At 39.7% G+C, this 72,089-nt stretch overlaps 3 protein-coding genes and 1 long non-coding RNA gene across 4 annotated transcripts; 2 read left to right on the top strand and 2 right to left on the bottom strand.

Annotated features, from left to right (window-relative positions):
• The first annotated feature begins 19,535 nt into the window (after nucleotides 1-19,535).
• Nucleotides 19,536-21,487, top strand: LOC133831540 (glucan endo-1,3-beta-glucosidase, basic isoform-like). Its single transcript, XM_062261889.1, has 2 exons — nucleotides 19,536-19,722; nucleotides 20,350-21,487. The coding sequence occupies exons 1-2, from the start codon at nucleotides 19,620-19,622 to the stop codon at nucleotides 21,291-21,293; spliced, it is 1,047 nt and encodes a 348-aa protein (XP_062117873.1). The 5' UTR covers nucleotides 19,536-19,619; the 3' UTR covers nucleotides 21,294-21,487.
• Nucleotides 21,488-34,771: 13,284 nt separating this feature from the next.
• Nucleotides 34,772-36,069, top strand: LOC133831539 (uncharacterized). The gene is made up of 2 exons (XR_009892529.1): nucleotides 34,772-34,957; nucleotides 35,598-36,069. It is a non-coding gene; the product is annotated as an uncharacterized LOC133831539 (long non-coding RNA).
• Nucleotides 36,070-37,113: 1,044 nt separating this feature from the next.
• Nucleotides 37,114-38,991, bottom strand: LOC133831538 (uncharacterized). The gene is made up of 4 exons (XM_062261888.1): nucleotides 38,716-38,991; nucleotides 38,330-38,635; nucleotides 38,163-38,252; nucleotides 37,114-38,079 (listed from the first exon to the last, which is right to left on the bottom strand). Exons 2-4 carry the CDS (start codon nucleotides 38,585-38,587, stop codon nucleotides 37,189-37,191), a joined length of 1,239 nt encoding a protein of 412 aa, XP_062117872.1. The 5' UTR covers nucleotides 38,588-38,635; nucleotides 38,716-38,991; the 3' UTR covers nucleotides 37,114-37,188.
• Nucleotides 38,992-39,346: 355 nt separating this feature from the next.
• Nucleotides 39,347-42,851, bottom strand: LOC133833122 (uncharacterized). The gene is made up of 4 exons (XM_062263379.1): nucleotides 40,699-42,851; nucleotides 40,381-40,653; nucleotides 40,201-40,291; nucleotides 39,347-40,117 (listed from the first exon to the last, which is right to left on the bottom strand). The coding sequence occupies exons 1-4, from the start codon at nucleotides 42,849-42,851 to the stop codon at nucleotides 39,347-39,349; spliced, it is 3,288 nt and encodes a 1,095-aa protein (XP_062119363.1).
• Nucleotides 42,852-72,089: the final 29,238 nt, after the last annotated feature.

Raw genomic sequence — 72,089 nt, 5'->3', positions numbered from 1 at the left:
GTGTTCTTGGAAAAAGCAACCTACTCTTGTCTAATCATGGCTTTTCACTTCCCAAGTAATGTTTCGACGGCTATCACCCTTCCCCATACTTCGAAAAAGGGGAAATTGATGATTACTTCCTTTTAATGCTTTCGAACAAAAATATATATTAGCCTCTTCAAAGTTCCCTTTCCTTTTTATGCAAGCCATCACTCTTTAAAGAAACCCTAACACCAGAGCTCCTGTTTCCCTCTGAATACCGTCCTTTGGCATTCCAAGATTCAGTTCGTGAGCCCTTTTACGCCCGAAAAGTTTCTCAAATTTCCACGATCTTCATCCTGGTAAGTTTCTGGATTCTTACGCTTTATATTTATCCTGTGCATGCTTCTGTAGATCGATTGTTAGGTTCATTTGTTTCTGGGTTGAGATGCATGTCAGTATGGGGGTTTAATAGGTGAAACTAAATGTTGTGTGATATTTCTTTGTTACTAAGGAGTTACGATTTAGTTTGATAGTTAAGATCATGGCCTTAGGACGTAAAACCGAAGTGAAAATTCGATTTTTATGCCAGCTGAAAAAACTAGGTTTTTCCCGCCCTAAGAGGTGTTGAAAAAGATTTTTCAAAAAACTTTTTGCTTTCACTTTTGATCTATTTCTCAAACTGTTCACGTGAAAAAAATTAGTTTTTTGTTAGAATGCTGCTGTATAAAAGCTTAACTTTTATACTCGACCAGCGTTATTCTAAAAAAACTTTCAAAATTCTTCATCCTCACCTCCCCATTCTTCTGTTTGTAGACTTTAATGCCAGATTTGTGGGGAGGTGAACGGCCCATCGACGACGATCTTCTTGCCCAGCTGCTCGAAGGCAAAGACCAACCGATCGACCGAGTTCACGAGATTCCGTTTTCACGATCTTCTCCTAGACCTCGTCCATCACCACCTCAAATGGCCCGATCTAAGTCCTTAGGCAAGAAAAGACCTGACTCTGAAAATAGCCCAAATTCTCTAGCCCAGCCTGATTCACAGGCCAGGGTTCCCTCAACCAGTGGTCGAGAAAATGCCGCCCCAGACCCTCGTATCCAAGTCAGGGCCTGCCCTCGGCATCAAAACCTTCCTGATGTCGAGTGGTATCTTTCCCCGACCAGCCAAGTGGCTCCGCGGATGCTTGCCAATTATCGCAGGAAGTATCCACTTACAGGGGTTAATCTCAAAATTCCAGCTGCGGACCAAAGGGCTAACCTTCCCAGGGGTGTATGCAATGCTTGGTCCAGATATCACATAGAGGCGGGGGCTATCCTTCCTCTACATCCTTTCTATCAGGGGGTGGCCAACTATTTTGGTGTCGCCCCCTTTCAAATTACTCCAAACGGGTATAGAATGCTGGCCGCACTCTATATCCTTTACAAACTTAAAAAATGGTCGGAACCCACTCCTCACAAGGTCAATTTTCTCTTTGACCTTAAGTCCAACCCTCAATTAGTACGGGACGAGCTTCTTCCATCTCTGTCACCAGGAAACTAGCCGAACTTTCCTGAGTGACACTACCCATATCTCCAACGTGGGGTAGTACAGTAGGGAGTACTTCCTCACACCAGACATGACCACCAACAACCTAGCCTTCGCTCGAGGAGGTAAATGCTACTTTTACTGGTTGATACTTTTCCTTAGCAAACTCTTCTGCATTTTTCTTAAAGTACACTTTGCCTTTCAGGACCATGGTTACGTCCGACCCCAACACCAGACATGGTGTTGAGGTCCAACGCACTGGCCAGGATGGCAGACGCAGAAAAAAGCGTCAAGTCCCTGGTCACTGACAAAAATCTGAGGCTATCAGGCCTCCTAGCTCCTCGCCATGATACAAGCGGGCCCGTGGTGGCAGATGCCACGACCGAGGGGGATCTCGAGCAGCAACCCCCAGTGTCCCCTCCCCAAAGGAGGCCAACGGGGGTTACAATCAGGGAACCCACTGGCGACCCTTCCGCAGAGAGGCCTTCTACGCCCCAAGGCAAGGGGAAACAAAAGGCAACAGAGTCTGTTATAGACCTGGATGAATCCTCCGATGAAAACGGTATTGTTATTTCGCTTTTAAATAGCTTACCGATTCCCTGTCACTTGTTTGACGGGACATCAATTTTACGTATACTCCAAATCTAGGGCCAGAGTTCTTCGTGCCAGATAGTGAATGTATGACTAATAGAGTCAGTAGTATAGCGACCAGTAGTTGTAGCTCGGGTATTAAACTTTGTGACCTCTTTTCTATTTTATCAAGAGTTTTCATCCGCCTTTATCTTATCATCTGCATATTTTTCTTTGTACACAGAGATGGCCACTCCCAACGTCTTTGATTTGTACTAGGCTGAAGAGGAGGTAGAAGTCCCCCTGGTTCGACGAAAGACATCCAGGAGGCATAATGGCCAATCGAGCCAAGGACCTCCTGCCAAGAAGGGTCGAACAGAAGATCCTTCCAAGGATGCGCCAACTGGGCAAGCTTCTGCTCAGCCTTTGGCTCCTATTGAAAAGGAAACCTCGCCCGCTACTATGAATCGCACACCTGCAGCCACAAAAGAACAGTCCCAGCCAGATGAAGTTCTTGGGGCTAAACTTTCACACCGCACCTTGCGAGCAGCAAAGGATAGCCTTGCACACATCGTGAGGTACAACCGCTGCAAGGAGGCGATGGCTGAGGAGGCGGAGAATATGGGGGTCGATCAAATCCTGAATAGGGCTCTAAACGAAATTGCTAGTGTAAGCATTTTTTATCTCTTTGGCTTTCGTTTTTTGTTCCTTGTAATAGATTCTAACTTTATCCTTTGACCATAGGCCATGCTGACTGCAATGGCCGCTCGCACCCGTGCCGAGGCTACCATCGACCAGGCTCGGGCAAAGGCCATTGAGGGGTACCAGGTGAAGGCCAACGAGGAGCTTCAGGTTGCAGAAGCCAGGTACGCTGGAGAGTTGGAGGTGGTCACCCAACAGAAGGATGCTGCGGTGGCAAAGCTGGCAGAGGCTGAGTCTTCTAAGGCAGCTATGAAGAAGCAGAGGGATGAATACCAGGATTCTAGCTGAGTCCAATATCGTGAATGCAAGAGGCTCAAGGAGGAGCTCCTAGATAAGGACAAGGCCATAGCTATTCTTGAGAGCCAGGTGGAGCAACTGAAGCTTACCAATGCTAATAATCTGGAGAGGTACAAGAATGCAACACTTCGGTGTTTCTACGATTTTTGGAAACACAACTGGGGTGCCAACTTTAACTACCTTCCAAAAGATGCCAGGAATGTCGAGTTGGCTCGGTGCACTGCTCGATTGGCTGAAGAAGAAGAAAGAGCAAGGGTTCCTGCTTCCCCAAGCATCCAGCCGGCCGCTGACACAGAGGAGGGAGGAGCTATTGAGAATGCGACCAATCAGACTGTTGAGCAAGACCCTCCTGCTCCTTGAACTTATTATTATTATTATTATTATTATATTTTTTTATTTTTCTTCGATTACACAACCCACGGGTCGTGTTGTAAAGACAATTTTTACTTTTAAATTTATTGTACGGGCAATAACTTTTCCTTTTACTTTAAACAATTACATCCAAGCAGTTGCGGTGTAAAAGAATGCCTTATGATATTATAATATTTTCTTTTTATTATAACATTTGTTCGCATGACCGAACTTAGCATAGTACTTTGGCTCGACTTAACAAAATATAAATTTTGAAAAGTACTCTAAGTATCGTAGCATGCTTTCACTCATTTTGTTCATGTGTTTACATACCCTTTGGTATGTTTTGCTATCGATGTACCTTATGTTCCCCCCAAGTGATCGAGGAGCTTTAGGTCCTTGGTCACATGCCTTGACCACGACCTGTGCGAACATTGCAGCCCGGTAGGAAACGTAACACTTATAATACAGCAAAACAACACACGTAATGAAAAAATACTTGTAAAATAAATTTACAAAGGTTGGCAAGAATGACTGGCTGCGCACAGTCCCTTATAATCTCGTATTAAAAATGGACTAATCATGTCTTTACGAGTGATCTTAGAAAAGATCTTACAATTATAAGCGATTAGCCATACAACATGGCTAACCCTTTTTCGAAACTTGTAAAAAGTAAAAATTAATACAAGCCAGTCTTTTAAAAAGGACTGTTTATCGGTAGTACTTGCACAGGTGTTCTCCATTCCAATAGCGTGGAACGAGATCTCCATTTAAGCATGCAAGTTTATAGGTGCCCGGATGAAGGACTTCTTCAATCTGGTAAGGTCCTTCCCAGTTAGGTCCGAGTACTCCAGCAGTGGGGTCGCGGGTATTTAAGAAAACTCGTCGTATCACCAGGTCACCGACGTTGAATTTCTTTTCTTTCACCTTTGAGTTAAAGTACTGGGCGACCTTTTGCTGGTACGCAACAACTCGGAGTTGGGATTTTTCTCGTATTTCATCAATTGAGTCTAGGGACTCCATCATTAGTTGGCTATTCTGGCTCTGGTCGTATGTAATGCGTCGATGTGAAGGGGGATCTAACTCAACAGGTAACATAGCTTCATACCCGTATGCCAAGGAAAATGGGGTGTGACCCGTCGCTGTTCGATGAGAAGTTCTATGCGACCAGAGGACTTCAGGCAGCTGTTCCGGCCATGCTCCTTTAGCGTCTTCAAGTCTTTTCTTCAGAGTGTCCTTAAGCGTTTTATTCACTGCTTTGACCTGCCCATTTGCTTGTGGATGTGCGACTAAAGAAAAGCTTTTGATAATTCCATGCCTTTCGCAGAAGTCGGTGAATAAGTCACTGTCAAATTGGGTTCCGTTGTCTGAGACTATCTTTCGAGGCAAACCATATCGGCAAACGATGTTCTTGATGACAAAGTCAAGAACTTTCTTGATCGTTATGGTAGCGAGTGGCTCAGCTTCGGCCCATTTGGTGAAGTAGTCAATTGCTACAACTGCGTACTTCACTCTGCCTTTTCCCGTTGGCAAGGATCCAATCAAGTCTATTCCCCACACTGCAAAAGGCCAAGGACTCTGCATCTGTTTTAACTCGTTTGGAGATGCGCGTGGGATTTTGGAAAATCTCTGACACTTATCGCACTTTCACACAAACTCTATTGAATCTTCGTTCATAGTCGGCCAGAAATAACCCTGCCTTAGAATCTTTTTCGCCAAACTTTGCCCCCTAGCGTAGCCCCCGCAGAAGCCTTCATGTACTTCCTTCATTAGCTCCTTAGCTTTTTCTGGTGTAATACATCTGAGCAGTGGCATGGAATATCCCATTTGGTATAGAAAGTTATCGACCAGTATATACCTAGCAACCTGCCTTTGAAGAGTTCTGGCCTTGTTTTTTTCTGCTGGTAGTACACCATTTGTCAGATACTCCAAGTAAGGTGCCATCCATGTATCTTCCATTCGGATTTCCGTACTGGCTTCAATTGCTCGTATGCTTGGCTCACTCAATCTTTCTATTGGCACAATGTTCAAAGTATCAGCATCTTTCGCGCTCGCGAGTTTGGCTAAGGCATCTGCGTTCGAATTATGATCCTGGGGTATTTGCAGGAGGGTATACTTCGTGAACTGGGCTAACAGGTCTTTAGTTTTGTTCAAGTAGGCCACCATTTTTAGGCCTCGTGCTTGATATTCCCCTAGAACTTGATTCACTACCAGCTGTGAATCACTGTAAATGTTCAGCACCTTTATACTCATGTCTTTTTCCATTCTTAATCCAGCGAGGAGTGCTTCGTATTCGGCTTCATTATTTGATGCGGTGAAGTCGAATCTAATGGCGCAGTTAAATCAATGCCCTTATGGCGTTATCAAGATCACTCCTGCTCCTGATCCTGCGTGAGATTCGTTTGAGGACCCATATGTGAATAACTTCCATGAAGGAGCTTCATCTTGAGGCTCAGGCGCACTAGGTTGTTCGCACTGCTCGCTGTCCAGGAGTTCGGTGAACTCCGCAATAAGATCAGCCAAGACTTGTCCTTTTACTGCTGCTCGCGGTGAATATGTAATATCAAACTGACCCAGTTCGACTGCCCATTTTAATAAATGCCCAGCCGCCTCTGGTTTTTGAAGGACTTGCCGAAGAGGCTGGTCAGTTAAGACCGTAATGGGATGGGCTTGGAAGTAAGGACGTAGCTTCCTTGAGGCCAAGATTAAACAGTATGCTATCCTCTCGATGGGAGGATACCTAAATTATGCTCCGATCAGCCTTTTGCTTACGTAGTAAACCGCTTTTTGTATGCCTTCTTCCTCTCGTACTAGTACCGCACTAGCAGCAACTTCAGTGATCGCCAAGTAGATGAACAAAGTTTCTCCTTCAATAGGCTTTGATAAAATAGGAGACCGTGCCATATGGGCTTTCAAGGCCTGAAAAGCTTGCTCGCAGTCTCCTGTCCATTCAAATTTCTTATTGCCCCTAAGCAGATTGAAGAAAGGGACGCACTTATCCGTTGACTTTCAAATAAATCTACTTAGGGCTGCAATCCTCCCAGTTAAAATTTGTACATCTTTGATCTTCTCTGGCGATTTCATGTCGATCAGGGCTTTTATCTTGTCGGGGTTGGCCTCGATTCCTCTTGAATTAACAATGAACCCCAAAAACTTCCATGATCCAACTCCAAAGGAACATTTGAGAGGATTTAGTTTCATCTGGTACTTGTTCAATACATCGAAACACTCTTGCAAATCCTTCACATGTCCTTCCGCCTTTTCCGACTTTACCAGCATGTCGTCCACGTACACCTCCATGTTTACTCCGATCAATTCTTTAACACATGCGGTTGACTAACCGCTGGTAAGTCGCACCTGCGTTTTTCAGTCCGAAGGGCATTACTTTATAACAGTATAAGCCCGTATCGGTCCGAAAGCTGGTGTGATCCTCGTCAGGGGGATGCATGCTGATCTAATTGTAGCCCGAGTATGCATCCATGAAAGAGAGGATCTCGTGTCCTGCAGTAGCATCGACCAACTGGTCGATCCTTGGGAGTGGGAAGCTGTAATGCCCCGAATTCTCCGATGAGTTTAACGGCGTGAATAGTAGGCCGGGAGGGCCATACTTGCTTAATTATGTTATTAATTGATTAAATGCATGTATATGTTGATTATATTATGATATGATGTGAAATACATGCATATGAGTCCATATTTACAATTACAGGGGTATGATGATAATTTGGCCGTTGAGGGTAATTTGTGTATTTGGGTGCATGATGTGATTTGTGAATGAGATTCCATTATTATGGAGATATATTCGAGCTATTTGACATGAGACGGTTATTTTTAGTGGATTAGCGGTTTTACCATAATGGGGTCAATTTTGGGGTAATAGAAATGTTCATTTGATGATACATTGGGAATATTTGAGATCAGGGTGAAATTCTGGAGGTTTCGACTATAATGTCCCTGGGGGTGTTTTCGGGACCCCGAGCATTAGGTTTTATTTGAGGTTACTTAATGTTGAAGCAGCTTATCAGATAGAACATACGATAAGAAAACCTTCCGTTCTCCCTTTTCAAAGTTTGTTTTACCGTTTAAGCCTTTTTGACGAAATCTTGAGTTCTAGGAGTCAGAATCGAGTGAGGATCGAGGCATAGCGATCCTAGGGAAGATTAGAAGCTTCTTAACCGAAGGATTCGACGGAAAACAACCCAAATTGAAGGTAATCGAAGTTTAAGTTTTGAGTTTTTCCGAGTTTCTAAGCTTTGAATTGAATTTGTGAATTTTTGAGTTTTCGGTTCGTTCGAGCCTTGGGTTTTGGGGGTTTTGATGCATGGGGAAGCTTGGGAACTTTGTTTTGATGATTAGGGAATGTTTAGGGATGATTTTGGAGGCTTTGAAGTGTTAGAAACGCGGTTGGGAATGGCCCAGGGTGGAGCGCCGCGGCCCTGTTCTTGTGGCGCCGCGGCCCTTCTTTGAAGAAGCAGGTGGCCTATTTGTTTTGCTGGGCGCCGCGGCCCTTGTGTGGGGCGCTGCGGCGCTTGCCTCTGGAAAATTTTGGGGGCCGCGGCCCAAGGTGCTAGGGCCGCAGCCCTTGCCCTGTTTTTGCCCCGTTTGCTCGTTTTGACCCCAGAAACCTAGTTTAAGGCCTCGAGAGTGTCCTTGCTACTTGGATTAGTTTGGATTGATCTCTTGGAGGTTAGATAATGGTTTGAGAACCCTTGATTATCTTGATTATTGATGGTATCCCATATGTGTTGTGATTAGGTAACCGCTAAAGGACTAAAAGCTAAACTGTTCTCAAAGGTTGTTCTTTTGCTCATTCTAGCTCGAATCAAAGGTAAGAAAACTGCACCCAAAGTGTGACATGCATGGATATCTGTGAGGCATGTTGATTGTATAAATATGGACATGGATTGAATACAGAATCGACAAAAGTGTTAGTATCAGCTGTGAGGCTGTGACTTATTTGTCAGGCTCGGCAGTGTTACTGGACACAGGTCAGGAAGCGCTGACTTACTTGTCAGAACGGCCTTAGCGTGAATCACGCAAGCCAACAGAGATTAGATCTAATCGACCATTAGCATTGAATGACTCAAGGAGCATTAATGCCTGACCGACCCTGAGGGTCGATGAACAAACAGAGCCTGGAGGTTAGTGGCTTACCTATTAGCCACTCTCCCGCTACAAAACAGAGCTTGAAGGCTAGTGGCTTTCCTATCAACCACTCTCTTGCTAGAAAAGAGAGCTTGGAGGCTAGTGGCTTACCTATCAGCCACTCTCTTGCTAGAAAATAGAGCTTGGAGGCTAGTGGCTTACTTAACAGCCACTCTCCCGCTAAAATCATGTGTTATTCATTTGTTTGAAAGCTTTATGCTCAGTGTGATTATAATGATAACCATTTGATGATGTTATGAAAAGTATTATGTTTTCTTGCTGGGCTTTGGCTCATGGGTGCTATGTGGTGCAGGTAAAGGGAAAGAGAAGCTCACCTAGCCTTGAGTGGAGAGCTGATGTGGTGATGTGTACATATGCGGCCGCTTAACCACCACGGTCAAGGTGTTCTCAGAGGAACTAGGGGGTTTACCCTATTTTTGCCGCTTAGGTCGGCGGGACTGTAACTTTACAACTATAATGACCATTTTGTACTGAGAACCACTTGTAAATGTTTTGCTTAGCTCTGCAGAGCAGTTTGTAATAAAATCTCCATTTCCTTGTTATTGGTTTTGTACCTTAACCTGTTAATCACACTTAGAGCACGTTTTTGACCAAAGGACTCAGGCAATGAGTCAAATTTCCGGTCCACCGTTCACCGTAACTGTTCTGGGGTAGCCAGGGCGTTACAACTTGGTATCAGAGCAATGCCAAGGTTAAGGTTCCTGTAGACTGGCTGGGCATGTACACACATCACTGAAGTCAAGCTCGACTCTTGGTTTGGTAACTCTTTATGTAGTTATGTGCATAACTGCCTAAATGTGGTGCAAATGCTTTACCTGTATGCATGAGATATTATGAACTGTTATGTGATGCATGCTGAGTGCTGAGTGCCATAAACATGTATCTGTTTGTGAATATTGAATGACTGTGGAATATGATAATTGTCTGCTTGTTCTTGGACCGTGAGGCGGCAAGAGGTTTAGTTATTACCTGACTGGCCGTATTGATTGTTGTTTCAGTAAGGTATCAGTGATAGAATGAACCCAGAACAGACAGACACTACAGCTAGCCAGAGTGGTTAGGGTCAGAATAATGACAACAGTCAGGGTCAAGAGAATGACCATTCCCAGATTCCACAGCCAGCACCTGCAAATTGGCAGCAGTTGTTTAGTGATTTGCAGGCTATAGTGTTGAAACAGGGAGAGGAGCTTCGTCTCCTGAGACAGCAACAAGTGCCTGCAGTGGTTAATGTATCAGAGGCACCTTCTGTGTCAGTGCCAGTTATTGGGCAGCAGCCTGGGGTTGAAAATAGATTGGAACCTCTTTATGAGCGGTTCAGGAAGCAACAACCTCCAGTTTTTTAAGGCAGCGCTGATCCTATCAAAGCTGAACAATGGATGATCATGCTTACCACTATGCTTGACTTTATGAGGGTAGTTGGTAATGAGAGGGTGGCCTGTGCTGCCTATATGTTTCAGGAAGATGCCCGGATTTGGTGGGAAGTGGTTGGCCAGACCAAGGATGTTAATCTCCTGAGTTGGGAGGAGTTTCAGGCATTGTTTAATGAGAAATACTATAATGATGCTATAAGAGCGGCGAAAGCCGATGAGTTTATGAGGCTATTGCAGGGAAGCTTATCAGTTACTGATTATGCCCTAAAGTTTGACCGTTTGGCAAAGTTTGTCAAAGAGCTGGTGCCCACTGATGGGACCAGGAGAGAGAGATTTCTCCAGGGGCTACAGCCCAGGTTAGCCCGTGACGTTCGCATCACCACTGTGGCAAGAGTTACTATTTATGCACAGGTGGTGGAGAAGGCACTCACAGCTGAGAGTGCAGAGATTAAGATCTGGCTAGTGTCTTACCTATCAACCACTCTCCCGCTACAAAACAGAGCTTGAAGGCTAGTGGCTTTCCTATCAGCCACTCTCTTGCTAGAAAAGAGAGCTTGGAGGCTAGTGGCTTACCTATCAGCCACTCTCTTGCTAGAAAAGAGAGCTTGGAGGCTAGTGGCTTACTTAACAGCCACTCTCCCGCTAAAATCATGTGTTATTCATTTGTTTGAAAGCTTTATGCTCAGTGTGATTATAATGATAACCATTTGATGATGTTATGAAAATTATTATGTTTTCTTGCTGGGCTTTGGCTCATGGGTGCTATGTGGTGCAGGTAAAGGGAAAGAGAAGCTCACCTAGCCTTGAGTGGAGAGCTGATGTGGTGATGTGTACATATGCGGCCGCTTGACCACCACGGTCAAGGTGTTCTCAGAGGAACTAGGGGGTTTACCCTATTTTTGCCGCTTAGTTCGGCGGGACTGTAACTTTACAACTATAATGATCATTTTGTACTGAGAACCACTTGTAAATGTTTTGCTTAGCTCTGCAGAGCAGTTTGTAATAAAATCTCCATTTCCTTTTTATTGGTTTTGTACCTTAACCTGTTAATCACACTTAGAGCACGTTTTTGACCAAAGGACTCAGGCAATGAGTCAAATTTCCGGTCCACCGTTCACCGTAACTGTTCTGGGGTAGCCAGGGCGTTACAGAAGCAATCCTTCGGGCAGGCTTTATTGAGATCTGTAAAATCCACACAGGTTCGACATTTTCCGTTAGGCTTGGGAACCAGTACTGGATTGGAGACCCACGATGGATAAAACGCCACCCTGATGAACCTATTCTCCTTTAATCTCTCAACTTCTTCTTTTAAGGCTCTCGACCGATCCTTATTGAGCAGCCTTCTTTTCTGTTGCACGGGTGGAAAACTCTTGTCTATGTTCAGGACATGGCTGATAACTGCAGGATCTATCCCAGCCATGTCTTTGTGCGACCAGGCAAAGACTTCCTAATTCTTCCGCAAAAACTCTACCAGTGCATGCTTCGTGGTTGGTTCTAAGCTTTTCCCGACCTTCACGACTCTGGTCGGGTCTTTCTCGTCATGTTGGACCTCTTCTAGGTCCTCAACGGGTCCAACGTTTTCTTCAAAACCCCCAAAGCGAGGATCTAAATCTCTATCCTCACTTTGGGCAACACCCTATTTGGTGACTTCATCACCGGATTGGGCTTGCGTATCAATTGCCATCTGCAACCTATCTGGGGGAGTGCTCTTTGACGTTCCCTTCTTTGCCTTCGTGACTGAGGCGTTGTAGCACTCCCTAGCCTCCCTCTGGGTTCCCAGCACACGTCCTACCCCTGCGTCCATCGGGAATTTCATGGCTAAGTGCCACATAGAGGTGACGGCCCGTTGATCAACCAATATAGGCCTCCCAATGACGGCATTGTACGCCGAAGGACAATCGACTACTATAAAAGTAGCGAGTAATGTCCTGGTAGTAGGCGCTGTACCTGCTGTCACTGGTAGTCTGATTGACCCTGCGGGGGCGAGTCCCTCACCAGAGAAGCCTTATATTGTTTGGTTGCAAGGCTCCAAGTCCTTAACGGATAACTTCATGCGTTCCAGTGAAGACTTATACATGATGTTCACCGAACTTCCTGTATCAACTAGCACTCTCTTCACCATCATGTTGGCCATTTGGATATCCACGACCAGCGGATCGGAATGTGGGAACCGGACATGTTGGGCATCGCTATCAGAGAAGGTTATTTCGCCCGCTTCTGATCGAGCCTTTTTCAGTGCGCGATCATCCACAGTCATCGTCTCGACGTCCTGGTCGTGGTGCAGAGTCTGAGCATATCGTTCTCGGGCCTTTCCGCTGTTTCCCGCGAGGTGCGGGCCTCCACAGATGGTTAACAATGTGCCAGTCACAGGGTCAGGCTGCAAAGGTGGCGAGCGTTGGCGCGTGGGCGCTTGCTCGTTGCCACCTGGAGCTTCTCGTTGGGAATTTCCTGAGGCCCGTATATATCTTCTCAAGTGTCCTTGTCTAATAAGGAACTCGATCTCATCCTTCAGCTGGTTGCATTCGTTGGTATCATGTTCGTAGTCGTTATGATAACGACAAAACTTGGTTGTGTCTCTTCTCGAAATGTCCTTTCGAATGGGGGCAGGCTTCTTATAAGGCACGCTGGAACTCGTGGCCTGATAAACTTCTCCCCGAGACTCAACTAGGGCAGTATAGTTAGTGAAACGAGGTTCATAATGGTTACCCTTGGCTCGTTTATTGTCAGAGGTGGAAGGCTCATTGTGTGGCCGTTTCCCCCCATTCTTGTCGTTGCCGTTCCCGTTGCCTTTGCCGTTGGGCTTGGACCCGTTGGCGGCTTTGGCGGGCTCGACGGTCCCCTTATCCTTGCCTGGGGGCTTTCCTTCATCGGCGATGGCATCTTCGAGCTTGATGTAGCGATCATCCCGATCCAAGAATTCCTAGGTAATTCTAACCCCATGTTTTCAGAGGCTCTTCCAAAGAGGAGTGCGACGCTTAACCCCTACGGTTATGGCCATCATCTTCCCTTCATCTCCCACTGTTTTTGCTCTAGTAGCTGCTCGCATGAAGCGCTGGACGTAGTCTTGCAGTGGTTCTCCATCTTGCTGGTGTATTTCAACCAGCTGGTTTGCCTCAGTCGGGTGCACACGACCTGTGTAGAACTGTTCATAAAACTCCTTTATGAACATTTCCCAAGAAACTATACTTGCAGGAGGGAATTTAAAAAACCACTCCTGTGCGACATCAGAAAGTGTTGCAGGGAAGATCCTGCACCGAGCGTCTTCGGACACTTTCTGAATGTCCATTTGTATCTCAAACTTGTTGACGTGAGATACTGGGTCACCATACCCATCAAAGTTTGGAAGCGTAGGCATTTTAAACTTGCTAGGAGTTTCTGCCATAGCTATCCTCTGGATGAAAGGAGTGCCTTTCCTCCTATCGTGGTCGATATAAGATGTTCTCCCCCCGACCAGCTACTGTACTGCCTGGTTGAGGGCATCTATCTGGGCCTGCACATCGCCAGGAATCACCGTGGCCTCTGGTGCTGGGGGGACGTACTCGCCGTGCCGCACGCGGCGATCATTGAGTACATCTCTTAAGTCCTCGTCTCTCCTCCGCTGCTCACTAGCTCCGAGCCGGTTGAAGACGTTATTTTTTCTGGGCTGCCCCCCTGCGTCCCGTCTGTCGGGTTCGTCATCCTAAGGTGGCTGGCTCCTGCCTCCACCTCTTTCTTCTTTCCTTCGATCGGCATTCCCTCTGCCTGAGTCGGCCTCATTATAACCATGGCCATCTCTGAATCTTGATTGGCTATGGTGGGATCGACTTTTCCCTCGATTGCCTTCCCGGGCTGGAACCTCCCGAGCATTAGAGGGTGGTCTGCATTGGTCGTTAGGTCCCAGTGCATTACCATGCCGTGGGGGGCCTCGGATCACAGAGCCTAACTCTGAGTTCCTCCTGTTACCAAGAGGATGTTGTCCTCTGCTCGGAGGGTTTGACTCGTCGCCCCTATGGCATCTAGGACTGCGAGGCTCCTGCCCAGTCTTATTCTGCCTCTGCTGCGGGGGATTGCCGTGACCATCTTGGGAAGGAGGCTGTGCCTCAGGGTTTCCTAGCGGGACATCGTCCTGAGGCGCCGGTGGCTGATCGGGCCTTTGTGGGCTCGAGGGTTGGATAGGTAGGCTAGGATTGGGACCCCTGTGGGGTGGGTCATTCGTGGGTTAATCAGGTTGTGAAGCAAGTGCACCTTGATTCCTAGCCAATTGTAAGGCTGCCTCGAGGGCTGCCATGGCCTCCCTCTGGCGACGGTCCATCTCCGCCTACCTTTCACTTAGCTCCAAGCGCTGCCGTTCAAATTCTTGTTGCTGCCGCGCCATGATTTCAGCAGCATTTTCCTGGCTGGCCCTCAGATTGGCCAGTTTCTCATGTAATGCCCCTAGGGTACTCTTCATTGTCGCGTCGTCCATTTCTTCCTCATCGAATTCCAAATGTGGCTCATCCTCAGCCACGTTGGGAGGAGGAGGAGGCGGGTTAGATGGTGTAGCGCTGGCCGCCTGTCCAGTTTTCCTGGTAGTTTTCGCCATTGATCTTCTCAACGATGCTGTATCAAGCTCTCAATGAAAGCACCAGAATGTTGACCCAGATTTTGGCCAACTGACACGGAGTCAAATTTGCCTGATGTGGACAAACACGTTAGAAAGAATGTGATGGCGAAATGATAAAGAACACAAAGGTTTATAGTGGTTCGGCCCAAGAATCTGGTAATAACCTACGTCCACTTGAATTGTTATTGATATAGGATTCAAAAGAGTGATCAAAGAACTAGGGTTCAATGAGTTTCACTCACTTCTGAAGAACAAGACAATGTATCAAATAGAATCACTCTAGTCTCAAATAATTTGAAAGCCAAAAGTCCCTTCCTTGAGCTATCTTTCTCTATTTATAGGCTCAAGGGGGATTACACTAATTTGTTACAGATATTATTTCCTAAATAATCAGATACTCGAGAAATCATGGGAGTCAATTTTGGGATTGACTTAGATCTTTATATAAGTATCATGAGGCACGCGGAACCTGCGACCACACTGGTCGCGGGTAAGCTTCGACTGTTTTTTGCTTGTAATATCTCTTCTGGTCGATACCCTATCAGAATTCCGCCAAGTGTCAGCCACGTGTCCGCGAATCACTTGCCACGTCATTTGTGCCTGTTTTTTGGATAACAAACTATATTCTAAACTTGAGAAACTAACATCATGGGAAGGTTATCACTCCTTTCTTTTTAGGTGGTTCGAAGGTTAAAATCCATTTAGTCCACCAGTCGATATTATTGATATCTCTTGACTATTTCTTACAGAGTATTTCTTTACAAAAATATGCCAACCCCTTGCACTGCCCAAGATCTTGGTATTTATAGGAAGAGGATATCTGGGTTGGCATGGGGTCGTCCCGTGATCTCTTCATCATTCACGTCATCTCTGTGACACTGATGATTAATTCATAAAACCTTACAGTGAAGTGTGGTCTAATCAATAGGTAAGGATGGGTAATGGGCCGCCTGGCCCAAATCAAATACGGGATGTCCGAATGCGCACGTTTATATTGCGCATCCGAGAAATCAGGAATAAAACAGACATGTGATGTCTGATATATGCACGTTTATATTGCGTAGTTGACTTTACAAGGATTCGGGTGTCAGATCTCTGCCTCATCACGAGCTTAATGTGGCGCTAGCTCGTGACACTCATACTGCTGGCACAATGCCTCCGAGTAGCAGTTAACTCTATAATCAGCTCGGGCTGGACAGATGGATGCCCATAACAAACAGCTCCGGGTGGACGATTTACACGTTGCAGATCGAATTAGGTCATTTTCTAGCTCGCCAATAGTGCGCGGATATTTAGGGCGTACAATATCTACTATACATATTCTAAATATAAATATAATGTATCATATTAGTATTTTTGGATTTTTAACATATTATATTACATTTTAATTAACTTTACAAGTATAAATAAAATTAATATTTTACATTAACTTTTACAATCTCTATCGCATTATATTATATTTTTATTAAGTTTATAAGTATAAATAATGAACCTCATTTTTTTCTCTCATTGCTTCCTCTCTCCTTATTTTTTTTCTCTCTTCTCATTTTCTCTCTCATCGGTTATAATCTCATCATTTTCTATCTCATCACTTTCTCTCTCATTTTTCTGACATCTTTTTCTCTCTTCTCAATTTCTTTTTTCTCAAATTTTATCTCCTTAATTTCTCACTCCTTATTTTTCTTCACTTTTACTTTCACATTACTTTATCTCATTATATATTGCAAACTTTTAAAAAAAAATTCTCTTCGTAAATATATTTATTAATTTTTAATTTAAGACTTCTAAAATAAAATAAAATAATTGTTTTTAAAATACATTAACTAAACTAGTTTTTTATTAACTACAAAAATCATTTTATCTTCTCATTTCTATAAACACAAGTTTGAAAACAAAAAAATAGAAAACAATTAATGCGAAACATGACCTAATAATTTGGCTCATTCCCTCTATATATTAGTCCAAGCTCTATCATTGTTCTTAAGTCTATCTTTATTTTGAATATCCATGTATCAACCTATCTAAATAAAAAAAAAATGTTAGTCATTCCGGTTGAGCGGCTCTCTCGAACTGATGTGGCTACTTTTGTAAGCTGACGGCCACTTGGAAAATTTCAAGTGACCCATGCTACTGCTCGGAATACCATAGGGGTGAGCATCGGTCGGTTTGGGCGGTTTTTTCACCAAAAAAAATCCAGAATTCGGTTTTCGGTTCGGATTGGTGCAATCCGAAAACCGACCGAACCAAACCAGTTTAAAAAAAAACCGACCTTTTTGGATCGCGGTTTGGTCGGTTAAACCGACCAAACCGAATTGATTTTTTTTTTTATTATTATTTTTTTTGAAAGTTTTAGTTAAAAAAATTAAAAATTTTGGATTGTTAGATTCCATTTTTGTATGTTTTTAAAACATAAATATATAGAACATAATTACATTTACAAGTGCCTTAAGTTTTTCTTTTTTATTAAAAATTTTAATTTTTAATAATTAATAATTATATAATATTATATTATTATTTTATTGTGTTCGGTCGGTTTCGGTTTTTTTGGTCGGTTCACCCAAAATTTCCAAACCGACCGAACAGTAGCGGTTTGCACCGTCGGCGGTTTTTTCGGTTTTCAGTTTAAACGGTTTTGGTTTTTTCGGTATTCGGTAGGTCGGTGTACACGGTTTTTTCGGTTTTTCGGATTTTATGCTCAGCCCTAGAATACATACCATGACTTGGCTAATCTTAACTCTCTATTGGAGCTTCATCGCAAGCCTCCCATGCTAACAAAATAGCCAAGTCATGGTCTTGGTGGGAGTACAAGACTGGAAAGCCGCCCAGGCCGCCAACAAAATAACAGTCTTCTTTGGCTTCATGGCTTTGTTTTTGTTTGGCACTACTTTGTTTCTTTTCTTTTCTTTTTTTGTTTTCTTTCGTGTGAGACAGATATGAGCACATCGATTAAGTACCTTTTTTTTATTAAATAAAACTGAAGAAAATTTGACCATAATATATAAAACGATAATAAACCAAACTTCAACCTAATAAAGACTAAATAAATTATATAATTAATAATTTATATATTTCACAACTTCAGAGTATGCCAAGTTTGTTCCTGTAGAAGGGTAACAAGTTGCAACAAACTTACTTACCATTTTAGGACAAGAAATAGTAAACGGTTTAAAATGTAGAAAAATATGTTAACCAACAAATTATAATTAAACCTCAATAAAGTATTACTCTATATTAGAATAATTATGTATAATCATACACAATTTTAGCTCCAATTTAGAAAAAAATTATAAATAAGAATAAACTACCCATTGTAATAAATCATAATATTTCTTGATCCCGCATTTAAAAAATATTTTTCCATATGGTAATAATTGTCTTAATATTATCTTTATATATATTTTCAATATATACTTTGGAATTATACATTTATATCATTTTCATTTATCAATTATTACATATTGAATTTGACATGTTTTATCAATTATTATTTAATTTAAAATTTAAATAAATATATTTAAAATATTTTATAAACATAGTTCTATTAAATTATAACCTTGTAGTAATAAAATATATTGATACCAGCATTATTAGATTTTACTATAAATAGTAACATAATAATAATTAAAACTAAGATATATACTCATCGTTCCAGCTAGTTCCAATTTAAGACATTGAAAAGTATAAAACCACGTTTGTTATGTAGCAAATATCTCACCAAAATGAAAAGGTGGTTTATCTTATTACCCTCTTCACTAAAAAAATTCTTCATAAATTCTGAAAAAGAAAAAATTCTTTCACAACCACAAAATAACTTATTGATACAAAAATTGATATAATTTAAAAGGTTGTTAATATACTTGTTTCTAATTTTTATTCCATTCTCAAACCATTTAATTAATATATTCTGGCCCTTCTTTAGTCTCTACATTTAGTCAAATCATTGCAAGAAAGCTTTCACCATTAATTCTAACGATATATATTTTTGTACCTCAATCTTGTATTAATAACTATATTAATTTTTATAAATTAATTCGTTTTATAAATTTCTTTTTTGTTTCTAACATGAGAATCATTGTTAATCTTTTCATTTCAATGAAAGAACTCTAATTTTTATTTACAACTATCGAATTCTTAGACTTGAGAAGTAGTGCCAACTATCCAAATTATAAACCAAATATCATGATCAATAGATACATAGCAAAATTATATATATGGAAAACTTTTTGATAATTATTGTGGTACTAACAATTATGATGATGGTGCAACATAGTGACTTGGTATAGCAAGTCACCAATAAGTAAATGTATTTTTTTTATATTAATTTCAAATTTAGTTATTGTTTTTTTGCCATAATTAATATTGTTTCCAACTAATGAGAGACACTAACTATATTTAGAAATTTACATGTATTTGAAAAATGAAAAGTTTACAATATTATATTTTCATAATAAATACATGTTTTTCATTATGTGACCCTCCCAAAAATTTGAAAAAATTAAAATTTATTTTTAGAAATATTAATTAACAACTATAAATATGGACTATTGATTTTAATCCAATACTTAATATTAAAGTAATTATCCATAAATAGTAACTATTAAAAGTGCACATATATATATATATATATATAGAAAATAATAAATAGATTTTGATAACTTTGTACAAAATAGCATTCCAAAAATCCTAATTAACAACCTTCAACACACCTTATTAAAAATAAATTCCAGACATTTTGTTGAAAATTTTCGACATCCTATTTAGGAAGTTATTTTGGAAAATGTATTAAAAAAATATCAATTTGCAAAATAATATATTATATATCTTGATCAATTACCTTGTGAGTAGGGTTATCTAATCGATATTTTATGGCTTGGTTCAAATGAGTCAACTTGTATGGAGTGCTACAAAACGTTTTGGACGTATCTCCAAAAGTCTAGATATGCATGTGCATGCAAAATAGTAAATCTCTAATTTTCGACTATAAAAGGAGCTGCTGATCAAATCAGTTCTAATAACCAAAATTTAATTAGCAAAATACCATCTTTATTATTAATTTATATAGAGAAAGAGCTCTCTCTCTCATCTCATCACACTATATGTCCAAGATGTATTCCCATGCAGCTGCCAATAATTTATCCATGGCCATTTCCACAATGCTCCTACTTGGGCTGCTGCTTATGTCAACTTTAGACACAACAGGTCATTCTCTCATCATCTCATTCTCTAATTACTACGTAATTTTTTTTAGAGTGTTGCTATTTGGCATCTTAAGGTGCCAAATATCACATGAGTTGTGTCGTCTCATAATTGGTTATCGATACTTCATAATCCTTATTAAATTCAAATAAGTGGGATCCGATATTGGATTGCACCAATATCGGTATGCCACCTACTTGTGGTGTTGGGTAGCAATTCTCTTCTTCTTATGTATTCACCATCATGTCATCATAATTTCATTGGTCTTCAATCAAATTAATGAATCAAAATCGGTTACTTATTATTTCTTGAGGATATTTTGATTGGAGTGTTGCTATTTGACACCTTATCAAGGCGACCAACACCACACAAAGTGACACCTGATAAATAGTTAGAGATATCTCATAATATTTATTAAATTCAATTATGTGCAATCCGATATTGAATTGCACCAATAACGATACGCCACATCATTATGGTGTTGGGCACTACTAGTACTCCTTAGCAATTCTCTTTTTATTGATGTGTTTATTTTTAATTATAATGAAAGTTTTATTTACACTACTTTTTGCATCAATTATTATAAACAAAATTACACATAATATTCATAATATTTAAACATGTATGCAGCTGCCCAAATTGGAGTTTGCTACGGACTGTTGGGCAACAACTTGCCACCTCCACAAGAAGTTGTGAATCTCTACAGACAGAACAACATCCGAAGAATGAGACTGTACGGTCAGAACGACGCCGTTTCTCAAGCTCTGAGAGGGACCAACATTGAGCTCATGCTGGGTGTACCGAATAATGCACTCGAAGGTATTGCCAACAGCCAATCGACAGCTGACAGGTGGATCCAAAACAACGTCAGAAACTACAACGACGTAAAGTTCAAGTACATCGCCGTGGGAAACGAAATCAACCCCTCCGATAGAGCTGCACAGTTTCTCGTTCCGGCCATGGAAAGGATCCAAAACGCCATCAACTCCGCTGGGCTTGGGAATCGGATCAAGGTCTCGACCTCGGTCCACACTGGAATCCTTGCCGACTCTTTCCCACCTTCTAAAGGTTCTTTTAGGTCCGACTTTAGGCCTATAATGAACCCTGTAATCCGGTTCTTGGTGAGCAACAGATCTCCATTGTTGCTCAACTTGTACCCTTACTTTAGTTACATTGGTAACACCAAGGACATTTCTCTTGACTATGCTCTGTTCAGATCCCAGTCGGTTGTGGTGAGAGACGGCCAAAATGAGTACCGAAATCTTTTTGATGCGATCTTGGATGCTGTGTATGCAGCTCTGGAGAAGTCCGGCGGAGGGTCTTTGGAGATTGTCATTTCGGAGACTGGTTGGCCTTCGGCTGGGGGAACAGCGACGTCGTTTGAGAACGCCAGGATTTATAATGGAAACTTGATTCAACATGTGAAGGGAGGGACTCCGAAGAGACCAGGGAAGCCTATTGAGACTTATTTGTTTGCCATGTTCAATGAGAATCAGAAGACCCCTGAATATGAGAAGCATTGGGGACTTTTCTTCCCCAACAAACAGCCCAAATACAATATTAATTTGAATTAATAAGTGTAGTGAGGATTATTGTGTTAAGTACGTACTTGATGTGTGTGTGTAATAAGGACCAAGTTCATGATTTGTTTCTTTATATGATCCTATTTACATGTAATAATAATATAAAAGTTCACGTGAGAAGTCAGCATGGAAAAAACAATGTTGGCTAACTCCGATAAATAAAGGGAAATTTGAGTTTTATGCTTGATGAGGTGTTTTGAATTAAAAAATTGTTAGGTTTTCTAATTATTTCAAAAGAATATCAAATTTTTTGACAATACCAAAAATACACATCCCATAATTTTTTAAATCCACTTTCTCTTCTCTCTTCCCTCTCTCTCCCTCAATCCATTCCTCTCAACTCTCTCTCTAGAAAAAAAATTCTTGGGTAAGATAAAATATAAGAGAACTCAATGTAATGACAAATATTGGACACTAAAATACTGCATTTCGAATAGATCTGTACTTGATTTTTTGGTTTTTTTTTTGCGATTTTTTTCAAATCTAAAACTTTGAAATCTGTAGAAAATCGATATGGTTCGATGGTGCTCGATGCTAGCTCGATGAGGCATTTAAAATCAAGATTTTCATGAAAAAATCGATGTTGCTCGATGGTGGTTCGATATGGTGTTCGACTGCAAGATACATAATTTTTCACTCGGATATCCGTTTGAGGTGATTTTTTTTTTTTGGATATTTTTTTTCAAGATCTACACGTTTGAGAAGTGTATATACACATTTGGGAAATGTAAATCTTGAAAAAATGCAAAATGCAAAACATACCTCATGTTCAAGATAATTTTTCAAGTTCTAAACTTTGAAAATATGTATGTGAACATCTAAAACGTGTAGATCTCAAAAAAAAAATCACTCCAAACGGACACCCCAAGTGAAAAATTATGTGTCTTACAATAATTGCATCGAACCACCATCGAACCAGCATCTAGCAATGTCAATTTTTTAATGAAAATCTTGATTTTGAAGGTCCCATCGAGCTGGTATCGAGCACCATCGAGCAAAGTCAATTTTCTACAGATTTCAAAGTTTCATCAAAACTGAAAAATAACTCGAAAATCATGCCCAACTCGATGGTTGTTACATTATATTAATAATATGGATATTTATTGTCTTAATGATCTAATTTGAATATTTAATATAATATTTTTATTTTTAATATATTTGTTTTTAATGAAAATGGAAGCTTATTTGGAGAAGGAAAAATCCGCATTGGAGCGTTTATAATTTTATGCAATCGTACAGGTTCCCCGAGAACGGAACTTAAATGCTGATGCCTTGGCTCGGCTCGCCACCTCCGCTGAGAATGATGAGCTGAACCTTGTTCCGATAGAACACCTCTCGGCACCTAGCATTAACGAGCCAGAGGAGGAAGATGTGTGTATGATTGAATCAGAGCCTACCTGGATGACCCCAATAGTTGAATATCTCGAGTACGGATTCCTTCCAAAAGACCGGAGTCAGGCTCGAAAATTAATGTATCAACTTCCCCGTTACACCATTTTGGACGGAAAGCTGTACAGAAGGGGGTATTCCATGCCATTACTTCGGTGCGTAACTCCACCCGAAGCTAAGAAGATCATTGAAGAAATTCATGAAGGATTCTGTGGAGATCACACCGGGGGGCATAGCCTATCCAAGAAAATCATACGCCAAGGATATTTCTGGCCTACCATTAAAACGGATTCTTTCGAGTACGTGAAGAAATGCGACAAATGCCAAAGATTCGCCACGATTCCTCGAGCTCCACCATCCGAGCTTACCATGTTGACTTCCCCATGGCCGTTCGCGGTATGGGGAATCGACCTCATAGGCTCTCTCCCAACTGGCAAGGGCGGTGTAAAATATGCTGTCGTCGCTGTGGACTACTTCACGAAGTGGATGGAGGCTGAACCATTGGCAACAATAACTTCCAAAAAGGTCCTTGAGTTCGTGGTAAAAAACATCGTGTGCCGATATGGGATGCCGAGGAAGATTGTATCCGACAACGGAACCCAGTTCAATTGCGACTTGTTTACCAACTTTTGTGAAAATAACGGAATAATAAAGAGTTTTTTGTTAGTAGCTCATCCTCAGGCGAATGGCCAGGTCGAGGCTGTAAACAAAACTCTCAAGAGTTCACTAAAGAAAAAGTTGGAGGAAGCAAAGGTACGATGGCCCGAAGAATTGCCCCAAGTCCTATGGGGATATAGGACCACAGCTCGAACATCGATGGGGCATACCTCGTTCTCTCTAGCGTACGGTTGCGAGGCAATGTTGCCTATCGAGGTCGAAATTCCAACAATCCGAACTCACATTTACGACCAAAACTCAAACCACACTCAGCTCGAAGAAACCTTAGACTTGATTGAAGAAAAGAGAAACGAGGCTCAGCTGAGGAACGCTGCCTACCAGCAACGAGCTACCAGGTATTTCAACAAGAGGGTTCGAGATCGAAAGTTTGGTGTGGGAGATCTGGTGTTGAGACGCGTATTTTTGGCAACACGAGATCCAGCAGCTGGTGTGCTCGGGCTGAATTAGGAAGGACCATACCAGATAGAGTTAGTCATCCGGCCCGGTGTTTACAAGCTAGCAAGATTGGATGGGAGCCTGGTACCGCGAGCATGGAATGGCAAACACCTAAGACCTTACTACCAATAGTATAGGAAAAGTGTTGCCTGTAACCATGATTTTCTATCTATATTAATTTGTCTGCTTTTGAATTCCATCAAATAAAGATCTATTTCGTTCAATATGTTATGTCTCTTTTTATTTTTGCAATCTCTCTTAATTTAATAACCTATGGTCACACTCATAGGATATTAAGGGGGCATCATTGGTATATATACCATCAGCTTAAAAATAAAATAACATACACGAAATACATACAAGTGTTTGGATACAACCAGATGCGCGAGCTTAGATAGTTTGGACATAACCGAATTATCAAAAACTTACAAGTGTCTGGATTTAACCAGATGCGCGAGCTTAAATAGTTTGGACGTAACCAAATTATCAAAAGATAAAAATGTTTGGATATAACCAAATGTGCGAACTAGGTTAAAATTGTAAGTGTGGATTACAAACCAAACACGAACTTAATAGGTTTGGAGCAAACCAGCTAAAACTAATCGATGATAAGTGGGAACCTAAACCTACTTTGAGATAAGTCGAGATCGAGGCTGGAATATCTTAAAGGAAAATAGTTTCGAACTCATAACCTCGGAGAAATAACTGAGGACAAGAAAAAGTAACTAAGCAATAAGATATAACTAAACCATTCGCATTACATACCATACAAGTACTTTCGGGTTCATGGTTAATGTAATATCCGACCTTGACAAATAACGAGATCGGAAGCGGATAATTCGAGCAAACGACGCACGAATGCGTTGGGTTTCGAGCCTAAATCCAAACTATGTTTGTATGAATAAATAAACATAAACAATTCATTAATATAAAATGTGCAAAATATTTCGAACCAAAAAACGTGAAGCATATGTGTTAATATAAAAAGAAATTGTATCAGCCCTACGGGCATAAATTAAAACAATTACAAAAATAAGGGGACGCAGCCCCAAGATAAGATTTCCTCGAGATCAAATTCAAGAAGGAGGAGTCTCCTTGGCCTTCTCAGCATCGGCAACAATGGACCCCTCAGGACGAATAGCATGACTATCCTCCTGAGCACCTTCGGAGGCGGCCTCCTGAGCAGCCTCTTCCGCCTCGAGCCAAGCATTCCACTTATCCAGAAGCTTCGCCTCATGAGGACCTAAGAAACTAGTATCGAGGTCTTCGTTGTTGGCCCACATTCTGTACATGGCCGAATCAAGCGCCTGGTCCTTCTTCTCTTTATACTCAGCAAGGAGGCGAGCCTTTTCACCCTCAATTTTATCAAAGGTAGCGGCCTGGTCTTCTTCGAGCTTTTTGTTAGCCTCTTGGAGCCGAGCGTTCTCCTTCTCAAGCTCCGCGAGCTTGGCATTCTCTTTCTCGAGCTCCGCGAGCCTAGTATTCAGCTTCTCAAGCTCGGACGCTTTAACCTTAAGCTCCTCGGTTCCTGCCTCAAGTTTTTCATTTGTTGCCTTCAGGTCGTCACTCGCTTTGAGTTGAAGATCCTTTGCCTTGTGAGCATAAGACTTGCTCGAATGGATCTCGTTGTTCAACCTATAGTTGAGCAGGGCAGTAAAGGCAAGAGACTGACAAAAGAAAAAATTGTCATTAACACCAGGACTATGTAAATATAACTAAGAAGTGGAAGAAAACTTACCACGGCAGCGAGCTCGATACTTTTCTCATAGAGGGCAGTGCAGTCTCATGCATTGTTCAAGTATTTCCATTGAGGAGCTTCGAGACTGCTGAAGCTCTGGCCGATTCGGGACATAACATCTGAACACAGCATAGACCCATGGGGTCCAGCCGCGTTGTCAATTACATACTCCTCGACGTGAATAGAAACTAACAGCTTGTGAGCTCGAGAAGCAGAAGGCTTTCTGGGAGGTGGACCAAGTGATGGCTGGACCACTACAGGAAGTTGGGGCTCGGCCATAATGAAGGCATCGACCTGCGAAGTCGGCGCCACGGTGGGAACACCAACCTGCGAAGTTGGCGTCGCGACGGAGATCGTAACAGGCGGAGCCGGGGGAGGAGGAGTTTTCTCGGACCTCTTGGGGACCTTGGTGGGCCGGTCAGCCTTTTGCGACCCCGCCCTGGGACGCTTGCTCCTCTTGGCACCGCCACTCTCGATGATGTTGTCAAGGTCGGAATCCATCTTGCCTGCACAGTCACGCCACAATGTGAATCATAACAAAAAGAGGGAATAATATATAAAGTGATTCAGTATCGCATAGATATACAAAGTAATGATAGAAGAAACCTAACTGGAACTCTCCCCCGAGCTCGAGCTCGGGGACCATGAAATTTCCCCATCTTCAGAAGAGGCGGGGGGAGTACCTTCCCTATAGGTGGACGTCAACCTCGAAAGGTCCCTATAATCATTGGTCCCATATTGGACGGCTATCCCGTCCCACACCTCGTTCAGACTGTACATGGTGTCATACCTCCTGAGCCAACTATCAAACCTATGAATTCGGTCGTCTACCCAAGTCCATATATAGAAGTGGTCCCTATCATCTGGGCACAAGACTAACCTATTGGGTTGGTGCTTTAATAAGGTGGGGGACCACATTTTCAAGCTAAGGATGACTTTACCTTGATCATCCGAGTCTGAACTCGAGGCTTCATCATTAGCCTCGTTCCCTGATGGCGGGCTTCTTCGGCGAGCTGGGGGTGGAGGCCTCACCACTCTCCTTGGAGGGAGGATGCCTGTGGGCAAAGGCACCTGCTCCCAACGATCATACTTTTTATTGGACCAGTCCGAGGTGGACTGGCCATCTCCCAAAAGCCCGCAAGCTCGGAGCTTACTCTCATGTAAAAGGTATGAGAGAGACCTCCTGCCGTAAGGGAGTTAGAGCAGAGTCTCTCTATGCTCCTTCATTGCGTCGTCAGGAGTAGGATGGTGAAAATTGGCTGGAAAATAAGACACATTTCAACTAAGTACGGACCTACAAATAAAAGCCCGAGTACAGAGGTAAAGAAGGTTGGAGTACTTATGAATCCGTCTGAATGAGTAGCATCGAGACGGGGACAAGCCATCTGTCCAGAAGAAGGCTTTTTTAAAGTCAGGTGGATGATTAGGAAGATCCTCAAACACCTTTTTCTCCTTGGGGTAGCTCAAAAGATAGTAAAAGTCATCTCCTCCCCGAGCTCGGGAGAGGTTGCTTTTCAGACAGAAGAGGTATAAAATCTCCTGTGGTGAAGGTCCTTCCCATTTCAGCTCGTGGTATAGCGACCTCAGGGCAGACAGAACCCTGTAAGAATTGGTATTGAGCTGGAATGGAGCCGACCCAACAAAATCCGTGAAGTCCTTGAAGAAAGACTTCAAAGGCAGTAGCGCTCCTGCCTTCATGTGTTCCTGACTCCATGCCGCGTACCTCAGCCTGTTGTCAGGGTTTCCAGTCCCTGGAGCATAGCAGCTTCGTTCGCTAGGGGTTGGAGCTCGACACCTTAAGGAGCTTGACAACCTGAGACCATGGAAGGCCAGGATATCAGTTACCTGATTTATCGAGGTAACCGAGCTCCAATAGTTCTCAACCTCAAAGAATTCCCTCCTCGGTTGCGAGGTAGAAGGCTCCCCCATGAGTGAAAATTGGAGCTCTCCTGGACTGTACGCAACGGTCACTTTTAACCTAGGTTCGAGGGGGATCGGCCTAGGCCCTGAATTGGATTCTGGATAAAGAGCCTCCCGAAGAGTTCTCCTCTTCTTTTCTATGACCTCAACGATTTGGCGGCGATAGTGAGCTTGAGTCTCCTCCTGTTCGCGCGCGAGATCGCACTCGCGAATTAAACGCTGATTCTGAGCAAACAGCGACTCTGGGCTCGGGGTTTTGGGTGAGTAAGGGATTGCCAGCAACGACCCCCACCGTCTTTCCAGATTCTGTGACATCTAGCGAGAAAGAAAAAATGGTGAGGGCCATGCATGCAAGAGTTCAAGAATTGTGAGCTTGACAAGACAAGCTCGGAGCTTAAGAACGAAACGAGCTCGATACTAAGACCCTTATTAAAGAATCGGAATGTGTATTCTACGAGAAAAAGGAGGAGAGTGGATATAACTTTTTTTTTTAAATCCTGAAATATCAGGGAAAAAAGGTGGCGGTTATTCAGAAAAGGTAATCTTGGGTATCGTGCGTTCTTTAAAACCAAGATTTAGTACCCGATATCTTGGTGTGCAAGATATGTCTTTCAAATTTTGAAACCCAGAAAAAAGATACCTTGTTCTACACCAAAACTGGATTTGGAACCAGTAACTTAAACCTAGTATGGAGACTTAAACGTGAAAGTCTATCGGTCAAAAATTTCCTAGCGTATCATACTAAGAAAATATATCAACGCATTCCCAGAAATAACAAGAACAATATAGACAGAAACTGGCATAAAGGAAGACAAAAAGACAATCGGATACTTACACAATGATGGCGATTGCAGAAAAATCGTCGATTGAAAGAGAGGCTGCAGATATGAGCTCACGGTCTTGAACAAACTGGCAGTCCTCTGTTTCGTCGGCTGAGAAAACATGCACAAGCAAGAAGTTCTCAGGGATAGTTTCTGGTTTTGCTTATTTTCTTTATGCTAATGAGCGAAAAATAAAAGGAAGACGACGAGTGGGGTCTTATATATAGATGGTAAAAGGGGATTAATCTGAGTCATTGAACAAAACCCTTGCAAAATCCAACGGATATGGATTAATGATATGATGGTACCAGAAAGGTGGCAGACGAACGATCGTGGGCAGATTTCCAAGGTACTTGAGTACCCTAAATGGGCAATACCCAACTGACACGTGTCCATTTTCAAGTATGTGACGGTGCGGTTCCCGAAGAAAGTAGTTCAAAAGTTTCCTTCTCATAGGATTCGAACAAATACTTTTGAGGGGGCAAGATGTTACACCCAGATTTCGAGCCATGAGAGTTGTGACCTCGAAAGCTGGATTCATAATGAATGAACTCGTAAAGTCTGGAATATGTCTGAAATCTAAGCATCGAGCCTGCGAAGCAGAGACGACTTCGAAGATGATAGCCTCGAAATCCTCACAAGCTCGAAAGATAGACCCCAAAGAAAGTAGTTCAAAAGTTTCCTTCTCATAGGATTTGAACAAATACTTTTGAGGGGGCAAGATGTTACACCCAGATTTCGAGCCATGAGAGTTGTGACCTCGAAAGCTGGATTCATAATGAATGAACTCGTAAAGTCTGGAATATGTCCGAAATCTAAGCATTGAGCCTGCGAAGCAGAGAGGACTTCGAAGATGATAGCCTCGAAATCCTCACAAGCTCGAAAGATAGACCCCGAAGTACATCTGTTCTCAGGATGGCCTCGGATCAGGGCTCCGAGCCTGACGTGCATATGAGTTCGAAGTCATGTAGCCTCGAGAAGATGCTATAGCTCGAAAGTCAATAAGAAACCTGGGTGAATAGGGCCTTGATGATATAGGATAATAGCTTTGAATATCCTAATGAGTCATCTATAAGAGACGCAGTCTACATTGATTACTATAAATCCCCTATAATCAAGGGATATTATTTGTACAGTTATACACCCCCTGATCTTCAGGGGACGTTTCCTTGTATATAGGATTGCTGGCTTTTAATGCCATTTAATTTATTTGGGATAGTATTCTGAAATCTTCTCTATAAATAGAGAGGTCATGCACCATTGTAAATGACCGAATTTTTGTGATCTTGAGAGAAAACTCTGAAGAATTCATCCTTGAAGAATTTTCAGAGGTCTTCTTAAGTTTAATAACAAAGACTCGTGGACTAGGCAGATTTAACTGCTGAACCACGTAAAAAATCTCGTTTGTGTTATCATATTTCATTTGGCCATAACTGATTATTGTTTTCGTGCTCTTCTTTCACTGTTGACAAAAAACGGTGTCAATACAGAGCAATATACAGAATATTCACAGAGCATGCACAACATAAACCAAGATTATTAACATATATCAAATCTTTTTATATCAGTAACATCAAAACAATTTATTTAGTAAATATTTATAAACAAATAATCTTTAATATAAAAAAATAAAGTATAATGAAAATATGCAATATAATATAATAATCTAATCTATTTTTTAATATACATATAAAGTATTAAAATTAAAAAAATACATACTGAAATCAATTTTTTTTTAATTTTTTAATAAATACTAAAAACAAATTTCTTTTTTTCTTTTTCATTATTAATCTCATTTTTCTAAAACAACACAAATTCATTTGTTTTTTTTAATACAAAATATTACTATAATACCAAATATCACACACGTACATATATATTAATAGTTCACAATTAATTAATCAATTTTCTAAAAAAAATTAACATTAAATAAACATATGTACACACACATTCACATATTTAAGAATAAAATTTCTTAAACAATAAATATTAATTTAATTACCTAAAAAAAACTAACCCTTGAAATTGTTCTACCGAGAGATTAGAGCTGCACACACTTTGGTGGACTTGTTTATAGAGAGAGAACAATAAAAAAAATACAATTATGTTATACCCAAAAATTGGAGAATGCATCCTAGGAGGCTAAGGAGAATGCATCTAGGAGAGTACCTCCTAGGAGAGCTAAGGGGAGTGGTCCTAGGAGACTCCAAGGAGGATGTGGTCCTAGGAGACCCCAAGGAGGGTGTGGTCCTAGGAGACCCCAAGGGTGTGTAGGAGGCAAGCCTCCCAAGGTTTTCTAAGTGTTGGCTCGAACGTGTCCAAGGTAAATAGCTAAGGAGGAGGAGTCTCATGCAAGAGAATGGAGACTTAGACTTTCATAAGGAAAGTCTATACAATGTTCGATCGGACATGTTTGGGAGATGCTAAAGAAGGTTGCCTCAATGTTGTCCAAGGTGAGGTTGCCTCAATGTTGTCCAAGGTGAGGTTGCCTCAATGTTGTCCAAGGTGAGGTTCCCTCAATATTGTCCAAGGTGAGGTTCCCTCAAGGTTGTCCAAGATGAGGTTGCCCCAATGTTGTTCAAGGTGAGGTGCCAAGGAGGTTGCCTCGGACCACCTTGGTCCGAGGAGAAGCCAAGGAGATTGGTTCAAGGAGGAACATGGCATGCTAGAGGAGAGTGCATGTTAGAGGAGAGAAGTGCATCTCCTACCACCATGCACGTTCAACCTACCACCATGCATATCCTACCACCATGCATGTTCAACCAGCACTTGCATGGGTAGTGAGTAGGAGGTGGACCAACTAGCTAGAGGAGACTAAGTCAGACACAACTTCAACAACATGCGCGGGAATCTCTCATTCTTCCCACAAATGGGGATTTGTTACATTTTGAATTTTGAATGTTTATTTGTAATATAAATGTAATAAATATAATAAAATATCCCTATTATAAGGGGATATCAGTTGAGGATCTCATCTCTATAAATAGAGAGCTTATGAGATGAGAGAGGGGCTTCTTCTGCTTCTTCTTTCTAGAGAGATAAAATTGGGTCTGTCTATTCTAGAGAGAGAAAGTGCTGCACTTAGAGAGAATTCTTGTATTTGCACAATTTATACTGAAGAAACTCAGTTGGCATAGTCCATCTGATCTTGAGTATAGATTTATAAATCACAACTCTAAGTGGATTAGGCTATTACCGACAATCGGGGCTGAACCACTATAAAAATCTCCTGTGTTCTTTACTTTTCTTGTTTATACCGTTTGTTGTCGTTTTGATTTCTCTTGAAGGCTTGTCGTTATTGACGTGCTCACGTCGTTGGCTAAAAACGCAGTCAACAAATTACAAACCAAGAAAGATAGAAAAAGTCTAAAAATGTTAAAAAATTTACCTTTGGATTTACTAACCTTGAGAGAGAAGAGATTCACTAACTGAGTTGAACCACGGTGAAATTATGGGCTGGGGTGGTCGGACATCAAACCAGAGAGAAGAGAGAAGAAAGATTGAAAAAATTCTGAAAATTGGGAAGAAGGGCTCACGACTGGTGTAAATCGCTATGACTTTTGCCGGCGCGTTTCGTTGCGCCGGCAAAAGTCAGCATTAAAACCCTAGTTCAAAATGGCACCATTTTAATAAGTCCAACTTTTGCCGACGCAAATTAGACTTTTTTCGGCGCAACGAAACGCACCGGCAAAAGTCTAGCCACCTACCTTGTTGAAAACGTGTACTAAGTTAATATACACGTTTGACTTTTGTCGGCGCGTTAGGTGAAATGCGTTGGCAAAAGTGTATGATATTTTTTTTTAATTTAATAGATCTTTGCCGATGCAAATTAGTGCCGGCAAAAGTCTTAGTTTTTGTCAGCGCATTTCGCCGGTAAAGGTTTTTTTTGCCGACGCAATTCCGAATTGCACCGGCAAAAGACTTCTTTCTTCGGAATTACATCGGCAAAAACCTTCTTTCTTGTAGTGGGTTGAGCGGCTCTCTCGAACTGATGTGGCTATTTTCAATTGGCGAACAACTTGTAAAAGCTGACTATTCGACTACTTTTGTAAGCTGACGGCCACTTGGAAAATTTCATGTGACCCATGTTACTGCTCGGAATACCAAGACTTGGCTAATCTTCACTCTCTATTGGAGCTTCATCGCAAGCCTCCCATGCTAACAAAATAGCCAAGTCATGGTCTTGGTGGGAGTACAAGACTGGAAAGCCGCCCAGGCCGCCAACAAAATAACAGTCTTCTTTGGCTTCATGGCTTTGTTTGGCTTGTTGCCAATGGATTGCGGCACTATACTTTGTTTCTTTTCTTTTCTTTTCTTTTCTTTTCTTTCGTGTGAGATAGATATGAGCACATAGATTAAGTACCTATTTTTTATTAAATAAAACTGAAGAAAATTTGACCATAATATATAAAACGATAAAAAACGAAATTTCAACCTAATAAAGACTAAATAAATTATATATTTAATAATTTATATATTTCACAACTTCAGAGTATGCCAAGTTTGTTCCTATAGAATGGTAACAAGTTGCAACAAACTACTTACCATTTTAGGACAAGAAATAGTAAACGGTTTAAAATGTAGAAAAATATGTTAACCAACAAATTACAATAAAACCTCAATAAAGTATTACTTTATATTAGAATAACTACATATAGTCGTAAAAAAAATTAGCTCCAATTTAAGAAAAATTATAAATAAGAATAAACTACATATTGTAATAAGTCATAATATTTCCCGCATTTAGAAAATATGTCTCCGTATGGTAATAATTGTCTTAACATTATCTTATAAATGCTAAAAATGCATGATAAAATTAATTATTAATTTAAATATCTAAAATAACTTTATATATTTTCAACATTATATAAATATGTACATTATAATTATACATTTATATCATTTTCTTTTATCAATTATTACACATTAAATTTGACATCTTTTATCAATTATATTATTTAATTTAAAATTTAAATAAATATATTTAAAATATTTAATTGACATAATTTTATTAAATTATAATCTTCTCATAACATAATAATAGTAATAAAATACGTTTATCCAAACATTATTACTATTTACTGTAAATAGTAACATAATAATAATTAAAACTAAGATATATACTCATCAGCTAGTTCCAATTTAAGACATTGAAAAGTATAAAACCACGTTTGTTATGTAACAAAAATCTCACCAAAATGAAAAGGCGGTTTATCTTATTACCCTTTTCACTAAGAAATTTCTTCAAAAATTCTGAAAAAGAAAAAATTCTTTCACAATCACAAAATAACTCATTGATACAAAAATTGATATAATTTAAAAGATTGTTAATAATATACTTGTTTCTAACTTTTATTCCATTCTCAAACCATTTAATATATTCTGGCCCTTTTTTTAGTCTACATTTAGTCAAAATCATTGCACAAGAAAGCTTTAATCATTTCTAACGATATTTTTTGTACCTCAATCTTGTATTAATTAATAACTATATTAATGTCGTTAATACTATCAATTCGTTTTATAAATTTCCTTGTTGTTTCTAACATGAGATCCATTGTTAATCTTTTCATTTAAAAAAAAGAACTCTCTAACTTTTATTTACAACTATCAAATTCTTAGACTTGAGAGGTAGTGCCAACTATCCAAATTATAAACCAAATATAATGATCAACAGATATATAGCAATATTATATATATATATATATAGAAGACTTCTTAATAATTACTATGGTACTAACAATTATGATGATGGTGCAACATAGTGACTTGGTATAGCAAATCACCAACAAGTAAATATTTTTTTTTCTACATTAATTTCGAATTTAGTTATTATTTTTTTGCCATAATTAATGTTATTTCCAACCAATAAAAGACACTAACTATATTTAGAAATTTACATGTATTTAAAAAATGAAAAGTTTACACTATTATATTTTCTTAATAAATACATGTTTTTCATCATATAACCCTCCTAAAAATTTAAAAAAATTAAAATTTATTTTTAGAAATATTAATTAACAACTATAAATATAGACTATTAATTTTAATTCAATACTTAATATTAAAGTAATCATCCATTCATGGATAGTAACCATTAAATATATATATAGAAAATAATAAATAGATTTTGATAACTTTGTACAAAATAGCATTCCAAACATCCTAATTAACAACCTTCAACACACCTTATTAAAAATAAATTCCACACATTTTGTTGAAAATATTTAGGAGGTTATTTTGCAAGAGTTATTAAAAAAATATCAATTTGCAAAATAATATATTATATATATCTTAATCAATTACCTTGTGAGTAGGGTTATCTAATCGATGTTTTATAGCCTTGTTCAAATAATGAGTCAATTTGTATGGAGTGCTACAAAACGTTTTGGACGTATCTCCAAAAGTCTAGATATGCATGTCCATGCACAATAGTAAATCTCTAATTTTCGACTATAAAAGGAGCTGCTGATCAAATCAGTTCCAATAACCAAAATTTAATTAGCAAAATGCCATATTTATTAGTAATTTATAGAGAGAAAGAGCTCTCTCTCATCTCATCACTATAATATATATGGCCAAGATGTATTCTCATGCAGCTGCCAATAATTTATCCATGGCCATTTCCACAATGCTCCTACTTGGGCTGCTGCTTATGTCAATTTTAGACCCAACAGGTCATTCTCTCGTCATCTCATTCTCTAATTACTACGTAATTTTTCTTAGAGTGTTGCTATTTGACATTTTAAGGTGTCTAACACCACATGAGGTGTTGCCTCATAATTGGTTAGCGATACCCCATAATCCATATTAAATTCAAATAAGTGGGACCCGATATTGGATTGCACCAATATCGGCATGCCACCTACTTGTGGTTGGGCACCAGTGATGCCCCTTAGAAATTCTTTTCTTCTTATGTATTCACCATCATGTCATCATAATTTGATTGGTCTTCAATCAAATTAATGAATCAAAATCAGTTACTTTTTATTTCTTGAAGATATTTTTATCGGAGTGTTGCTATTTGGTACCTTATCAAGGCGACCAACACCACACGAGGTAACACCTGATAATTAGTTAAGGATACCTCATAATATTTATTAAATTCAATTATGTGTGATCCAATATTGAATTGCACCAATAGGGATACGACACATCCTTGTGGTGTTGGGCACCACTTGTACCCCTTAGCAATTCTCTTTTTATTGATGTGTTTTATTTTAAATTATAATGAAAGGTTTATTTACACTACTTTTTGCATCAATTATTATAAAAAAAATTACACATAAAATTCATAATATTTAAACATGTATGCAGCTGCCCAAATTGGAGTTTGCTACGGACTGGTTGTCATTTGGAGATTGTCAATTCGGAGACTGGTTGGCCTTCGGCTGGGGGAACAGCGACGTCGTTTGAGAACGCCAGGATTTATAATGGAAACTTGATTCAACATGTGAAGGGAGGGACTCCGAAGAGACCAGGGAGGCCTATTGAGACTTATTTGTTTGCCATGTTCAATGAGAACCAAAAGACCCCTGAATATGAGAAGCATTGGGGACTTTCTTCCCCAACAAACAGCCCAAATACAATATTAATTTGAATTAATAAGTGTAGTGAGGATTATTGTGTTAAGTACGTACTTGATGTGTGTTGTGTAATAAGGACCAAGTTCATGATTTGTTTCTTTATATGATCCTATACATGTAAAAGTTCATGTGAGAAGTCAGCATGGAAAAAACAATGTTGGCTAACTCCGATAAATAAAGGGAAATTTGAGTTTTATGCTTAATGAGGTGTTTTGAATTAAAAAAATGCTAGATTTTCTAATCAATTCAAAAAAAATATCAATTCTTTTGACAATACCAAAAATACACATCTTATAATTTTTTAAATCCACTTTCTCTTCTTTCTTCTCTCTCTCTCTCCCTCAACCTATTCCTCTCAACTCTCTCTCTAGAAAAAAAATTCTTGGGTAAGGTAAAATATAAGAGAACTCAATATAATGACAAATATTTTTTACGTAGGACACTAAAATACTGCATTTCGAACAGATCTGGACATGATTTTTTTGTTTTTTTTTTTTTTTGCGATTTTTTTCAGATCTAAAACTTTGAAATCTATAGAAAACAAATGTGATTCGATGGTGCTCGATGCTAGCTCGATGGGACATTCAAAATCAAGATTTTCATGAAAAAATCGATGTTGCTCGATAGTAGTTCGATATGGTGTTCGATGCGATTCTTGCAAGATACGTAATTTTTCACTCGGGTATCCGTTTGAGGTGATTTTTTTTTTTTTTTTTTTTTTTTTTTCAAGATCTACACATTTGAGAAGTGTATATACACATTTTGGAAATGTAAATCTTGAAAAACTGCAAAATGCAAAACATACCTCATGTTTTCAAGTTCTAAACAACATATAAAACGTGTAGATCTCAAAAAAAAAACACTACAAGAAAAATAGGCTTCAACGAGGACAAATTTCGTCAGTGAAGGGTGCTTCTTTCGTTAGTGATTGGTCGTTGGTGATACCTCGTCGGTGAAAGTCAATATCAATGACGACTTTACAAGTCGTTGGTAAAAAAAAGTATCACTGACGACAATGTCGTTGGTGATAATTTAACCTTTTTTTTTTAATGCTTTTAACTATTAATGACGACTATGTCGTTAGTGTTATTTATTTATTTATTTATTTTTAAATTATTAATTAATATAAAAATAATTAATTATTTCATTTTTTTATAACTAATTAATATAAAAAATAATTTAATTAAAAATAAAACATATAACAAACTAAAAATGTTCATATTAAATTTTAAAAAGTCATACATGGAAATATAAAATACTAAAGTGTTCATAAAACATAAATAAATACATAATCAATAGTCCATAAAACGTATATAAAAATACTAAAAGAAATTTGTAGTAGCATCGTCATCGTCATCATCACTAGCATTTCTCAGAATTTGTTGTTGAGGAACATTTGGCATCTGTGGGTAGTAGGGCAGCACCTGCGAACTTGGCATCATCGGCGATGTTTGCTGCCCATGTGGTGTAGGCATCATTGGCGATGTTTGCTGGCCATGTGATGTAGGCATCATCGATGATGTTTGCTGCCCATATTGCTGCCCTTGTGGTATCGGCATCATCTGAAAAGTATGCGGCATCTGAGACATTTGTTGTGTCGGCATCATTTGTGGCGTCCGTGACTGAGAAACTTGAGACGTCTGAGGCGATTGTGTCATCATCTGCATCATTACTTGTGAACTGTTTGGCGACTGTGACATCATCTGGAAGAATGACTGGAACATCTGATATTGTTGAAATTGAATCATGTGTTCAGGGGTTAAAGATGCAGACGAATGAATAGGAGGTTGTTGTAGTAGTTGCTGAAAGGAAAGAGGAGTCTGTTGCGATTGCTGATGCTGAAAACCCATTGGCTGAAAAGATGGACCAGATCCATCTCTAGGCATATGAGAATGAGATGGTCGTGGATGCGTTGGTTGCGTTGGAGCTGCATTATTCATCTCAAGATCCATTTCAGCACGTTCCTCAGGAGACAGTTTTTGAGACAATATCTGAACTTGTCTTTGCAATTGAGCTACTGTCTGCTGTAAGTCGGGCTGGTTAGTAGTTGTTGGTTGTGTACGCCGTTTTGATGATTGTCCTTTCAATTTGCGACCCACTCCTCGGTTATGGCCACGCCTCTCTCCAAGAGTCTCATGGAGTATCTCAATCTCAGAAACTTCTGTAGAGTCAGAAGTACTAGATCGGCTGTCATAAGTATTCTTCATCCGTTCCTATTTTAAGAATAAGTTAGAAAGTAAAATCAAATTATAATTATTTGAATATATTTAAAAGTAATTAATTTATATAATCTTACCCATTCATTTTTGGCATAGTCGTTGACAAAGGTGTTTGTGCATTTCTTTGTATGACAATCCTTCCAATTCTCAATGTAACCCTTGCTTTGCTGATAAATATAAATTGTAAGAAAATTATAATTAAATTAAACTTCATTAAATATATATTATATATACATTAACTTACATTTTCATGAAGGGTTTCGGCCATTGTTATCGACCCTTGTGTTGAAGAGTATTTCATCTTCTGCCGATTGAGAGAATTTTGCTTAGAACGAGCAATAAACTGAGGAGATGTGAACAACTGACATATTAGTCGCCATTGTTCTTCATTGAGTTCATTGGGGGGGTTTTTGACAGCGTTTTCGAAGTCTTCTGGTTTTGTGTAATATTCCTTGAAATGTGCCAGCCTAATATTCTTTCTCGTCTTGTATTTTTCGGCCATCTCAGCTAATGCTATTAATGTTGCATTGTCGTCAATCTGATAATAATACTGCATTTGACAAAAAAAATATGTTAATAACATACTAATAATAACATTTATTAATTTAGATATAAATTTTAAAAATTTACTCGAAGTTTGGTTAAGATAAGGTGTTCGTATTGCTCCGGAACATTTGCCCAACTCTCAAAATGTCCAGGAACATGCAATGTAATCTCCCTCCCTACCAAACGAGGGAAAGCTTTACTCTCCAACCCTACTATTCTGTTGGAGGTGTTATCCACTAATAATGGCAACGGGGCCCCAGCTTTTTTTCTTCTATCTTCCAAATTTGCTAAAACATTCCTCCCGCGACCTTTCTTCGATTCACTACCTATATTGTCATCGAAAATATATAAATAAGTGTATTTAAGTTAATAATTGAAACACTTTACTTAAAAAAAAAAAATACCAGAAGACTCGCACGAAGCAGGTTCCCTAGTAGGATCTAGCGGGTCATCACCACCACCATCTCCACCATGATAACTAGCAACATCTGCAGACATTTTATACTAAAAAAGAATAATAAAATCATATGAGCCCTTATTTTAAAAAAATAACAACAATTCCTTATCCTAGCAATATCTACCCTTAATTTAGTCAACTTAGATTAAATAATAGTAATAATACAATATTCGTTCATCGAATCAAAATAAAATAAGAACAATTAGTATTAAATGTACTAAATACAAATAGTCATCAATACAAATAGTACTAAATACATTAATCACAATCATCATCACTAATCAAAAGTAAATTTGTTGGGGACGAATCTTGAATTTCATCTTCAAGATGATCAACTAGCAAGTCATCATCCACATCTTTTACAATGTCTTCATCTTCGTCGTCTCTAATATTATCAACATCTAGCACCATCTCGGAACTTTGAGAGACATCTAAAATCCTTGGTGGTTGATTAGTTCGTTGCACAATCAATTCCCCCAAATCCACAAACAATGTAAAATTAGATGAGTTTGTGTCATGTACAACATCAACATCATTAGTCTCATCAGAAGCATCAATATTTTCCCAAATTTGGCGATGATGCACATTATGAATAACTCTCCAGTTTCGACCTCTAACAAGATCATCCACAAAAAAAACTTGCTTAGCTTGATTAGCAAGAATGTACGGGTCATCTTTGTACCATATACCACTAACATTTATGCTAGTGATATTATTTTCAGTAATTAATTTCTTCTTTCTCGGATCTGCATTGAACCATTTACACCGAAATAATACTACCGAATAGGCACCACTAAAAGTCAAATGCAATATTTCTTCAAGCTCCCCATAATAGTCAAAACCTTCTATCCCTACAGCAGACACCCCACTGTTTTGAGTATTGCGATCTTTGTCTCGACTGTTTACAACAAATCGTACCCCATTAACTATACATGCCGGATATGAATACACAACGAAATCAGACCCAGATGCTAAAGCTAGCAATTCATCACTATGTTCTAATGACCCGAGCTTATACAAATTGAAAATCTGAAGAAAAAAAAAACAATCAGGATTTGAGAGATTTGAAGATCAGGAATAAGTATATATTAGGATAAGGAACACTTGTATACCTTCTCATGAAACCACGACTGAAATTCTTTTTTATGTAAAAGGTTATGGTTAGCGTTCGGGTCCCTCCGTCTGATTCCTTCGAGATGCTCTCTATTAAATAAAAAATTATTATAATTTTAATTAAAAAGAATTATACAATGTTATTCATTAAGCAACATGTAATCATTTGATTAACTTACTTCATATAAAAATCGATCTCAGTACAATTCTCTAGTATGTACCACTCAGCTCTTTTGCGAGTCTTCTCGTCGAGAGGTATTATTGTTTGTTTTCCGAGTGGACGACATTGAGATTTGAAAACTGTTAGGTACCGAGATAGAAGAGGAGCATCTTCATTGCGCTCAGGACAATTGAATTTTGTATGCACACCTTTGAAGTACATGGAGCAAAATGTCAAAGCCTCGTCTATAACATATCCTTCAACAATAGATCCTTCTGGGCGTGCTTTATTCCTAACATAATTTTTCAACTTTTTCATGTACCTTTCAAATGGGTACATCCATCTCATAAAAACTGGCCCACCCAATATGGCTTCCTCAGGCAAATGTAGTACCAAATGTATCATGATATCAAAAAATGCTGGAGGATAAATCCTCTCCATTTTGCATAAAATTTGAATGAGGTCTCCTTGTGCCTTCTCCATGTCTTTTACATTCAATGTCCTAGAACATAAAATTCTGAAAAAATTACACAATTCTATTATGGTGGTTGATATTTCCTTCGATAAAAACTTGCCAATACAAACAGGAAGTAACCGTTGCATGATAACATGACAGTCATGGGATTTCAATCCAACAATATTGTTGTCAGTTACTTTCTTCTTCAAGTTCGAACAAAACCCATCTGGCAATTTAACTCCTTTCAAAAATCTACAAAATAATTGCTTATCTTCAGCAGTCAACACATAAGGGGCATGGGGTTTTAGCAACCTTTTGTGAGCATCTTCGTAAATCCATAAGGATTGACGAACTCCCATATTTTTCAAATCTTGTCTTGCATTGGTGGTGTCTTTAGACTTGTCATTATCCAAGAGGGTGCCAAGGATACTATCACAAACATTCTTCTCCACATGCATAACGTCTATGTTGTGTTTCAGCTCATTGGTACTCCAATACTCTAGTTCATAAAAGATGCTTTTTTTCCTCCAATTACTTTCAGTCTCACCTCTTTTTCGTTTCCCCGGAGCTCGTTCGGATATAGCATTCACTTGTTCTAATATCTCTAAACAAGTAAATCGTCTTGGAGGAAGCCTCTTTTCAACTTTTCCATCAAATTCACGGTCCTTTCTCATACGATGATTGGATGGCAAGAAACGTCTATGGCCAACGTAAGAGGTCTTACCAATCACTCGAATAGAACTAGTATCCTCATTGCATGTAGGACAAGCTTTATATCCTTGGCCACTCCATCCAGACAAGCTACTGCGAGCGGGAAAATCATTAATTGTCCAAAGAAGAGCTGCACGCATCTTGAACATTGAATTGCTTGTCGCATCTCTTGTCTCAATCCCGTTAGTCCACAATTCCTTCAGCTCGTCCACCAAAGGCCTCAAGAATACGTCCATGTTTTTACCAGGTGATTTAGGTCCGGGAATAAGGAGAGTCAACAAGAAATTGTTATCCTTCATACACATCCATGGTGGCAAATTATAATTCGCCAAAACTACAGGCCACATACTATACGATAAGCTCATGTTGCCAAAAGGATTAAATCCATCGGCAGCCAAGCCTAAGCGCACATTCCGTGGATCTCTTGCAAAGTCCGAATGTTTGCTATCAAAGTTTTTCCACGCGGCGGAATCAACAGGATGACGCATAACACCATTTTCTTTCACACGCCCAGTACGATGCCATACCATCTCTTTGGCTGTAATTCTTGAACTGTATAATCTTTTCAATCTTGGAGTTAATGGAAAGTAACGCATCACCTTATGCGCTATCTTTTTTCCACTTGTGTTCTCATTAATCCATCTACTGGTCCCACATACCGGGCAAAAATCTTTCGATGCATGGTCATTGTAAAATAAACAACAATTGTTCTTGCACACATGAATTGATTCATACCCTAGGCCTAATTTACTTAGTTTCTTCTTCGCCTCATAGAATGTTGGAGGGATTTTGTTTTCCTTCGGAAATGCAAACTTCAACAATTTCAACAATTCATCAAAGATATAATTTGGTATTTTTCCCAAATTTTTTAAGTGCATCAACTTTGCTACAAAGTTGAGGGAGGATATCCAATCGCAACCGGGGTACAACTCTGCCTCGATCTCCTCAAACATCTCATCATAATATTGACCCCTCTGAATTCCATCGTCGGTTGCTCTTCCATCGTCATTTATAGGAGGAAAGAAATCTTCAATGACATCAACCATCTCATCGGCATCGGCATTGTTAGCCTCGATTGGTTCATCTGGCTCCCCATGGTAAGTCCACCTCTCATAACTGCTTTCAAAACCCTTGGTAAAAATATGTGCCTCCACATTATCTAAAGGATGCAGTCTGGTATTCTTGCATCTAACACAAGGATAGAAAATTCTTCCGTCACAATCTTTGTGTTTAGACGCGAGTGCCATAAAGACTTGGAGACCTTCCCAGTAAGCAGGATCCTTACGATTTCTCATGGTCACCCAAGTCTTATCGATTGTCATCTACCAAAAATTTAAAATAAATTAATTTTAATCAAATTGGTTTGTGAGGTACAAATTTTATGATTAATGTACAAGTTGAACAAAATGTGTTTTATGTTATTTTATGATTTTTTTTTTAACTTTTATTTTAAATATTATTTAGATAATTCTAAAAGAAACATTCAAATAATTAAACTTATAATATATTTATTGATTTTAAAAAATAATATTAATCTTTTTTTAGCACAAAATTTTATTATGTTAAAATCAAATATTAAATCATTTAAATTATTATTTATGATTTATTAAATTAATTGTCTAATTATTTATTTTTATTAAATATTATTTTTTATAGAAAATATGAAATAATATTTTCTTACTTAAATTACTAATTCTGAAATTAATTTTATCAAATTTTTTAAATTGTTAATTATTTAAATAATAATCCTTTTTAAAATTAAACTTTTCAATAAAAAGATGGAAATTCAATTATAGGGGACTCGAAAAACAATTACTTTTCACAATTTTATCCCATTCCCTTTCAAAGAAAAAAAAAATCATATCCCATTAATATTATGGACAATCACACTGGAATAGTATATAACTGGACTAAAAATATATATAAGAGGGTCTAATTACAGTTGTGGTTTTGATTGTGAAATAATTACCAGCAGTCTCTTATTTGACAAGCAGAAGCCTTCTTTACTTTTTTTGGAACTCCTCTGCTGTTAATGAGCCAACTCCTGTAACAATGATAGAATATAAGCCAGAATTACAAGTCACCAATAGAGTAAAAACTAGCAGCATTTCCTTTATTAAGGGAGAAAGAAGAAGTTTAAGGTCCAAATTGGAAATTTGATTACCAAACTAGTAAACTACAATACACAGCAGTAGGCATCTGGGTTATATATATAAGCATGAGGCATCTGGGTCTACACATTTATATATCATATATTATATATGCTGAGAACCACCAAAGATCAGAGGCAAAAATATATACCGGAGCTCTCTTTGGAGGAGCGACTGTGGGGGGTTCGCGGTGGTCGGAGACGAGCGGCTAGTGGAGGAGCGACTGTGGGGGTTTCGCGGTGGTCGGAGATGAGCGCCGAGTGGAGGAGCGACTGTGAGGGGTTCACAGTGGTTGGAGAGGAGCGGCGAGGGTCCGATGGAGCGATGGAGAGGAGCGGCTACTGTTTCGTTGAGGAGAGAGGCGAGAGTGAGGCAAAGAGGGAGGAGACGGCAGAGGGAGGGGACGGGAGGGGAGGGGACGGCGTTCGACGGGAGGGGAGGAGAGAGCTTCGATCTGAAAAAAAACTGAGAAAATGGGTTAAGGGGAAATGGGGGCTCGACGGGAGGGGAGGAGAGAGCTTCGATCTGAAAAAAAAAACTGAGAAAATGGGTTAAGGGGAAATGGGGGCTCGGGGTTGAAGAAGATGTTTTTAATGATTTTCACCAACGACTATCAATGAGGACAAAGTCGTTGGTGATTGGACATCACTGACGACGTGGCAGAGTATTACTGACGACAAAGTCGTTGGCAATACTTTTTAGAGGGAAAAAGCCCGCCTCTTCAACGGTTCATTTTCAAAAACAGTAGAAAACATCAATGAGGACAATGTCTTCATTGATAAATTTATCAATGACGACATTGTCCTCATTGTTGTAATTTTCGTTGGTGATATTTTATTTAACCAAAAGAAAAAAGTATTACTGACGACAGTGAAATGTCGTTGGTGATACTATGACTTCTAACAACATTTTGCCGTCAGTAATAGTGCCGTTAGTGATATTAGTTATTCTTGTAGTGAAAATCACCCCAGATGGATACCAAAGTGAAAAATTATGTGTCTTACAATAATTGCATCGAACCAGCATCGAGCAACGTCAATTTTTAATGAAAATCTTGATTTTGAAGGCCCCATCGAGCTGGTATCGAGCACCATCGAGCAAAGTCAATTTTCTACAGATTTCAGAGTTTCATCAAAACTGAAAAATAACTCAAAAACCATGCCCAACTCGATGGTTGTTACATTATATTAATAATATGGATATTTATTATCTTAATGATCTAATTTGAATATTTAATATAATATTTTTATTTTTAATATATTTGTTTTCAATGATTTAAATTTTAATTAATTATTTTCTAATTATTAAAATATTTTTTTTATTTTTGTATAAATAAAATAGTGTCGCCCCTAATAATCAATTATCAAGGGTGAATGGTGACATATCAGGGTGGCACATCGATCAAAAGTTATGCCACATGTGAAAAAATTTGGGGAACATCTCAACTTTTCAACTTTTATGGGCGACGCAGTCGCCTCTGATATTGAAATATTATGGGCGACCCATTAGTCGTCCCTAATGTACACCATTAGGTGCATTTTATTAGGGGTTGTCGCCACTAAAACTGAAAACACCCATTAACATTCTAAGTTGTGCAAATCTGAAAAATAAAGAAGATATTTTCTTTATTTTGACTAGTAAGCAAGATGTGGTTGCTCTTGACATGAGACTGCATTTATTTTATCACAAGTATAAAAGACAAAAAAAAATTTCCATAAACCCTTCGTATACAGCCATGTGAAAAGCCTTACGAGTAAGACAAATTTTTTCAATGCATGGATGGCTCCTCTAGTGATTAATTAATAATGAGCCAGCCACTGGATTTTAGGACCTATCAAAACATGACGTTAGACAAAACGTAAGACTGGTCTCTATTGCAATTAGCAAAATTTTCTTCAATCCATCATTGTCCATTAACTAAAATACATATTTGAATATATATATAGGTAGCGATTACAGCACATTCATTTTTTTTTTATAATATCGGTGCAATCAGTTTGTATTTTCTATAATTCGATAATTTTTTTCTATTTTTTTTTATATAACAGTGTGCATTGTAATTATTTAAGACTCTGCAAATTTTCAAGAATTTCTGAATAATTTACAATGCCAAAAATAAGGTTCAAACAGTTGACTTTTACATGTATATACAAAAAAATAAGCACATGAACAACAAGTTGTTTCAACCATGTTCTCGATACCCTAATTTATTCGGAATTTCTTAAAAAAAATGTAGGATGTTCTAGAGATAGCTATAATTTACACAATTATATAAAAAATTTGGGATTATATCTTTCCAGATGTCGTAAATAAAAAAAAAGATGCACCGATATTATCAAAAAAATAAATATATTTTAGTTCGCTCCTTATATAAATATATATTTATATATATATATATATTACACAAAAAGACATAACAGAGCTAGCCCCACTTGTAAGCCAAGTCCAAGAACTGAAAAAAATTCGCATAGGTCCAAGTATTTTGATCCTAACAGCGGGAGAGTTGCAGCTGTGGAGGCTGTTGATGAATGAAGTGTTGACTTTTCTAAGTTATTTTCTTTGGATATATATTTCTTCACTAGTGGGGTATAAATTATTTTTTATTTTTTGAAATGAAGTTGATTACATAAAGAGCAAAACCAGCAAAGGAAACATCTAAGGAATAGCTAGGCCTAACAAGCCTGATAGGCAACTAGGGAGTCTCTTGTTTTTTTATTAAAGCATATCATTGGCAACTAAATGAGAGACCAAATTAATTTTGTCTCTCTCAGTTTGAATTGAAAACTCCTCTTGGATGAATCAATCAGCCTTCAATTGCTCAGCTGCCATCTTTCTTGTTTATGTTGAAATTTTGTGTGCAGACTAATTTTTAGTCATTTTGGGGCAAACTTTTGAGTGAGTCCCCATATAAATTAGTGAAATGTTTTGTGTAAATTTGTGATCTCCTATGAGAGTACATCAAATTTGATTATTTACTTGTCCAAAATGCATATTAGGTGAATGCAAAATTATCACCTAATTTAAGATAAGAATATGAAAATCAGGATATTTTGGTGGTAAAATTGGGATAAGTTGGAGTCCTGCATGGAGAGTGAAGCTCCATCATTTACCATTTCAAACCTTTAAATGTGAAGCTCCATCATTTCTTCATTTACCATTTCAAAACTCCATCATTTATTCTTACAAGCAATGAAATGTTTTTACTATATAGTATATAATAAAAAGGAAATGGTTCTATTGTATAACTTTAGAAAAATGAGGCCTCCTAGTCCAAAAAATGAAAGCTTGTTTGTTTTTATTGTATATAGACTACCAAGTGTGTGAAAGTGTTCTAGTGCTTGCTCAAGTGTGCTTTAAAAATATTTGATTTAATTTAATTTGTAGCAATTTTTATATTAATTATATTGGCATGATATTATAGATATTTTGTTTTATTTATTTGTTATGATTGATTATTTTCTATAAATAATCAATATTACATGTATGGGCACTATATTTGAACCCCAAAATTTGTGGTTACATTTTTCTAATTTTTTTTCTTTTTCATATTCTAAAAGATACATATAAATAATATGGGTTTTTAAATATTTAAATAAAAAAATTAAAACAAAAAATATAAAAAAATTTGTTAAAATAATAATAGTTTTTTTTCTAAAAAATTATACATTATTTTTTAATAAAATAATGAAAATAATATAAAATAAAATTATTGAAATTTACAAAAAAAATGAAATTAAAGAATGCCAAAAAAAATATAGAGAAAAAGTGTTAGAAATGATTTTAAAAATTAATTTTTTTTAATTAATGAGGTGTATTTATATATTCTTGGGGTGCAAATATAATACCCCTTTTTGATGAAATTCTAGATGTTGTTTACTCAGCTCTGGGGAGGGTCTTCGAAGATTGCGTTTCAAAGACTGGTTGGCCTTCAACTAGGGAAATAACAATGTCGTTTGAGAATGTCAAAATTTATAATGGAAACTTGATTGAGCATGTGAATAAGAAATTGTAAATGGGGATATTTTGGAGTCCCACATAGAAAGTGAAGCTCTATCATTTCCCCTTTCTAGCTTGGAAATGTGAAATTCCATCATTTATCATTTCAAACATATAAAAGGGTAGAAATTTTTTCTCCTAAGACACACCAAAAATTATATAAATGTTTTCCTATACTATAGACTTCAAAATATTCCACAAATAACAATATTTAGAGACTTAAAAGTATACTCACTAAGTCAGTCGTGAAATTAGACGATCGTGATAGAAATTAGACATAGTGTTCAATTCATTGGACTTAAAAGTATACTCATTTAGTCAATCCTGAAAGAAGGTTGACATAGTGATAGAAGTTGGACATAGTGTTCAGTTCATTGGGGATAATACCAAAAGTGATCAGTTCTTGGGGTAAAGCCAAAAGTGATTAGTTGCTGGCATCTTAACTTTTTTAAGAAGAAAGTGTGATATACTAGACTCAATCTACAAAGTCTAATTTTGTTATATGAATTAGTTTGTAGCAATTTAAAAAATATATAATATTATATTTTTTTTCTATTTATTTTTCACATTTTTTTATCAAAAGAAAATATATATTGATCAACAAACAATTACAAAACAAGCCAGAGGAAGGAACAACCTACTCCTACCAAACCAGACCACCAATTACAAATTCATTACAAACTGAAGTATTTGCTTTTCACGAAAAGAACACTTACTGCCTACTAAATTCAGAATTCTAGCTTTGATAGAAAATCTAATCATCCATCACTGCACCAGACCAGAGGTGTCTCAACTTAATGATCCTCCTCCAATACCAACTTGTATCTTGCTTTAAACTATACTCCCGAATTGACTCACCCTTTAGATAAACACCATTAATCTATTTAACCCATAACAAGTCCTGCTTGGAAGAGATTGCCCAGAAATATTTAGCCATCACTATTTTGTTCCAAGAAGAGCTATCCTTAAAACCCAACTCTCCAAAGCATTTAGGTCTGCTGACATGCTCCAAGGATATCCTATGCATTTTACATTTTATGCAATATTATCATGTATTTTGGTTAACAGTTCTTGCAGTCTTGTTTTCCACACCATGCTCTTTGTGAAACTCACGAAGCTATATAGTTCCAACTCCACACCATGCTAGCTCTTGCCATATTTTCCATGAGATCACAACAAAGAATTCAAAATCATTTCCAGTCAATAGTCATCAATTTAGAATGGTCTGAAAGCACCAATCCACGTCACTGCTTTGCAGCCCCCAAAGAGCATGACAAAGCAAGGTTATATAATGGATAATGGCTAAGTTTCCAGAAAAGTACTTTCTCCCTCAAGTCCTAATCACCCACTCAAATCTTCAAAATCAGTTAAGAATTCTCCTGGCTAAACACATTGCAAATGAAATTCTAAAATTACAAAATTAAATAAAATCTATAAAACTATAAAATTAATTGTCGAAATCTAAAATTAAATAAACAAAATCCAAAAGTTAAAAAATAGATTTTTTTTTGTAAATTTTAAATTTAATTAATTTTATAGATTATTTATATGAAAAATAAATATATTAATATAGTTGTATATATAAATACATATTCCCTTCTTCTTATTTATTCTTTTTTAATATAAAGAATAAAAGTAATTAGAAAAATTAATAAAAAAGAATAAAGAATAAGGGAATATGTTTTTTTTAATAGTAACAATTTAGTTTTCTTTTTAACTTAAATGAATTTTAAATAAATATAATCTTTTATTGAATTTTTTTAATAATTTTTCTTAAATTTTTTAAGAACTAATAGAAAAATATATTGTTAAATTTTTATAATTAAACGGGACACAATTTAGTAGTTGTCAAAATTTAGAGAGCAAATATGCTAATTATTTTATGCAAATCGTAACAGGGACACAATCTGATAGCATCAATAGTTTATGAAATTTTTTAACAAACCGTATATTTTAGGAGACACAATCTGGTAGTGTTAAAAGTTCAGGGTATAAAAAATATTATTTATATATCATTGAAAAACCAAATTGTATCCAACTTTGTTGTAACATCTTAATTGATAAATAGTAACCAAAGTATAATGCCACTACAAAAAAAAATGTTATATACTGAGAACATTATACCGAGAACCTGTCCTCGGTATAGACATTTCATATGCGCGGGACATTTTCGCGGTTCTGAATAGGTTTAGTTGCTATACCGAGAACCTATACCGAGAACATGTTCTCGGTATAGGGTTTATAAATATCCCCCTCAGCCGCGAAGCCCCTTCTCCTTCCTCTCTGGTTTCTCTGGGTTTTCTCCGAACCGTTCGCCTCCCTCCGCCGATTATCGCCGTTTTCCTCCATAAAACCTCGGTTTTAAGCCCCAAAATTGCCAAGGGTGAAGGAATTTATGTGTATTTGTTGAAGGTATGGTTTATTTATTCATTTTATATATATATATTTATGAAATTGTATAATGATATTTTCTAATTTTTATTTGAAGGTTGGGTATTCGGTTTTTGTTGGACTATAGAGATTGCTAGCCAGATATTGAAGGCATTGGTAAGTTTTTTTTAATTTTTCTGTATTTTTTTAATTTTTTTTTTCAAATTTTGAATAATTTATGTTTTTTTTATATAAATAATATAATATTAATTTTAATAAAAATCTGAAATAATTATATTAGATAGAATGTATTTATTTTTAGGTTTTCAAAATAAGTATTAGTAAAAATGATATTAGGAATTAGAAATTTTTTATATGATTAATTAGTATTTTTTTTAAAATAAATTCTATGTTGTTTTGGTGAATTTTATGTGTATTAAACATATTAGTAAACATATTAAATATTTGAGTGTTAATTTGAAAATTTTGGTGGTAATGTTAGTATGTTGTTGTTGTCAATTTTAATTTTTTTTTTGCTTATGTTAGTAGTAAAAATTCAGATTTTATGAATATTGATGATTAATTTGTTGTTGTTAATTTTTAGTCGAATTTTAATATTTTGGTTAGAAAATTGAATAATTAATAAAATTTAGACTAATAATTATATATTATATAGTCGTTTAAAATGTATTTGTAATGCTCTCTGCATGATCTGGGTCTGGATATTTTTTATGTGTTATTTGCAGAATTTTAAATTTGGGGATAGATGAAAATATAGTCGTTATGCTGCCGAATTTTTTATAGAATTGTAAAATTTAGAGATATTGTGAATATTAGTAAAAGTACTCAATAAAATTTCTAATTTAATAAATAGTGAATTGATAAGTAAAATAATATATTATAGAAACCGATGATGATAGTGAAGATTATTATAGTGATAATTAAGTGGTAATTTTATAATATGTTGAAGTAATTATTTTTAACAATAAATAATTTTATATAGTCATTTTTATGTGATAAATGTAATTTTAATATCGATTAATTTGACAGATATGGCTGATGTTATTGCTCAATCTCACAGGGGTGATGGTGGAGGATGCGATCCTCCACGTGGACCGTCAGATATCCCAGCTGATTGTGAACGAGGTAATACTTTACACATTGATATACTCCTTAAAATTTAACAATTAATCCATATTAATTTTAAAATATTGAATTTGCATACAATAGCGTCTCCAAATAAACGTGGATGCCATAAAGGATTGAACACGCGGGAAAAGAGGGAACAGTTGGGGCGTCCTCTCCCTCTCGAGTGGGATGTGCGTGGGAGAACATATAAAGAGATCGGAGAGTACAGTTCAAATTTCTCAAGAGAGCTCGGATTACTTGTTCGACAGTACACAGATCCGGACTGCCCTCAATGGTCAAAAGTACCAAATGCCTCGAAAGAAAGAATACTTGCACATTTGGAAGTAAGTAGTTTATGTATTTTTATGTTAATTCTCATTTTATGTTATATATCATATTTACTAATAAATGTTTGTAAATTAGGATGATTTGTTTGATATTGGGCGTACTAGATATGGAGAAGGGCATATGCCTGGGATTTTGAGAGGCATTGATACTTCGTGTGCTAAAAAGTATTCGGACTGGAAGTACGATATTAAAGAGCATTTAATGATTAATGGGCCACAAAATCGTTATGGTGGTTGCACAGATACGCAGTGGCAAAAAGAAATTGAATTTTCCGACGCCCAGAAATTACGGTATTAATTTCTTGCTAAACTTAACTATCTTAATTAAATATATTACTAACGATAACTTTTTGCAGAAACGTTCTGTGGTCAACAAGGAAAATAGAAGGAAACTGAAAGAGCTTAACTATGGAGTTTCTTAGTCAATCCCAGCCCTGCGCTATAAAAAAGTTAGTTAATTAATTATATTTTAGTTTATTTTTCTTATTTATGTTTAATTATTAATTTTATAAAAATATATGTACGTGACTAAAGCTGTAAATACGGGTCGGGCTTTTGAGCACAGCACGAAACCGGCACGAGCCCGGGAGGCACGAGCACGACACGGCACGAAAAAATATGGGCTTGGGCCAGGCACGACACGAAAAAAATATGGGCTTGGGCCAGGCACGGCACGACACGGGCTTAGCACGACACGGCACGACAAGCCCGAAGGCACGACACGAAAGCACGAACAAACTAGCCCGAAAGCACGACACGATAAAAAACCCGATATTTTGACATTAATAATCATAATAAATTTTTATTTGTCAATAATTAATAAATTAAAATGATAATATATGTCTTATTTTTTTCAATGTTTATACTTTTATAATTATATTAATTTATTTTAAGATTTGTTAGTTAAATTTTTAGCATTTATTAGTAGGTATTAAAATTCTAATAATTATCTTTGATATAATTTTGTGTAAAATATTGTTAAAAAGTATATAAAAATATCTAAAATTATAATTTAAACAAAGAAATGTATTTGGTGTGGTGGTAAGTCCATTGATTGTTAAAGAGGAGGTGGAGGGTTCAATTCTCCATCCTCACATTTTTTTAGCAAAAAAAAAGTGGGCCCAAATTTGGGCCCGAATATAGAAAGTGGGCCCGAATAAGGAAAGTGGGCCGGCCCGACTTGGGCCCAACACGGCACGAGCACGGCACGAATTGAATGTGGGTCGGGCCCGGCCCGGCCCGAATTTTCCGGAGGCACGAAAAATGTGGGCCGGGCCGGGCCGGGCCGCCCACATTTACAGCTCTATACGTGACAGCGCAATTTAGAGACTGGGCAACTTGAGTCCATCCCGGATAGCTGGATGGATACTCACCATAAATCAGGCACAGGGTGGGTGACAGAGACAGCCAAAAATACTTGGGTACGTTAAGTTTTTTTAAACATTTTTCAAAATTTTAATTGTTTCAAAATTTTAATTACATTATACATTTTATCATAGGAGGAATTGCGTGCATACCGCGACACACAGGCAACTGATACTGAGAGTTCCACACCAGTTTCGAGTGTGCCTGAAGATGAAGACATATCTTTGGTACAAACTGTCTTCGGAAAAAGACGGGGCCACCAGAAAGGATATGGACATATCCTTAACATAAGGGACCAAACTCCATTTGATTTTCGTCCTTCACAAACTAGAGATGAAGAGTTGTCTGAGATGAGAGAGCGTCTTCGACAGTTAGAGGAGCATGTCCGGACTCATTGTATCACCCCGGGATCTCAATCTGCCCCACCACCACCCGATGATCCCGATGTTGGAGCACCAACTCAGTAGGACTTATGTTTGAATTTTATTACAATTGACTATTACATTATCATGTTTAACACAACTCTTTACTTTGATTCAGCGAACATACTCTTATGTTTTTATTTATATGTTTAATATAAGTGTTTTAATCTTATTCTATTTTTTATATTTAATTCAAATTAAATAAATAAATATTACAAATAAATAAATAAATATTACAAATTTTAAAAAAAAATCGGGAAAAGTCTATATCGAGGACATTGTCCTCGGTATATACCAGAAAGATGTCGGTATATACCAGTACGATGACAAATTGGGGTTGGTTGTACCGAGGACATTTGTCACTTTCTACCGAGGGAGGACAATGTCCTCGGTAAAACCTATACCGGGAACATTTTTAATGTCGTCGGTAGAAGTTTTGTTTTACCGACGCGGCTGTACCGATAACTTTCTACCGACGACATTGTCTCGGTAGAGGATATACCGAGGACATTTCGGCTTATACCGAGGACATTTGTTCTCGGTATAAGCCTTGTTTTTTGTAGTGTGCATTTACTATTTGGTTTCAACAACTAACGGACTCATTATGCATAAAAACCAAAACTTTGCCAAAAAAAATATATTACTCATGCTCATATATGTAAACAATATGACCACACCATTGAATGTATTACCATAGAATCAAATAGAAAACAAAAAGTACCCAACATAATTTGTTCATACAAAGTAGCCAAATTCTAAATTATTACCAAATTTTTGCCGTGATGATTAATGTTCTTAATAGTATAAGGATTCCTTGGCAAACTCACCTATTTTTTAAAGTCATTTTGCTCTCTAGTCAAGTTTTAATAATTCTTTGCAAAATGGACTCTCATAATTTAGACAGGTAGTCGAAAATTTAGACAGATAGTCGAAAATTTAGACAATCAGTCAAAAAATTTAGACAGCTGGTCGAAAAATTTAGACAACTGGTTGAATTTTAGACAGAAGTCATTTTGCAAAAAATTATCAAAAGTAGGCTAGAGTGCAAAATCACTTAAAAAAAGTCATTTTCACCAATTTCTCATAGTATAATCATATAAGAAACATTTCAGTTAATACATTAAAATTCCTAAAATAAAAAAGTCATAATAAACACACATTTTTCTATACTAAAAACCATAGGGGGGTAATCTTAGAGTATATATATTATAAAAGTTGTATCATGGTGTAAATATTACTTAATTAAAGCATAAATAGAAGGTAGTTTTCAAATAAAAGTGGTATTTTTAACACAAAATTCTGTATTTTTGAAAAATATTTCTTAGGTGATATTTTTACAAAGAAAAGTAACAAAATTGTACAAGTTTCAAAGGCTAAACCAAGCCAAACAGGCTTGCGATCGATGAGAATGGGCTTTCCGTAGTCCGTACATCTCCCCCGCCACGACCACGGCTGTCGAATCCCAATGAGTAGTTTACATAAATATGAGAAAAATATATATAATTTCTAAATTTATGGGAAAAAAATAATTATACAAAATATGGTAAGTTTTAGAAAAAAAAAGTTTAAAATATGGTAATTCCATAAAATATAAAAAATAAATTACCATAGGCTTTTGTGCATATTGAAATTAAACTGGATTAGCTAGGTGATATAGCTGCTGCTATTCTAACCAGAGTGATTCTCAAGGTTGTTTCACATAACATAATCATGGCTTTTTAGCCAAACTATTCGTTACAACAAGTTTATATATATATATATAGAGAGAGAGAGAGAGAGGGAGAGAGAGAAAGAGAGAGAGAGAGAGAGAGAGATGGACCTCAACATCAACTCCACGACCCTGTCTACAGCTGCGTGGGCGTGATCACTCTCCTCCAGCATCAACTCCGACAGCTCCAGATGGACCTCAGCTCCACCAAATCCGAGCTCTCCAAGTACCAGAACCTCGGCCTCATCGCTCACACTAGTCCTTGTATGAATATATATATACACGTCTTCTTTTTCTTCTTCTAATTTCTTTATTCTTTTTCTTCTTCCTCTTTTTCTTCTGTCTATTCTTTTTTTTTTCTTTCTTCAAATCTTGTTTTATTCTTCTTCACATCTTATTTTGTACTTCATATTTGATTTTTCTGGGTTTTTTTTCTTCCAAATCTGTTAAAGTAACTAAGTACCAGCGATTAACCTGGGATGCTCTCCGGAAGAGCATAAATGGGCTTGTGAACAAGGTCAATTCTACAAATATAAAAAAACATTATTCCGGAACTTAATCTGATCAGGGGCAGGGGTTTGTTCTGCTGTTCTTGAATGAAGTCACAAATGGCATCTCCAAGATTTACAGATGTCTTTGCTGCTTTGGTTGCTGTTGTCAACACCAAGTTCCGTGTGGTTGGTGATCTATTATTGAGAAGGATAGTATTGCAGCTTAAACGAGCATATAAGCGAAATGACAAGGTACATATATTGTTTCCCTTTCTGTAGTTTGATTTTGATCAACTTTTTTATTACTATATATATATATGAACACATAAATTTATATTGTGTTCTCATCTTCAATTGGCGGCTGTATTTCGTTTTCAGTCACAATTACTGGCTGCTGTTAAGTTTAAAGCACATCTGGTAAACCAACAAGTGGCACACGAGATTATCGCTTTGGAATTGCTCACTGTGCTTCGAGAAAACGCAACTGATGACAGCGTTGAAGTCGCTGTTGGTTTGTGACAGAATGGGGTTCTATTCTCCAGGATCTCTCACCCAAAGGATTGCACGGTATGGTCACTTTGGAATCTTTTGTACTTTGTGCTTTTATTTGTTTACTGATATGTGTGTTTATCATTCCTCATGTGATGGAGTCTTATCTTCTTCCTCTTTTTCTTCTGTCTATTCTTTTTTTTTTCTTTCTTCAAATCTTGTTTTATTCTTCTTCTTCTTCACATCTTATTTTGTACTTCGTATTTGATTTTTCTGGTTTTTTTTTCTTCCAAATCTGTTTAAGTAACCAGGTACCATGACACATGATTCATTTTATTCATATCTGATTTTTTTTAGACCTAGCTGTAACCAGTTACAATAATGATTTATTTAGATTCTTTTGTTTAGATTTGATTTTGTTTTCACACCTAACTAAGTAACCAGGTACCATGACAATTGGTTCTTTTTTTTAGATTTGATTTTTTTTGTCAAATCTCGCTATAACCAGTTACGATTATGATTAGTTTATATTTTTTGTTTGAATCTTATTTTTTTCCAAGTCTGGCTAAGTAACCGATTACCATCGCAACTGTCTCTGATTTTTTTTTCAGACCTAGTTGTAACCAGTTACCTTCACCATCAATTTAGGTTATTTTTTTCATATAATTTTTTTATCTTCCACATCTCACTAAGTATCTAGTTACAATTCAGTTGATATTTTGATAATGCTACATTACTTAAAAATATAAAAATGATTTTTATAGTTGTAACTGTACGCCTTGATTTTCCCACGGGCTGTTAGCGGGCTGAGATACGGCCTAATCATGTCTACCACGTGGACATCCCCAAGACCGAAGCTGCTGTCGTAAGGTCCTACCTCCTTAGCTCACGGTAACCAAAGGGTTCGTCAAGATTACTTAAGGACTGAGTCTGGACTCTGAAGGTCACAGGTCGAGGGAAGCATCTAGCTCGTGGTACGAGCTAGAGTTGGAGGCTGTGACCTTTTATAAAGTCAACCATGCAAGGTAAACGTGCATATATCAGACATCATGTGTCTGATATATCCCTGACTTCTCGGACACGCAACATGAACGTGCGTATTCAGACATCCACGACTGGGTCGGGCCGTGCGGCCCATTATCCCCCTTACCTATTGATTAGACCACACTTCATGTGTCAGGTTTTAGGAATTAATCATGAATGTCACAGAGTTGACATGATAGGTAAGAAGGTCACGGGATGACCTTCTTACCAACTCCCAGGTGCCCTCTCCTATAAATATGGAAACCCTAGGAGTTGCAAAGGGTTGGATTCTATTGTGTAAGAAATACCCTGTAAAAGAATATCAAGCATATAGCAATAATATTGACTGTTGGAGTAGAAGGATTTTAACCTTTGAACCACCTAAAAAACGTGATTGTGTCACCAACCCATTTTCAAAAGATCATTCATCTATTTCGGTTCAACATAAGCACTAATCCCTTCCTCTTATTTTCTTAATTACCTGTTGGCGAAGAACCGCGTCAATAGTTTGGTGCTTTCATTGAGAGCTAGTCAGATTGGTGCGGTCGCAAACATCCACTATGGTGACCACTCGATCCAGACACGGTAACGAGACGGAACAACATGATGGGCAAGAGGCTCATCATATCGCCATCCCTGGTGAACAAATTCTTGAGGTCCAACAGCGGCCGGGCAAGCAGCCGGTGGGCCAAGATGAGACTGGAAGTTCGGCGCCTCGGCCACCTAATCCAAACCCAGATTTTCACACTGCGGTAGAGATGGAAAATGCTCAGCTGAGGAGCCAACTAGCGAAAGCTAATCAGCAGATTAAGGAGGTGTTGGCCTGACTACCCCCTCTTACAACCGACGCTAACGTCGGAAAGAGGCAAGGCGAGACACATAAGTCCCGCCGGGGTACTCGGTCCAGGCCTAGCCACTCGGACAGACCTCCGACAGCCAACTCTGTTCCCTCATCACACCGTCGAGAGGTAAACTTCGAAGAAACGCCTAGAGCCGAACAACAGTATAGCCGTTCGGTCCGAACTTCAACTCCCAGCTCCCAACCAGCCTCGAGCGCGCCCCGGAGAGCTCGAGGAAATTCCAGAAGGAGGTCCGGGGAGGGCTCACAGCATCAGCCCATCCCCACCAGCCGTCGTGCGCCTCGTCCAGATCGCCAGGCGCGGGACCCGCAGGTTGGCAGGGCCGAAAGGCCCCCACCTAACTTGATCCGCCCTGACGGAACCAGGATTGCATCTCCAGTCAGGCATCCTCCGTCTCCAATAAGGTATCCATCTCCTCCTCGGCCCATCCGAGATATTCCGGCCTACAGAATCAGCAGGAGAAACCCGCCGTCCGCAGGACCTTCCCGACGTAGCAGGGCACCGAGAGAAAGCCCGGATCCTCACCCCCAAAGGCGGACTCCGAGCTTCTCTAACAGGAGCTACTGGACCGGCAGTCGCCGGAGTGACCTTTCTGACGGAGACCTGCGTCAACATTTAAGCTCGGCACAAAGTCCTCAAACCACCCAGGGGGGCGACCTTCGAGATCGCCTTAACTCTCATAGAGGAGAACCAGTAGGAGGTGGCAGCCATGCTCGCTCAGGGGGAGACCTGTCCGAGGTGCGTAACGGCGGGAACACCCCAAATAACCTATCTCAAGATAGGAGGGGCAATAACCCACCAAACTTACACAGTGGATCCGGAGCTGTTGAGCAGCCCCGGAATAACCAAGGAAATCAGGACAAAACCCTCGAGCGCCTGGTTCAGATGGAGGAGCTAATGAGGAAGCTCCTGTCGGAGAAAGAGAAAGTTGAGTATGATTCGGGGGACGAGCTGGAACTCTTCGCCCCAAGCATGGCAGCAACGGCATACCCACCCAGTTTCCGTATGCCGCACCTGTCCAAATTCAACGGAGATGGAGACCCGTCGGATCATCTGGGGATGTTCAACACCTTGATGATGGCCCACAACATTGGCCCCCAGCTGAGGTGTCTGATATTTCCCTCCACACTGACTGGACCAGCCAGACAGTGGTTCAAGTAAAGCAAAAGACAATCAATCAGCTCCTGGAAAACTTTCTCGGCTGACTTCAAAAGGGCATTCCGAGCCTCCCAGGCTGCCCGCGTCAAGGCCGACTCTCTGGCTAACGTGAGGCAGCAGCCCGACGAGCCTCTGAAGGCTTTCCTAAGCAGGTTCGCAAACATTGCTGCTCGAGCCAGAGACGCGGATGACAGCTCCAAGCTCATGGCCTTGAGGACTGGAATCCTCGTCGGAGGGGGACTCTGGAAAGATATACAAATGAAGGGAGTTAGCTCAGTGAACGAGTTCCTAAATAGGGCCCAGGAATGGATCAACTTGGAGGAGGCCGAAGCCTCAGCTGCAGGAACCAGCCAGGTCCCTGAGCAGCCCGCTGGAGTGGGAGCAAAGGTCGTGACAGCGACCCAAAACGTCACACAGAATAACCAGTTCGGTGGAGGCAAAAGAAAGGGGAACGGCGAGGGCAGCCAGCACGGCCCAAAGAAGAATAAGTCCGTATACAAGTTTAAGCCCGTCTACGCGACTTATACAGAGCTCACCCACTCTAGGGAGAACATCTTCCTAGCTAACTCCACTCGCCTCCCCTGGAAGAGGCCGGAGCCGTTGAAGCACCAGAAAGGGGAAGAAAGACACCTCCAAGTTTTTTCGTTTTCACAACGACGTAGGCCACAATACTAATGATTGTAGGCATTTGAAAGATGAGATCGAGACTCTCATCAGAGCCGGCCCCTTGGCTCAGTACGCACAGAACAGGGTCCCAGCAAGTCGACCTGCTCCAGAGGTCCCGGTCAGTCAGCCCGGGTCTCGGATAGATCAAGACGTCCCTCCTCCCGTGATAGGAGGAGAGATATCCACAATATCTGGAGGTCCGCATTTAGCTGGCGTAAGCAGGGGTGCCCAAAAGAGGTATGTAAACGAACTCAAGGCGTATAATGGAGTAGAGTTCGTCCCGGAGCAGCGTCTGCCAAAGCAGCAGCGATTGGAGAGGCAACCGATCATTTTTACGGAAGAAGATGCGGGCCATGTCCAGTTCCCTCATAACGACCCTCTGGTCGTAGCAGTTCAGCTCGCTAATCGAAAGGTTAGGAGGGTGCTAATCGATAATGAGAGCTCGGTAAACCTTCTATTCTGGTCCACATTGGAGAAGACGGGTTTGGCTGTCGCCGAGCTGAAGGCGACCTCCATGATGCTGTATGGTTTTTCGGGAGAAGGATCTGCGGCCATAGGGACGATCGAGCTGGTGGTCACCCTAGGAGAAGGACCTCGGACAGTCTCCAAACTCCTCGAGTTCGTGGTCATCGACTGCCCCGCTGCGTACAACAAAATTTTGGGCCGACCCACACTCATAGCTTTTGAGGTCGTCACTTCCATTCGCCACCTCGCGATGAAATTCCCTACTTCCACGGGAGTATGCACGGTCCGTGGCGATCAGCTCGCTGCCAGGGAATGCTACAACATTTCCATGAAGGGAAAATCGAAACCCGGGCAGCTAGCAATGGTGGAGAGGAATCTCAGGAACCCTTAGCTGATCCTGAGATTGAAAAACCTCACCACGCCGAAGGGGAAAATATCGTCTTAAGTGAGGATATTGACCCCCGAATAGGCGAGGACAGGTCCGAGCTCCAGGCTATTGAGGAGCTCGAGGAAGTAAACATCGATCCACATAACCCTTCACGGATGGTCAAGCTCGGGAAAAACCTCTGTAGCAAGAGGAAGGCGGAGCTGACTAAATTTCTGCGAGACAACCTGGATGTGTTCGCATGGTCCCAGAAAGATATGGTGGGAATCAGCCCGAGTGTCATCATGCACACCCTTCATCTGGATAAAAGCGTTCCTGCAAAGTCCCAGAAGCAAAGGCGCCTGGAACAACCCGGGCTGAGACCTTAGAGGAAGAAGTAGCCCGGCTCAAGAAATGCGGCTTTATCCGTGGAGCCAAGTTTCCGATTTGGGTCGCCAACCCCGTGCGGGTCCCGAAGCCCAATGGGAAGTGGCGGACCTGCATCGACTTCTCCGACCTGAATAAAGCCTGCCCCAAAGATTGTTTTCCCTTACCAAGGATTGACCAATTGGTGGATGCCACGACGGGGCACGAGCTCATGTCCTTTATGGACGCATACTCAGGCTACAATCAGATCGCCATGAATCCGGCGGACCAGGAGCACACCATCTTCATGACCCCGACTAACGTTTATTGTTACAAGGTCATGCCTTTCGAGCTGAAGAACGTCGGTGCTACGTACCAAAGGTTAGTAAATAGAATGTTCGCAAACCAGATTGGGAAGAACATGGAAGTGTACGTTGATGACATGATAGTCAAGTCAAAGACTACCGATAACCATGTTTCCGACCTAGAGGAATGCTTCAAGATACTATGGGAGTATGGCATGAGGCTTAATCCACAGAAGTGCACTTTTGGAGTCGCATCTCGAAAATTTCTGGGTTTCATCGTCAATACCCGAGGAATCGAGGCAAACCCCGACAAGATCAGATCATTGCTCGAGCTTCCCTCACCCAGGTCGCGCAAAGAAGTCCAAGGCCTGATAGGAAGGGTGGCAGCCCTCAATCAGTTTATTTCAAAATCCACCGATTTGTGCTTGCCATTCTACAACCTACTCCGAGGAAATAAGAAGTTCGAATGGACAGAAGAGTGCGAAAGCGCTTTCCTCGACCTGCAGGCACATCTGGCCAAGCCACCCGTATTATCCAAACCAAAGGCAGGAGAGCCCCTTTTTCTCTACCTAGCTGTCACAGAGGATGCAGCTAGTGCCGTATTAGTCCGAGAAGAAGACAGGATTCAGAAACCTTTCTATTACATCAGCAAGAGATTTCTCGGGGCTGAATCCCGATACCCATTGATGGAGAAATTGGCGTTCTGCCTTATCACGGCCTCCCTAAAGCTGAGGCCGTACTTCCAGTCCCACTCAATACACGTCATGACCGATCAGCCTTTAAGGCAGGTTTTGCAAAAACCTGAAGCATCGGGACGTCTGTTAAAGTGGGCTATTGAACTCAGTCAGTTCGAGATTTTATACACCCCACGAACTGCTATAAAAATTCAGGCCCTGGCCGATTTTGTAGCAGAGTGCACAGGATTCCGGGAGGACCCTGCAGAAGACTCACCCCAGGTCACCTCGGCCCAAGCGTCGTGGAAGATCTTCGTGGATGGTTCATCCAATGACAACGGCTCCGGAGCTGGAATCATTTTGATATCCCCTGAGGGACATAGATTCCACTCGGCGCTGAGATTCGGATTCAAAGCCTCCAACAACGAGGCCGAATACGAAGCTTTGCTGGCCGGGCTAAGGATAGCCCAGGAGCTGAAGGCGAGCTCCGTCCAGTGCTTCAGTGACTCCCAGCTCGTGGTGAACCAGGTTCTGGGCGAGTATCAAGCACGTGGACCCAAGATGGCTGCCTACCTAGCGAAGGTAAAGGTTGAGCTTTCCGCGTTTGGGCGAGGCTCAATCGAGCAGATACCTCGGGAGCAGAACGCTAATGCAGACGCTCTTGCCAAGCTCGCCACCTCCGGGAAGACGGAGGCTCTGGGGTTAGTTCCAATAGAATTCTTGGAGGAACCAAGTATAGAAGAAGTCAGGATGGAGGTCGAGATGATCGCCGCTAGGCCGACCTGGATGACCCCCATCCTTGAGTATCTCACCGAGGGGAAGCTACCTGAAGGGCGTAATGATGCACGGCGGATACTGTACCAGGCCCCAAGGTATACGATGATGGATGGGATACTGTACCGACGTGGGCACTCCCTACCTCTCCTACGATGTGTTCTTCCAGGCGAAGCAAAGGCCATCCTGCAGGAAGTGCATGAGGGATTTTGTGAAGATCACACTGGGGGGTAAATCTTGGCCCTAAAGGTCTTAAGACAAGGATATTACTGGCCCACTTTGTCCAAGGACTTGATCTCATATGTCAAGAAGTGTGACAAGTGCCAGCGGTTCGCCACAGTTGCCCGAGCTCCCCCAGTCGAGTTGAAGATGATCTCTTCCCCATGGCTGTTTGCAGTTTGGGGAATCGACTTGGTTGGCGCCCTCCCTACTGGAAAAGGCGGGGTCCGCTACGCCGTGGTGGCCATTGACTACTTTACGAAGTGGGCTGAGGTAGAACCTTTGGCGACGATAACTTCCAAAAAAGTCCTCGACTTCGTGGTTAAAAGCATTATCTGCAGATTCGGGCTGCCCAAGAAAATCGTTTCTGACAATGGGACTTAGTTCGACAGCAACCTATTCACCAAATTTTGCGGAAGGTACGGAATTGTAAAAAGCTTCTCCTCCATGGCCTATCCTCAGGCGAATGGCCAGGTCGAGGCTGTCAATAAGACTCTAAAGGTGAGCCTCAAGAAGAGACTAGACGAAGCGAAGGGGGTCTGGCCAGAATAGCTCCCCCAGGTTCTGTGGGCGTACCGGACCTCGCATCGGACTCCTACGGGTCATACTCCTTTCTCCCTGACCTTTGGGAGTGAGGCAGTCCTCCCTGTGGAGATTAAGGTACTTTCACATAGGGTCCAGGCATATGACCAGGATCGCAACCACGAGCTACTCTGCACTTCCCTTGACTTGGTTGACGAAAGATGAGAAGATTCGCAACTCCAGCTCGCACATTACCAGCAAAAAATCACTCGTTATTTCAACTCAAAAGTCAAAAAGCGCGCCTTTAGCATTGGCGATCTGGTCCTCAGGAGGGTTTTCTTAGCCTGTAAGGATCCCAAAGATGGAATATTGGGACCGAACTGGGAAGGGCCATATCAAATCATCGAGGTCATTAAAGAATGGACTTACAAATTAGCTCGGCTCGATGGAGGGGCAGTCCCACGAACTTGGAACGCCATCCATTTGAAGAGATATTATCAATGACCCCCTTGTAAGGCCTAAGGGCCATTTTTTATGTATTAAGCAATGAGAATTAACTTTTCGTTTATAATTGTACATATTTACAAGTGTAATCTAAAGTAACCTCGAAAGACCCTTTCCCAGTTACTTGGGGGGCATATGGTACCTGGATATAGCCGGGTCGCCTTAAAGACTTAGAAGTTAATTCAAATCAATTGGTCGTTGTTTTTCTTAAAAGATACGAGATATTGATAAAAATTAACGCGAGCTAAGTCCTATCCTGGATCCAACCTGGTCACCTTAAAACTTAGAAGTTAATTTAAATCGATTGATCGTTGCTTTTCTTAAAGAGCACGAGATATTGATAAAAATTAACGCGAACTAAGTTTTTAAACTAAGTTCCTGGACATAACCAGGTCACAAAACTTAGAAGTTAATTTAAATCGATTGATCGTTGCTTTTCTTAAAGAGCACGAGATATTGATAAAAATTAACACGAAATAAGTTTTTAAACTAAGTTCCTGGACATAACCAGGTCACAAAACTTAGAAGTTAATTTAAATCGATTGATCGTTGCTTTTCTTAAAGAGCACGAGATATTGATAAAAATTAACGCGAACCTCCAATGCCCGCTTCCTCGTCCTCACGAGGGGCACCTCGTCCTCCTCATCCTCATCCCCCGCGATCTCCTCCACGAAGATAGGCCTCATCTCGCGAGCTGGGGGAGGCACCCTGGGACTCCTCAAGTTTAGAGTCTGGCCTAGGGAGATCAGCTTGCAGGCCAGCATCGTCTCGTCTGTCACGAGCTAGCGATAGTCCTTTTCACTAGGGGCAAGCCCTCCAGTGTCTCGTACTGGCTCTCGAGGATCACAGACTTCTCTATCCTCACGAAGATAGCTGCAGAATTAATCTAAGTCAGAAATGGATACAGGGGGAGCTAACCGATACTTAACTTGCGAGCTAAGGTTGAAAGGCACTTACGAGGACGGTTGAAGTAGTGCAGCTCGCAGTTTCGGAATCCCGTCGACATAAAGAATTGGTCTTTGAAGTCATTGGGGTGGCTGGGCAGCTCGATGACCGCAGCCGTGTTGGGGAACCGGGTCAAGTAATAGAACCTGTCACCTCACCCCCGCTGCTCCGGGCTGGCCTTGAGGCAGAAGAAATACAGAATGTCTGCAGGAGTGGGGACCTCCCACTCCTGTTTCAAGAATAGGTATCTTAACCCCGCCAACAAACGGTAAGAGTTGGGGGGGGGGGGGGGGAGCTGGAATGGGGCCAACCTCATGTAGTTGAGGAAATTGGCGAAGTACTGATCCAGCAGGAGGAAGGCCATCGCCTTGAAATGTTCGTCGCTCCAGGCCGAGAACACCTCATCAAGCGGCGCGCAGCTCCGCTCGCCTTCTAAGGGAAGTCGGGCAATCACGGTGCCTCTCCCCAGCTCGATGTTATGGGAGAGGAATATTTTGTTTACCCTCGCCTGGTCAGTGATCTTCGAGACGATCTTCTCCGCCTCGAAGAACGCGTCGGGGGCCACCTCGAGCTCCCGTTCCACTGCTGGCCCAATGTTGGGAATCGAGGATTCAGCCATCACCTCATTTCCCTTGTTTTGTTGGGAGGACGAGTTGCCTACGGACTTCTTAGGAGCGTTCTTCTTGGGTCCCATCTGGTCGCCTAGCGAACAAAAAGAAGAAATTTTAGAAAAAGGCGACCTCAAAATGGAGAAGAATCTGAATGTGTTTTCTTGGCACGAGCTGAGGTAAGCCCAGCACGTGGAGAGTGAGACCACGCGGTTCTTCGAACACGCGCCTATGCTCCCAACAGATCCTCGATTACTCAGAATTCGTGTGTCAGGAGGGTCAGGATAGAAATTTTCCTTGGAAGGAAAGTTTTGGTAGGCGAGAGGTGCAAAACTGCCTGTGAAGCGTGTCCCCTAAGCTACCCAGTTTTGCACCCAAAGTACTGGATACTTTAAACCAGCATACCTAAAATCCTACCCAGAAAATTTCCCCAGAAAATGCACCCTATAAACAATGCTTCTAAATGGTTTTCTACTGCAAACGATACCCTAACCTAAAAGGCTTTCACCCTTCATGCCCACAAAAAACCAACGGAACATTGCATGCAGCTACAGTAAATATTTACCTAGGCTACAGTGAAAAATAATTTCAAAACATGCACAGTCAGGAGACTTACAGAGTGTTCTGGTTGAGAAGAGGATGAAGGAATCGCCTGGGTTAGAGCTTCGTCGGAGTAGTTGATTCCAAAGCTTCAAGGGAGCCCTTGCACCTGAACTTCTTGAGTGCTGGGAGTGGCGGCCGGAAAGAAGAAGTTTTTTTCTTTTTGAAGGTGAAGAAGAGAGAAGAAGAAGAAAACTTCTGAAAAATTTCAAATGAACGAGTGGCCCATGCGTAAGGTGGGCACCCCTTTTATACACATGAAAGGCCACGTGAGTAGGGCCGTTGGATTGCCCTGATGTGGGATCCAAGGTGTAACGCCCTACTGCCTTAGAGCCGTTACCAAGTGTGTTTAAAATCGTGCTTTCAACTCGCTAATCGAGATTTTAATTCAAAACGTTTAACTAAGCCATAATTAAAAAGAAAGCATTAGAGAAAGTAGTTTTTCACTACTAATCATAAAAGTTTACACTTGGGATCCCAAAACATAGTTTAGAAAATATTTACATTACAAAATTGATCATAGTCGACTAAATGAAAAAATCTAAGTTCATTTACAAGCATCTCCCAAAATCCCCTAGCTGTGACAGCCAGGCTGGCCGGACATGTACACGCCGCCTCACACCAGCTGTGCTCATGGTTGGTTGATCTTCTCTTTACCCTTACCAGCACCACAGAGCATCTGTGAGCCGAAGCCCAGCAAGAAAACCCATAACAGATAACATATGCAATACATAAATCAAGCATATAAACAGGCCACCATTGGCTAAACACATTCGACCTAGCCATCCCAGGCGTTTACCAAGCCCTGGGTTCGCGGACCACGCCGTAAGGATATCCCAGGTATCCTGTTAGGGACTCGCCCTGGAAACTCGCACCCCACGTGCTCAACGCCGCTCCCGGCCTCTTGCCGTTCCCAGCCTAGCACTCAACGTGCTTGACGCCGTTCCTGGCCCCATGCCGTTCCCGGCCCCACGCCGTTCTCGGTCTACACCGTTCCCGGCTCTTGCCGATCACACAAATAATATCAAACATGATTTACCAACAAGTACAGAATTCAAGCATAAACAGATAAAGAGCCACGCTCTACAATTCAATATATTGGGCTCAGCCCTGCACACAAGCTCTATGGAAACAGGGGTTTTCTTACCTGAGTTCCGAGCTTCCTGAGCACCGATGCCCCGAGCACAGTCCACTAACGTGAGCCTCGCCGAAACCCTAGTCACAACACATAACAATATCCGTCCATCAAACTCTAACCCAACAAATAATCTCAAACCATAACCCTAACCTCCGGGACCTTGAATTCTATCAATCCGAATGATAAAATCCATCCCGAGCCTTACCCTTTAAGTTCCCAAGTCTAAAATATCATAAAAATCCTCACTGACGCTAAGGGCCGTGGCCCCACCCTCTAGAGCCGCGGCTAGCCTCAAAACAGAGGCTAGCTCTCCACTGACCCCCACGCAGGCCGCGGCGCGCCTCGAATTCTCCCAGCCTCCCATGGCTGCGCGCGCACGCGGGCCACGACGCACCCCTCCTAGGACGCGACGCCACACAGCGAACCCAGATTTTCTCATCAGTTTTTCATCCTTTCTTCAAGCCAATTTCCACCAAAACTAAGCTAATAATCTTAGATAATAGCACCATCATTCCAGCCCAATATCTACACCAAAACTCAATAGAAATCTGCCCCAAAACATAACCAAAGTATCCAAAAATAGCCTAATTTCTACTCACATGCAAAGCTTGGAAAAACACAGCTGAAACTTAAGCATAACTTCCATGAAAAGCTTATCTCTTGCTGAGCTTAATTCCTGTGATGATCCTCAAATTCCCAGACTTCAAGTTCCTAAAGTATCCCAGCTGAAATCCCTTCAATTCCTTGGTAATTTCTTTAGGTTTCCTCTTGAGTGTTGTCTTAGAGAGTGAGAGAGAGATAAGCACAAACTAACTTCAGTATGGAGAGAAATATGAGTCAGTTTCACAAGTTTCTAAACAGTTCCTTTCTTTTATTTGTTTTATATAGCTTAAGTCTAAAGGTTACCTCAAGACTCGGGGTACCGAAACGTCCCCGAGGGCAAAAATGGTAAATTCCCCAAATATTCCCGCCTAGACATTCTATCCTCTAATATATCTCCAAATGTTTATTTCTATGTCCCGATAATCCCATAACTCAACTAATACCCAAATTACCCCTCGACTCGCCCGAATCCGAATCTCAACCCCGTTGTGACTCTCTGGCTAACTGTTCCCCAAGACTGTCTCGGATCGTGCTGTACAGACATATCACACATATACAACATATATTTCATTTATCACATTTATGCCCCCAATATCCAGACGAGGCCCACATGCACATTTAACTCAATTAAACATGCAGCATTATCATATATACACATAAGTTCACATATAAGCAAATTAAACCACTTATTGCCCTCCAGGCACACTAATCAAGGCCCTAAGCCCGATTAGCAAATTCGGGTCGTTACACAAGGCTCTCCACTCGAAAGATGAAACGACGGCTGAGTATAGGCTAGGCCATTTAATGCGGTTCTCGGAAGACATACCGTCACCAACCACGATGTTCCACGTATTCGGTGCCTGCGTAAAATGTGGAATATGAAGACTTCATGGGGAACCCTAAAACCCCCTACTATGGCCCTATGCGACGTCGTGTACCACGAGCAGGGGCTTGGGGGGCAAATGTACGCCCTGATTTTCCCACGGGCTGTTAGCGGGCTGAGATACGGCCTAATCATGTCTACCATGTGGACATCCCCAAGACCGGAGCTGCCGTCGTAAGGTCCTACCTCCTTAGCTCGAGGTAACCAAAGGGTTCGTCAAGATTACTTAAGGACTGAGTCTGGACTCTGAAGGCCACAGGTCGAGGGAAGAATCCAACTCGTGGTACGAGCTAGAGTTGGAGGCTATGACCTTTTATAAAGTCAACCACACAAGGTAAACGTGCATATATCAGACATCACGTGTCTGATATATCCCTGACTTCTCGGACACGCGGCATGAACGTGCGTATTCAGACACCCAGGACTGGGTTGGGCCGTGCGGCCCATTATCCCCCTTACCTATTGATTAGACCACACTTCATGTGTCAGGTTTTAGGAATTAATCATGAATGTCACAGAGTTGACATGATAGGTAAGAAGGTCACGGGATGACCTTCTTACCAACTCCCAGGTGCCCTCTCCTATAAATATGGAAACCCTGGGAGTTGCAAAGGGTTGGATTCTATTGTGTAAGAAATACCCTGTAAAAGAATATCAAGCATATAGCAATAATATTGACTGGTGGAGTAGAAGGATTTTAACCTTTGAACCACCTAAAAAACGTGATTGTGTCACCAGCCCATTTTCAAAAGATCATTCATCTATTTCGGTTCAACATAAGCACTAATCCCTTCCTCTTATTTTCTTAATTGCCCGTTGGCGAAGAACCGCGTCAACAGTAACCAATTACTACAACACCTCTTAAATAATAAAACTAATTTTTATAGTTGTAACCAGTTACCACACATCATTAAAAAAAATGGACAGTGGCATACGATTATTATTACAAAAAAAAATCAAAATTGTTTTGATAGTGGTAACTAGTTACTGTGGATAAAATGTTGATTAAAGAAGATAAAAAATGGAAGAAATGAAAATAAAAAGTAACTGGTTACACCTAGGTCTAAAAGAAATCGGATATGAATTAAATGAATCAGGCGTCATGTTACTTGGTTACTTGAACAAATTTGGAAAAAAAAAACCAGAAAAATCAAATATGAAGTTCAAATACGAAGGTCGATTCATTTGGCTTTCTTACATACCAAGAGAGTGGTTTTCAGATGAGTAGCTAAATGATTGCAGTATCATAGAGGCTTCCTTTGTGAGTGACAGTACAAGAAGATTGCATGTGGAAAAGTGTGGCCTCCGCCTTTTATTTCAGCATGATGAAGATGAGTTTAGCTATCTCACTTCTTTTCATCCCTTAATTTCATTCTGTTGCAAAATAAGATTCAGTGGTCAACCCACATTTAGTTACAAAATCAAACATGTTTGAATTGTTTTTTTTTTTTTTTTGTGGGAGGCAGCACTATGGACTTATGGATATTGATTGAGCCAAGAAAAGGAATCCTTACTAAAGAATGTTGTGTGATCTCGTACGCAGTACAACGCATGGAGCCATAGTTGTATTAATTTTATTTTATGCATTTATATTATTATTTTTGGCTTTTTTTTTAATTTAAAGTTGACCAATCAAACATATGACCTCATTGATAGTTGGATACTGCTTTAATTTCATTTTTTTTAAAACTAATACATTTATTTTTATGCTTTATCAAATCTGATTTGATAAAAAAATATTTTATCAAATATAAATGATAAAAATTAACACAAATAAATTAAAATTATAAAAAATAATCTCAAAATAATAAAAAATATGTACTAAAAAAAGTATAAAAGATATAATATGGTATACAAATAAAGTTTTACAAATATATGGAAAAAAAGCTCCCATAAAAATGTAAACAAAAAAAATATGCCATAAAAAACTTTAAAAAAAAAACTGCCATATTTTTTAAAGTTTATAAAAAAAATCCCATATTTGGTGTAATTTCCTCTTGTTATAGTGTCTAAAGGCCCAACTGCCCAAAGCTTCATTTTGTCATCACTTTCTAGCACTTTCTCGAAAATGAAATCGAGAAACTCGCTTTCAATAAGCCTACAAGCGTTGTAAAGATGGCCAGATTTGTTGGCTCTGAGAAACGGATTTTGTTTAGCTACAAAGGCATCAAATCTTGGATCAATACTACTTGGCCAAGAAGGAATCTTGAGTTGATTATCATGATCGTGATCAATACCCAAGCCTCCTCGGACAAAGGCATATTCAGAAGTAGGGGAGATACAGTAGAAAGTGTAAGTTTCCGAGTTGGGCGCTAGAGAATCACATTCTCGAACAGCATAGCTCATCAAATAATCATGGATAATAACAACTCTTTTGGTTGTCCTTGAGAGCCTTGTGAGGAGATTTGAGAAGGGTTGGCGAAGGTGATCAGAGGCTTCACATGCGGGTACGAGATGTATAGGGAAGTTGTTAGCTGTCTTGGTGGGCTGAGGAGAGACAAAGTGTAGAGTTGGGAGGTCATGAAAATGGATTTTGGCTAAGTGGTGAAGAGGGTTTGGAGCTCAAGACTTGATCTGGGAGTTGTGAAGAGCTGAGCTAACGTAGTGGATTGGGATGTTGTATGAGGAGACGACATGGGAGAGCTGAAGGAGTTGGTTGAGGTGGCTTTGAGCTGGGAATGGTACCATTAACACTATAACTGATGATAACTGATCTTGAGAAGTCGCCATTGATGGAACTTATTGCTTGAGATTTTTCTCTTCCTTCTTTCAACTTAAGGGAGTGTATATATATTCTTTATGAGTTTAGTATATATATAGGATATTTTTATGGTAGTAACTTTGTAATAGTTTTCGGTGTGATTTTTTTATTACTATTTGTGTTTATTTTAATTACGTGGGTGATTAGAGGTGAAAATTGCACCTTTATTGATTTTAAATGCCAAAATAAATTAAGTTTTGATTATTATTTTCATTTAATTAATATGATATATTTTATGGATGAAAATATTTGATCATGATTTAATTTATTGTTATTTTGTAGGAATTAGTTGGTATTTTGGCATAAAGAAAAAGAAAGAATAAAGAAAGAGTTAAATTTGAAAAACAAAAGGGAATGTGGCATTTTTTAAGTGAAGGAGCCCATTTTTTCGGCCCAAGCCCAGCAGCAAGCTCTCTCTTCTCTTTGCCCAGCTGCCACGTGTCACCGCCACAGCCCGCCATGCCAACAGCTGCCCAGCCTGCCAGCCACTCATCTCGCGCCACCTGTCCGCATCATCTCCTCCAAGGTAGCGTTCCAGCCCGTTCCCAACAGCTTGCCTCACCAATTAATCCCTGCCAAAGACCCCAGCATATATCTTAAGCACTCCAGGCCCAAATGCAAATACATCTCCAGGCCCAGCCTTCATTCCAACAGCC

The sequence above is a fragment of the Humulus lupulus genome, chromosome 4, assembly GCF_963169125.1.
Source record: "Humulus lupulus chromosome 4, drHumLupu1.1, whole genome shotgun sequence".
NCBI classification, from domain to species: Eukaryota; Viridiplantae; Streptophyta; class Magnoliopsida; order Rosales; family Cannabaceae; genus Humulus; species Humulus lupulus.
The sequence above is the reverse complement of the archived record's forward strand: the minus strand, read 5'-3'. Positions and strand labels throughout refer to the sequence as shown.

What these genes read in the sequence shown, in the direction of transcription:
- LOC133831540 (XM_062261889.1), top strand. Translation starts at nt 19,620, where the DNA reads ATGTCCAAGATGTATTCCCATGCAGCTGCCAATAATTTATCCATGGCC. An exon ending in GTCAACTTTAGACACAACAG is followed by an intron (nt 19,723 to 20,349) that starts GTCATTCTCTCA and finishes ACATGTATGCAG; the next exon opens with CTGCCCAAATTGGAGTTTGC.
- LOC133831538 (XM_062261888.1), bottom strand. Translation starts at nt 38,587, where the DNA reads ATGGCCGAAAAATACAAGACGAGAAAGAATATTAGGCTGGCACATTTC. An exon ending in CCGAAACCCTTCATGAAAAT is followed by an intron (nt 38,253 to 38,329) that starts GTAAGTTAATGT and finishes TATATTTATCAG; the next exon opens with CAAAGCAAGGGTTACATTGA. An exon ending in ACTATGCCAAAAATGAATGG is followed by an intron (nt 38,080 to 38,162) that starts GTAAGATTATAT and finishes TTCTTAAAATAG; the next exon opens with GAACGGATGAAGAATACTTA.
- LOC133833122 (XM_062263379.1), bottom strand. Translation starts at nt 42,851, where the DNA reads ATGACAATCGATAAGACTTGGGTGACCATGAGAAATCGTAAGGATCCT. An exon ending in CCAGTTTTTATGAGATGGAT is followed by an intron (nt 40,654 to 40,698) that starts GTACCCATTTGA and finishes AAATTATGTTAG; the next exon opens with GAATAAAGCACGCCCAGAAG. An exon ending in AGTCGTGGTTTCATGAGAAG is followed by an intron (nt 40,118 to 40,200) that starts GTATACAAGTGT and finishes TTTTTTCTTCAG; the next exon opens with ATTTTCAATTTGTATAAGCT.